Source organism: Argiope bruennichi, chromosome 7, assembly GCF_947563725.1.
Source record: "Argiope bruennichi chromosome 7, qqArgBrue1.1, whole genome shotgun sequence".
NCBI lineage: Eukaryota > Metazoa > Arthropoda > Arachnida > Araneae > Araneidae > Argiope > Argiope bruennichi.
In genome coordinates this window covers 120306969-120367916 of record NC_079157.1, presented here as the reverse complement: position 1 = coordinate 120367916, position 60948 = coordinate 120306969, and the positions used below count along the sequence as shown (strand labels likewise).

The 60948-nt window shown below is 26.1% G+C and overlaps 1 protein-coding gene across 1 annotated transcript; it reads right to left on the bottom strand.

The window, feature by feature from the left end:
• Positions 1-11285: 11285 nt before the first annotated feature.
• LOC129976096 (glutamyl aminopeptidase-like) lies at positions 11286-44885 on the bottom strand. The gene is made up of 18 exons (XM_056089476.1): positions 44671-44885; positions 41478-42108; positions 36882-37155; positions 35133-35253; positions 34704-34858; positions 34355-34468; positions 33024-33158; positions 31903-32034; positions 30936-31194; positions 28271-28398; positions 27653-27708; positions 22747-22894; positions 22545-22618; positions 21440-21544; positions 17630-17797; positions 15640-15780; positions 14005-14086; positions 11286-13131 (listed from the first exon to the last, which is right to left on the bottom strand). Exons 1-18 carry the CDS (start codon positions 44708-44710, stop codon positions 12982-12984), a joined length of 2913 nt encoding a protein of 970 aa, XP_055945451.1. The 5' UTR covers positions 44711-44885; the 3' UTR covers positions 11286-12981.
• Positions 44886-60948: the final 16063 nt, after the last annotated feature.

Genomic DNA, 60948 nt, shown 5'->3' with positions numbered 1-60948 from the left:
TTTTATTATTATAAAAGGGATTTTGAAAATTTTAATATGTTATAATTAATTAAAAATGGATCAAAATTTCATTTGTTTTTTAAAAAAGAAGCTCGGAGTTTATTATCATAATATTTTGCAATAATTTGAAACATAAAAAATTAACTATTCAGTGGTACCACTTCTTTTCCTAAACAATTTTTTCCCCTTGAATTTATTACGTTCTGCAATAATGAATTAAATCAGAATTTGTTGCATTGTTTTTTATTCTGGTGATGAAATTCAACCCATTTCATTGTTCCGCCGAATTTTTCACTCTTGTGTTTTTGCTAATTTTATTCTTATGATTAAAATGTTTCTTTTGAGGGGAGAGGGGGGGGAGGAGCAATTTACTTCATAGATGTGATTTTATTTTCGCTTTTCTTAACGTGATAATGTTCTTAAGCTAAAATTCTTTCTGCAGATTGAGTGTTGAAAAAATCAATACGAACAGAACTTACCGAACAAATTAATCAAGCCAGATGAAAAGTCAGGGTTATAACATTCTTATGCTGCTATGTTTCTAACTAGAAGGTGGAAATTTTAATATGTAAATATTTTTAGGCTGTTATTCCTTTCGTAAATTACATAATACATTATATAATAAAAAACAATTGTTTTACACAAACGAAGTTGTGTATTGTTTTAAACACAATATTTCATTCACTTGTAATCATTACGTCATTTTTCTGACTTGAATGATGTTTTTATAATTGTTTTAAAAATCTTTCACCTCTAATCCGGCCCAATCCGCCGTGAAATTTAATACTAATGAGCAATTTTCTTTTTGGCTGGTTTCTGTTTCAAATGCGGCGTACAGGATATAAAGCAGGTTAGCTCTAAAGATGCCCTCGCTTTGAATCTTGCATTACTCGTTTGAAAAAGAAACTGGCCTCGAAATTTCTCGTTAATATAAAACTTGCACGACCGGATTGGGCCGGTTTAGGAGGGAGAGGGTTAATATCAAAAAAAATTACTTGCATACAAATAAATGCATTTTTATAATTTCATTAGACGGATCGAAGAATGAGTATAGGAAGGAAAACAATAAATTAAAATGTAATATAATATTACTTTGGACGTGAAGCAAGCATGTAAGTAAATTATGGCAACAATCGAAAAGGCATATATTTTCTTTAAATGTTGGTGGGAACTTTCGTGTAACAAAAATCTTTATAATTATGGCAGATTTTGGTGCAACTTCATTTTTTAATGAACAAATTTGTATAGGTCTTTTTTTTTAGAAAAATAAAAAAACGCTCCCCCTCCCCTTCACAAAAAAAAAAAAGATTCAGTAGAAAATTTAGTAAATATCTACAGTTTTGATGCCAGATTTCATAGATATAATTTATAATGATAATCCTTTAAAAATGGCTATCTTGCGTGATGCAATCATTACGTTCAGATTGCACCTTTACAGATGTTTGAATTTAGAATTACTTAATTTGGTAAGAACATTTTTAGAGTATAAAATAAGCAAGTAAGAATAATTAAATTTCTGTAAGCGACATTTTATAAGTTTACAGCGATAATTTCTGAAAATATTAAAACACCAAATTATATTTTATATAGTCCCAAAAATTTTTTAAAAAATCGACTTTTCAATCATACTAATTTTATTTCCGTTTTATTCTTTCTTTAACTTTAATAAATTTTAAAAATTTATTTTAAACACAATTCGTAACATGCTTTTATTGCTACATTGAAATTCAAAATCAGTTCTATTGTTTCACCAAGATATTCACTCGCATGTGTTTGCCACAATTAAAGCTATGATAAAAATATATTGTTCTCTTTGGAATATTAACTCAAAAATAGAATTTTCGCTTTTACTTTTATTTTGTAATATACAAAGCTTTCAGTATGAACTTGCAATAACATTCCTTTCAAAAGCTGCCTTTTGAAATTGTTTGAATTAATTTTTATTTTATTTTATTTATTTACTGTAAATGTTTACATTTTGCGAATAGGTACTTTAAAAATTTTAATACATCCAGAAGGCATATCCTATGATTGTAATGCCTGTTTTTCATCTCGAGTTCAATGATAAAGATTTTAATTTACTTGATAAATTTTGTTAATTTTTATAGCACTGCGATATATAAAAGGATATGCGAAATAACTAAATAAATAAATAAAGCAAACAAGGGCAAAACAATCGGAGCAATTCTAAAACATTGATATACTGCAATGCTTCGCACTAAAGTTTCAAAAAAAGAATTTTTTTTTTAGTTGTTGTATCCCCTAACACGCGAGCAGATAGCCATAGATCCAGAAATTATGTGTCGGATTCATGGAGATTGAGAAATTTGGAAAGAAGCTGAAATTTATCAAAAACCTCAAGGTCGGATTTTTTTGACAATTACAAATATTTTTTTATTTAGATCTTCCTTGGAAGAAAAGTAAAACTACATTCATTAGGAAGTGCAGTAGAGCCAACCTTTTTCTGAAATATTGTATCTAAAAATTTAAAGTGTTTAAACATTTTTAATTTTTTTTAAAAAAATCGCGGGAATGATTACTCTAAAATTTTCTTGCAAATTCCCTAACAAAAGTATAATTACCCCATATAAAAATTTTGGATATGAAGCAATGTCGCAAACGCCAAGGGTACTCAGATTTTTATTTTCAATGTCCCATACCTGAGAGTTTTGTCTTTCATGATATAGGGGAAAAAATCTGAATATCCATTTTGATCGTCTTTTTTTCCCCCCTGACTCATTGGGAATTTGAGACAGAGTTACAATTTTAATCATCAGATCTTATTTTAAATTTTACATATCTAAGTCATCGCATTTTTATTTTATATTGCTTACATGAGCCAGAATATACAGAACAAAAGACGATCAACCCTTTGACTAATTAAGTCCAAAATTAGATTAAAATTTACACATTAGATGTTAAAGCTATATATTCAATTTCATTAATCTAAATCATTGCATTTTTACTTTCTCGTATGCGTAATCCAGAGGAAGTATAGAAATCATCAAAAAATTCGAGCTCGAGATTTTGACGAATCTACAGATTTTAGACCTCCCTGAGTTCCAGAAACACATTTTTGGAAAATGTCCGTTTGTTTGCCTTACGATGACAAAGACGATTAAAAAACGCTATGATTTGGACGGATGAACTTTAGCATAAGGCCTTTGCGCTAAATTTGAAGATTTCTATCAAATTTTGAGAAAAGTCTTCTCAGAGGAAGTCTGTCTGTCCGGCTGTTCGAATATAAACTAACACGATAACTATACAAAACGAAGAGAGCTAGACAGATAAAATTCGATACAAAAACTTAACATCTATAGTCTAAACACTTTTCAAATTTTGAGCCAAATCCAACAAGGGATTGACCGTCTGTCGGTCTGTACTTTCAGAAACATATAAACGTGATAACTCAAAGACGTGATGACTTAAATATATCAAATTTGGTATGGGATTTTGTGATTACAATTGTAGTTCCATATAAAGTGTAGTTTTGTGTCAAATATTTGTTTCAATCTGTTGGAAAGTATATCTAAAACATAAATTCAATTTTCGAATACCATTAAAAGCAAGCGAGGATTAATCGCCAAATAATTCGCCAAGAATAACACAATAGATTCAGTAAAAATACTATATTTATGCCAAAGATTAATATTTCGTAACTATTGTACGCAAGTGCCATGCAAGGTATTCTGTGGGATAAAACCTTTAATGGAGAGTATGCGAGACAGTTTTGGGGAGACTATTCTCATTGGTTGAGTTATTGTTTTTACACAAATCAATCCTTTGGTCTATCTGGTGCAAAATTTGATAAGAATTTATACTTTATTTGCTAAATCATTTTTAAAAATGTATTTCAGTTTTTTTTTTTTTTTTTTTTTTTTTGTAGATATCGTGTTTACTTGATTTGGAAGCCAAACTTCTGAATGGATTTTATCCAAAATTTGATACAGTTCTATAAATTTATGGCAAGACCACATACCAAATTTCATTTGCCTTGCCCCAGGTGTTTTTCAGTTATTGCGTTTACAGACAGACATAATTCCAAAAATGTGTTTCATGGATTCATAAGAAATTTTAAACATAAAGATTGGTCAAAATCTCGAGTTCGAATTTTTTTTTGTTATTACAATACTTTATTTTTTTTTATACTTCATATAGTAGAGAGAAAAAATTAACCCAAAGCGTTGAGAAACGCAGTGACATAAATTACGAAAAAGTTTAACGTAACGTAACGTTTTATTATGACAATACTTTCTTTTTTTATACTTCATATAGAAGAAAAAAATTAACCCTAAGCGTTGAAAAGTGCAGTGACATAACATAAAAACTCAACGTAACGTAACGTTTTATTACAATACTTTTTTTTTGTACTTCATGTAGCAGAAAAAATTAACTCAAAACATTGAGAAGCGCAGTGACATAACGTAAAAGATTTCGCATACGCAACAACGAAAATTACTCAATGCACTCCCATATCGAAATCGTAGACATTTTTTCTTGTTCAGTAAGTTGTACACAAAGATGTAGTGATAAGACTGCGTATACAGATATGATAATGTGTTCATTTAGGAGTCCATATTCTCTGAATAATGGATATGAAGAAAACAGTTTTATTGAGAGAAATATTTATCTCAGTCAGCATTTCAATTGTGAATTAGTTGAACTGGAACGATAGATAAAATAATGTCCTCGATGTTTTTGTTTCCGGTCTTTAGAGTTCTTTAGCCCATTTTGAAGTAATGAAGATTATGATTAGCTAGCTGACAAGAAAAACTGCTTCCAAAACATCAAAAATGAATGGTTATCTTAATCTGGTAAATTTTATTTAATAATTGATGCTACATAGTAATGCAATAAATATTTTTTTACCAGACTTAACATGTAAGACATGTTAAGACTTACTTAACATGTTAAGTAAGTCTTAACATGTAACAGACTTACTTAACATGTAAGTTTTTAAACAAATGAATAAATATAGTTTCATAATCTGCGAAATTCCATTACAATATAAAATTAACAATATTTGACAGATAATCAAAAACATGGTAGCGAATATGCCCTATGAAAAATAATCATTTCTTCTATTTAACGGTTTCTTATCACATCACATCAGAGATGCTGAAAGAGTACGAGATGAGTTATCGTATCGTCTTGATACCGTTCGAATTTTTAGAAGTGCTTATAATGAACACTTATAATTGTGTTAAATTTCAATTCTCGACTGTTATTCGTAAATTCTGATGAACATTTTTTTTTTGGGGGGGGGGAGTAAGTTGGGATGTTTGTTTCAAATTTCTCTGAATTTTTATCATTGGATTTACAATAGCAAACAGCGGGAATGTTCGCTTTCTCGTATGCTAGCAACATATTTGTGCTTCATATAATAGAGAAGGAAACTGAGAATGAATTTTAGGTACCTTCCTTTCCATTAAACGAGTTCAAAATTTCATCTAAAATAATTTTATTAAGAACGCATGCCAAATTCCATTTGTCTATGACGCTGCGCTTTCGAGTTTTCACATTGACATACACGTAAATACACAGAAAATAGACGATACGAACTTTCACAGAGCGGGTGTAGAATTCGATACCTTTTCACAATTCTAAAAATTAATTGATATTACTAATTTCATCTCTTTACTTATTGTTTGGCAACGAATTCTAAAACTCTCCGCCCTTTTTCGCATGCATTAGGACAGGTTTAATTCTAATGATTAATTGATATTACTAATTTCATCTTTTGTTATTGTTATGATGGGTTTAATTCGTCAAAATAAGGATGAGAGGAAAGATGAAAGGAGATGTCACTAAAGTAAACTCAGATTACTCGTGGACTTACGAGGTGTAAACATTGCAAATAATTCGCAATACTGTAAGAAAAAGATACTAATTCACAATAAAATATTTCAGAGAAATTTTTATTAAGTGCAAGGGGCAGAAAAGTTAAATTACGAAGAATAAATGAAAGACTTTTGTTCTTAAAATTTGGTGATTCACTTTTTTTTCAAAATAATATTGATTTTTTTTATGTTAAAAAACTTTTTTTTAATGTTAAAATGCTTCTTTTTTATATGTTATTGAATTTCTGACAATATTTTGAAATTGACTACGGTGGATAATCGATAATTTACTTTATTTCAAACATTTTACTTTTATTTAAGGAGTTGCTGTAAATATAGAACGTCTTCAACATATTATAAATATTATTTTTAAAATATATGATATTTTTAAACATATAATTTAATATTTAAAAAAAATATTAATTATTATTTTTTATTTAAAAGTATTATTATTTTAAATATATTACATGAAATAATTAGCAAAGTTTAAACCAGCACTTGAACTAGCCATATAAGCAATCAATACACAATTCTGAATTAAAATAAAATAATGCCATCAGAAACAACACTCACACACACATGTGAAAAAAATTGAGCCAAAATGTGTCTTATGGGGGGGGAGAGATCAAAGGGGAAGGAATAACGAAGTATTCCGGAAATGTACTCATCCTTCCTCGTCTCACCCCTTAGTGAGATAATTGTCGAAAAGTGGTAGTTTCAAGATACTGAAGCGAACACTAGTTGCGGTTATAAGTATATGGATGGTTAAACAGCGATATTTCTCCCGAAATTTGATAAAAATCCACAATTTTTTATAAACAAATTCAATTTTTGTAGTTTATTGCGCTTTTAAATTATTGCGTTTAAGGGTTGACGGATAGGACATTATTCCAAAAATGTTTAGGAAAGTCTGAAACGTAGACCATGATATTCATCAAAATCTTTAAAGTCTAACATTTTGACGATTGCAACACTTCCTCTGTTCACATTTAATAATCACATTTAGTTTAGTTTATATTCTAAATTCAAATTTAGAATATAAACTTTATCATACTAGAATTATTATGGTCCAGTATCCTTTTATGAAAAAGTAGATACTTCAAATTTTTATATTTTTAGTAATTTCAACACTTTTATGTATTCTAACAAGTAAGATGCTACAATTTTTGTATGTCAACAAATGTTACTAATGAGTTTATTTAAAAGCGCCAGAATCCATCCAGAATATTAGGATGAAAATAACAGGTATTTATAGAATATTAATGAATCCCCCACAAGGCAATTATTCGCAAATTTTTGGTAAAAAAAGAAAAAAACTGTATATTTAATTATTTACAGTATTTGTCTAATTTAGTAATATATGACTTCATTACTACTAAAACTGAAAATGAATCCAAAAGTTTGTTATTTTAATGACTTACGAATAATTTCGTACAAATATGAAAATCATACAAATCAAATAATTTCGACGAAATCTTGGAAATAATTCCACAGTGTGAATTAGAAAAGGCATTCAATTTATCATTCAATCGTTGCAACTATTGCAACCAGAGAGAAAAAAAAATCTTGTTTCTATTTCATTTAATGAATACAATCTTAAAAATTCTTTGACCAATAATTCATTTCATGCAATGGTTGGTTCAATATTTGACGTTATTTTTCTTTAAATTCATTCATTAAATTAAATCCATTTTTACTGTACTACAGAAAGATATTTCACGCTATAAAATCTTTAAAATATCAGCCAATCCATTTTAATCAATTCATTGAGTTTGTTCTGTACTGATTCATAATCATGATACACAAAAAACATTTTACATATTTTTATTGCAAACAAAAGCTGCAGCATAATAATTATTCAATACACCATTCAAATGCATCACATTAAAAAGTTCAATGCACAGATGAGCTGCAATAGATTTTAATAAATGCAAAGTCAATAAACAATGAAAACAAAAACATCAAATCTAAAATAACATAAATCTATAATACAAAAAATGTCTTGTGTATTAAGTAGCTAAAGACAGGTAATTTTATATAGAAATATTTAAAAATTGTTAAGTATTTTTATTAATATGTCTATTTTTTATGAAAGAAATTAAGAAAATTAGGTACATAATTATTCTACCATGAATTTTATTTTATAATGTTTCTTATTATCAATATGAAATTTAGTTCAACAGCATAAAAATTTCTGAAAAATCCATTTAAACATTAATAGACAAAATATAGAAATATTTAGATCATTATGTACATTTAAAGAGAAAACCTGATTGAAAAAAAAATTTCAAAGTAATATGTTCAACTGATGTTGTTTCTTTTATTAAAAAACTGCCTATTTAGGACTCTAAAAATAGCTCAACTGCAAAATTCAACTACAGGAAAAAATAAGCTTTGCATCATATAATTAGGGTGTGCAGTTTATATGCAATTATTAACAAAAAATAGATTTTCAAATAAAAACAGGCATTCATTATTTATATATCAAAATTTTGTATTTGAATTTTTTAAAAATGCATGAAATTTCCAACACTCCTTCACAGAAATTCTGTCCAAAAATGAAATGAACCTAAATAACAATCTCTTAATAAAATTAGAATTGTTAATTTTTTTTTCCAGCTTATAATTACTTTTATAAACTGAGAAAAAAATTAGAAATTCTAATTTAACATGGTAATTATAAATTTCCTGAAATTAAATCAATATGATATATATAAGTAAATTCAATGGAACTTTGTTATGATAATTTTAAAGAACAATTCAGAAAATAATAATAATAATAATATATTATTTTTCATACAAATGTGGATTTATATGAAAAATCAAATGAATTTTAACTTCAAAAGAAGTTGAATTCAAATAATGAAGTCTTATTTTACAGAGAACAAGAAATAGTAAGTATTTAAAAAAAATAAGTTTTCGAATATACAAAAGCTTATTATGTCTTTTGAAAATCACAGTGAAAAATAAATAAAATATCTACAATAAAAACTTATAAAGAATTTCAATAAACAGCTGCAAGAAATCCTAAGAACAGTCTTTGGTATCAATTCAGCAATAACTTTTTTTAATTATAACATCTCAAAAATATTGTAAAGTATCCCACTAATCTATACTCAAGCCATAGCTCAACAGTTAATTTCTAAACCGTTAGATAGACATCTAAAAAATACTTTCCCTTCCCCCAATTTAGGAATCATTCTCCCAATCAAAATAATCCTAAACGATGTAAAAAAAAATTATATTTTATGATGATTGAGTTTATAAACTCCTGTAAAAATCATGACATCTAAATTTTTATACAGCCCTCTGGTTTTATTAACTAGAATAACTAATAAAATAATTAGCATAAACATTTTAAACAAAAAAATTCACTCTTGTGCGATTAAAACTAACCAAATTATGAAGTTTCACATTTCTTTGTTTTAGGGGAATGGGGGCCAATTGTTAAGTGGTAGATATCACTCGAAGCGGTCACTAAAATGTTTTAAAATTGTAATATAAAAAGCTTCACAATTTAGTCAATCATTTGAAAGTATATAGTATCTCTAACAGTTTAATATTTGGCTATTATATCAGGATCAGAATGGACATTCTATATAAAAAAAGTGTCCAATAACAACTTATTCAGAGGAATGTCTACTTTTTATAGTTGGACATGGCAACAAAATATACACGACTAGAGTTGTAATGCATAAAATTCATGAGAGTTAAATCAGATCTCCTACGAAAAAAAAATCTTTCTTTCAAATATTGGTTTATAACTACATAAATTTTACAATAGAAATGATTTCAAATGTTTCAGACCTTCCATATAAAACATATTATACATTCTATTTTTACAAAACACAGCTGACAATACATATCCAAACAGTACAAGATAATTCAACATACTTTTTTTTCTCAGCAGAAAGAATATTAATAAAACTATATATCCCTATATTTCAGATATATGAATCCTTATATAAATGAACATTTTTCTGATTAAAATAATACAATAGAAAATAGAGAAATATAAAGCAGCCTTTTTGTAAATAGAAAAAGGTTACATAAAGAGAGAGAGCTAATAAATTCAACAAAGTGTCCATTCAACCCTAGTCTAATAGTTAATTTCTAAATCGTTAGAAATAGGCATATACTTCCAGTTGGAAAAATAGTTTTAAAAGACAGGGAATAATTTGTTTTACATCGTTTGAGTCAATGCATATTATGCAAAAAGAAAAAAAAAAAAAAATGCCAAGTCTAAAATTTTATAGAGTCCCGCAGATTAATTAGTCCTATTTAACAAAATATTTTTAGCACAATCATTTTATACAAATAATAATAATAAAGTTGCATTCTTCTTTAACCAAAACTGACCAAGTTATGAAGCTTTGAATTTTATTATTTTAGGCCATTTTAGTCCATTTCAATAGCTGACTGAAGGAAAATCTGCTAATCACAAAAGACCTTCTGCAATCCACTTCTTCAGAGTAACAGGTGTTTAAAATAATAATAATAAAATTGAAGGTTTAAAAAGTTTGCTAGCTTTGTTCACAGAAGAGTGTTTGTTTCATTAAAAAAATGTTAGTGTCAGGATTATTTCATTAATGTCACAAACAGGACTGGACTATTGGAAGAATATGCTAATCTCAAATGGCTTATAAATTAACTATTGAGCCATGTTTAAAGAGGTCACCTTGAAAAATAAGTTTTAAAGATATCAATAAAGACCTCTATCAAGCAAAATAACATGGTAAGTGATAAATAAACAATGATAAACATAATTATTAAAATATATATCAGCTTATACAAAACGGAGATTCATATTAGATACATTATCATGCAAACAATATTTATATTAAAAAGCTTAAATATATGTATAAAAAAGAAAAATTTAGAAACAAATAATTTATTAATTATTCATATTTTCTATTCATATTCTTTGAGTATTTGGTCATATAAATTTTGAAACTGTGTTTATAAAAGTATGCTTATGAAATAAATATAAAATACAAACAAAACAAACACAAAGTACAATAGTCTTTGGTAGAATGAGAAATGAATTAAATTCAATTTAAATCAAAGCAGCTTGCATAAAACTTCAAACATAAATCAGTTATACAATCACTTATAAAATAAATATATACAATCATTTTTTGATTTCTTTCTAAAATATAGCAAGGCATATTTACAATCCAAATTTTAAAATAAAAAATATCAATGATAATGTCAATTTCAATATGTTAATACAAAATGTAAAGTTAAAAAAACTCATTGAAAATGTACCAACATTTAACAATTCATGTATTTTGAAAACTCACTTTCTATGGATAGTTGATTTACATAATTTAATACACTTTTAAGAATGATTTTTTAAATTTGAGAACATAACATTAGTCTCTGATACAAACATGAAACTGTCAAAAATTAACTTTGAAACAATGTAAATGTTTATTAAATTTCAAAATTTTCTTGCTATTATGTAAAAAAAATAATTCAGCAAAGTTTAAACACAAAAAGTGTAACATTACTTTCATTTTGAAAATATAAAGGAAATTAATGTACATCTTCAGATTTAGAATGAAACAAGTTTTTTTTCATCATAAATGAATGAAAAGCTCGCAAATGATATGACAAAACTAACCATGATTACAATAATATGGAATTATGCATGAATAAATGATTTGAAAGACACATTCAATAGCAGCACTATATTATAACAAATATTACCTAACTTGATGCACAAGTAGATCAGGCATAAAACACACAAAAACGTCATTATTTAAAAGCTTTGCAAAAACTTTAACTAAGTGATAAACACTTTGATTAAAATAATTAAAATACCCGCATAATTTTAAATAAAATCAATACTTTCAAATTTGTCAAACTCTGTATTACTCTAAAAAAATTAAAACTACACAGGCAATTAAGCTACATATTAAAAATTAAATGTGGCAATTCTGCTAAGCCAGCATAACTTTGGCTGCAAACTTAAATAAATATATATAAAAAAAGAAAATGTTTCAATTAATACCATATTAAAATTCTGAATTTTATATATAACTGCAAACTTAATATAAATATCCGTTAACACACATTTAAAAGCAACAATTGTAATAAATAGAAAAAACGAGTTCAAATTTTACAACCTGATAACTTAATAAATTTACAACTGTCAATATGTGAAGCAGCATTAAAAATTACCTGTAGAAGAAAACACAATCCTTGCATGGTAAAAAAACCCTGGTCAAATTTGAATTATTTTGTGCATAGGGTTATATAAAACTTTGCACAACGCATGGAATTCCCTTCCAAATTGCTGTATCTACGCATCACTAAACACACACTTCCCTTCCAAAAAATCATTAATTAATAATAATAGATTAGTATAATAAAACAACCAAATGCTTTTTAAACCAGTTTTTCCCTCACCCACTTTTTATGTAAAAGTTAAAAGAAACAAAGATAAACTGTAAAAGCAATCCAGAAAGGTTGAGATTACCAACAAACTTCCTTTAAAATTTTACTAAAAAATAAACTGTTTTAAAATATCACTATTTTAACAAGTTTCCGAAATAGTGCCCACTACGTATTGAAATAGATGCAGAATAAAACTTTCAAATAATTTAACGGAATAATGAAAAAACTCAAAATAATTATCACAGGGCTTTCAGGATGGCAGAAAGCACAGAATTCGTCAACAAAATGGTTTTCGACTCATTTTGTGACACAAAAGAAAGTCTATATAGAAATTGCAAGCAAACATAACAAACTACTTTAACGAAAGCACAAAACAAAAACTAATTATTTACAGTTAACATCAAATTCAAATAACAAAGATGGCACAAAAATAAACAACTATCTTTCACTGAAGAATTCTCTGAACAGAGTATAAGATTTTAACAATTTGTATTAAATGTTATTATCAATATAGAATTGCAGCTTCTTTTTGACACAAAAATATTCTTCGAACCATAAAATAAATTTAAAATTTAAAAGAGAGCAAAATAGTGAATGCATTTCCCTCCCTTGTCAAATATATAAAACTTAATAAAAATCATAAATGCATTAAATTGTTTCATCATTTAAATCAAAACAATTATTTAAAAAGATAATATTTTTCCATGAAGGGAAGGAATAAGAAGCACAAACTATAGAATTAATCGAAATTGACATTATGCTGTAGCCACTGGATGACAGACGCTTCTGTATTCTCTCTCCATCGGATATTAGCCCTCACTCGTTCCAAACTTTGTTGAAGAGATTGAACACCTGTTCCCACATCACGCCCACTGAAGAAGCTTTTAACCTACAAATAAAAACATAATTGATTGAAAATTAAAAAAAAAATTTTTTATTAATTTACTAATTCCGGTATAAAAAAAAAGCTGAATGTTTTGAAATTATACCAATCAGTGACGTAAAAAATCAAATGGCAGAGGAACTTAGAAGTAATAGGTTACGATTTTTGTCTTCAGATGTATTCCAAATAATCAATCAGGAGAAAACACTAGACAAATGTGCACTTTAGTAATTATTGCTTGTTGTAGCAGTATTGACTGTTAAAAATGCTTTGATACTTGTCTATTTTTACACTCCCCCGCGATAAATCACCAAAACATGCAAACCATTGCCAACTTTGTTAGCATCTTGTATAATGTATAATGGAACCTGGTGATCTTGGCGAAATCTGAAAATTGCTAAGTAAACCCAGGTATTCAATCATCTAGGTATCTTATGTATAATGGAGTTTGGCGATATTGGCATAATCTGAAAATTTTCAAACAAACCCATTATCTTGGCATATTCTGAAAATTGCAAAGTAACCCAGAGAATGAAAGAAGATACATCTTGATATCTTATGTATAATGGAGCTTGGCCATCTTTATGTAATCTGAAAATCGCCAAGTAAACCTGGGGTCGTAAAAATAAATAAGTATAAATTTTTCTGCAAGTAAAATAGAAATAAGAATGAAACCACGCTGAAAATCTTCCAGAAGGTAAATTACTTTCATTATCCAACTCCTAGGAATAGGAACTCTAATGTCCTTTGAAAGAATAAGTTATCATATTTTCTGTATAAGGCAATAATCTTCTTGAATGATTTGCATTAAAATTAATAAATACCATCCTTAAAAAAAATTAATCAATAACTGATATATACAGTTCAGTATTCACCTACCTCATCATAATCAAATTTAGAGCTAAAATGTGATATTGATTCAGATAAAATCATGTCCATAGAAAATGATCCAGGTCCAAACCTACAATGTGAACAAATAAGCATTAAAATCAAATTTAAAAAAAAGGTTATGTGTTAATTTGAATCAACTGAAACTTCAAAAACTGTATTATCATTTACGCCTTTTAAATTAACAATAAAAATTAATATTTAAGTTAGATTTTCATAAAAATCTAGAAAGTAATAAGATGTCAATTTGAATCAATTGAAACATCAAAAATTGTTTTATGATATAGACATTTTAAACTTTTGTTTTGTTTGTAATATAAATTTTGAAAATAATCTTTTATTCATCTATTTAATTAAAAAAAACTATTCAAATTATAAAAAGGAACACATTTAAATTTTGAAAAAAAAATGTAATATCTGCATCAAAATATAATGATATTCTAAAAAATTAGGTAATATAAAAGTAATTCTTTAAACATTTAAATACGTCCTACAACACTACTCAAATTTGTTCACAATTTGATAATTGAAAAAAAAAATTATTCATTCACAACTCAATATGAACACAAAAGATAATAAAATATGAGTGGCATAAAAAATGTTTGACAAAAAAAGTCCTAAAACTTTATTTCAACATTCATACTAATCAAAATATGAGTAGGTCATTGATCCTATACAGATAAGACTTTGTAGACAACATAAAAACACTCATTCACAAAAAAAGATTAAATGCAGATAAAGAGCTCAAAGAATAAAATATGTACAGAGTATCATTTAAAATTACATAGATGACACACTGGACCAGAAGCTCTGTCATATCTCTTTGAGAGCAGATGCAAAACAACGACAAATAAATTTGAAGTGGTACTTTACTTTCTTTCATGTATGAGAAACAGAGGGCAGTACTTTTTTTAACAACTATATCTAGTGATGTTACAAATGTATAAATATATTTAAATAAAAATGTATACTTACATTATATGTATAAAAATATATAAATATATTTACTATAATAGATATATAGCGTATTTTCTTTATTGCAAAATTTTATAACATATGCCATTTTGTATAATGAAAATATTATGCATATCATTGTATTTCACTTTTGCAAGCTAGCTAGTATCAGAAGAGTAATATAACATTTGCTCTTTTAATTTGATCTGGAAAAGTTTGCTGAGGCGTAGATGGCAACATCCCCATCTAGACTACATCAAACAAACAAATGAATAATTTTAAATATGAAATACATTTAAATTGTTTTTCCTCTCATTTTTCCCCCTAAAAATAGTAATTAAGCCAGAAAGGGTTATAAATAACAAATTAAAAATTTTATTGAAATGTTATTAACAAAATATTTAATGAATCTAAATAATTGCATTAAACTATATATTTTATGAAACAAAAAGTATTTATATTATATTTTTAAATCCATCAATGTTTCAAAAAAATCTCTTTTCCTGAATATATATATATATATATATATATATTAAAGCTATTGCTTAAAAATTACTTCACATTCCCATAAAGTCCCATATAAATAATTAAATTCCTTCATTAAATGAATAGATCTTATTAGTTTTATTTATTTAACAGAGAATGTTTTAAAATAATATAAAAAAATCTTACATTTCCACAAAGTATGGCCAATTCATTCTTACAAATCTCCAAGTCAATAAGCGCCCAATATTATTGCGAGCAGCGACTCCAATAACTAATGCAGTATCTTGAGGACGAACTTTATCTCGGTCCAATGAGTAATTTAAATACCTATAATATAAAAATTATTATTTGAATTTGTATAATCGTATACCATTACAGATAAAGATTTGGATGGTAGAAATATTAAGTTAAAAAAATTATAAACATATGCAATAACAACAAAAATAATTAAAATGCAAAATCAGAATGCAATAATAATTCAAATACAAAATAAGGGACATCTTGTGTGATCATAAATAATAGAAGAAAACTATCATTCATAAATTAATGACACACAGATAGATTAATACAGAAATTAACAGATAAAACTATTATCCTGCATGTGTACATAAAGAAATTGAGAAGAAAAATTTGTATTTGTTAAAAGCCCAAAATTTTAGAGACAAGCTTAAGAGGGTTTATTTAAAAAACAGCACACTCTGAAAAAATTGTACTGTACATTATTAATCATATCACTGGAATACTTTATGTTTAAAACTTTCATTTATTAATAATTTCTTTATGTGTGACTGACAATATGCATGTTTTTAATTTAAAAAAAAACGTTTAATAAGATTATTCTGTTGCATTTTTAGATCTATAAAATAGAGAATGTGTTACTGCCTTGATAGTTGCCAAACTAATTTAGAATTCATAATCAAGAAAAAAAAATCTAAATCATTATATACCTATTAACTGCCATACTAAAATTGTCTATTGCATTAATTTCTCTTTCACATTGTGACTAGAATATTATCATATGTTTTAAGACCATTTATTAAAACAAATACTTATTTGAAAATGTTGCTCTAAATTTGTGATTATAAGCAAATAAAAGTGTAACAGTTGCTACTCAAATCTAGTAAAATAATTTCTGAGTTTTGCCCTGTATATAAAAAGTATAAGTGGAAATGTGTGAATAGCACTCATAAGCTAAATAGAATAACAATACCCCCCTAGCTTTTGTCAAATGGAAAAAAAAAAAAGCAGTAAGTAACAACTCATCATAACCTGGAATAATATTGTATTAAATTAATATTTATATTTACAAACAGAAAAAAATATATATAAATTCTTTATTGCTGCCTAAAATTCTGCAAGACAAATTTGCATTTTAAGGGGAAAAAAGATATTTTTCATACTCTTAGATCTAATTTTACTCAATATTAAGAACTCAGATGAAATAAAACACAAAATAACATTCTTGCTATAATAATACAAAACATTTAAAAATTACTAAACAAAAAAGATTTTTCCCCCCCAATTTATACATTTCAGAATCAGTTTCTGTAGATTTTTCATTCATTGGTTTAATTTTTGGTTCTTTAGCAATAATTTAATTTCAAATTTGTTTTGCATCTGATGAATGATTACTCTTCCCCTTCCCCAGAGCTTTTTCCTGCTTTCTAATGTTTCATAATACCTCATATGTAATAATTTTGTATACTACAACAAATCTCTTGAGATTGGAAGACCCCTCCAAAAAAGTTTACAGCATCATACATAATTCTTAGAACAATTATAGAATTTCTTTTTATTCAACAAAGGTCTGGAATTCTCAAACTAAAAAAAAATTTCAAGGAAACTTAAATCAAAACTAAAAAATTATCCTTTTAAATTGTAAGCAAAAGATCAAATTTAAAAAAAAAGGATTATTGAAATTTTTATATATTATTCTTTTCTATATGTTACTATAACTAAACAGAAATCTATTCAAATAGATTATTAATTGTATCAAATTACAGAATATATAAATTAACCTTTGCATAATTATTCAGTGAAAACACACAAACACATAAAGTACACACATAAAAAAAACTGCTGATACAACATTTCTTAGAATATAAAAATAGCATATAAATTTCAGACAAAATTGTACAAAAATGGATAACACAGGCATATATAAAATAATTCTTACTGAGAAAGTCTCCATATATCTTCTGTGTAACCCATAGCAGTCAAAAGTAATCGCTTCTCAGAAGGTATTGGTGTTTCTTGATATTCCTTCCAGCAAAACTGCCACTCTTCCTTGCCCCCAAATTTAACACCGGTAGTGTAGATTACATTTCGCAAATTGGGAGCCACTCTGCAAATAAAATATAATGACATTTGAAGAAATGAAAGCAAAAGATTTTGGTAAAACAAAATATCATTCATAACAGTTTACAAACTATGCAATATTTTATCTCATACAACGTAAAGCAGCTACTATCTATATATACAAAGTAATGAATTATGGGATTGGTTTTTAGATCAGTCAGTTCGTTTTATTGTCTAAATAAAATATTATAGTGCTTAATAAAGATCCCCCTTTTTAAATATTAAGGATATTCCATTAAAATTACAAATACAGTGGAATCTCACTAAACAAGTATAATTTGTTCCCAAATCTTAGTCACAATGCAAAACACTAGTTAAGTGGAAAAAAAAAATTCTACAGAAATCAAAGTAAAATAGCACAATGCATTTTATTCCAGGGGAAAAAAACTTAAACCAATTTATAATAATGTAATTTATTATCTATAATGCATTCTTTTTTTACAAGAAAATTAACTAAATATCTTTGGCAACACTACAAAATTTGGTGAAAACTATTCACTGCATCATTGTTAAATGAATTTGTAAAACAGATACTGCAATATTACAGTAATCTTCTCAATGTACAGTGCAATAATTTTCCATGCTTCTAGTATCTCCCATATTTCACTGGTTATAGCCTTAATAAACCTCTTATTTCCTCCACTGCTGACCAAATCTTCCCCGCAGCTTTTCGCTGAGATGTAGAGCACAGCTCCATAAATTCTTTGGTATTTCAAGCAAAGTTCTTCCACCATCTCATCAATAATGTTGCTATTCATCTTCAGCCTATAATCTTGACAAAGAGACAGAATTAAATTTCCACAAGTACTTGCTCAAACACCTGGAAGTCGTATTCATTTAAAATATTTTGCAAAACTTCTTCCATGTAGACATAAAGATTCTCTTAAATCAAGCGCTTAATAATAATATCGGCCAAAAAAGCTTATGACATCATGATGTGTCCTTGCCAATTATTCTGCAAAAAATTGCTCATTAAACCAGTCACATTTTTAAAACTTATTTTGCCCTTTAAGTGAGTCACTCATTATACGATATGCTCATTAAGCGAGGCTTGACTGTAATTTAAAATATCTTAGACAAATAACTGATAATTATCATGAGCTCCACATATTTTTTACTAACTGCATTTGCCAACTATACTCTGTTTCACCCTAACTTGGCAGTATTGTAAAAGGTAGAAAATGTGACGCTCCGCGTTGGGAAAGAGTTCCCCATCAATTCCGGCTTTAAAATAGTTAAAATGAGCAGGAATTTATCAAATAATATCATAAATTACAGAAACCCTTTTTTTATCAATATGTATTTAAAATTATTCTCAAGTTAGAAGTGCTTGTCTGTTAAGTATTTTGTAAATAAAGCGAACGAATAAAACTGAAAGATTGACATAATGAATTCCACTTTGGCTAGAACCGGTCTTCAAGGTCAAATATTTGGCGCGCTTTTCTTTTACGTCTTCGCCAACTCAACTTCAATCAGTTCGCCACCATTATCATCTTTCGTACTTTTTTATTCTCTCTTTTTTAGCAGCTGATTTTTTTGATACTATTAATCGCATTAGTAGTTATTAATTTTGTTTGGTGAATATTTATTCGATTCGTCATTTCTATTAACTTCTAAAATGTTTGAAAAAGAGAAAGTGTTTTCACCGACTACGCTGTGCACACATTCAAGACGAGTGAAACCAACAAAAAGTGCAACATGTAAAAACATATTAAATGTTTATTCTCGACTCCGAGAAAACCCTTAAGATTCTATCAATCAAATCGTTGATAAAGTTTCGCATCTTACAGATGTTTCGCAATGAACAGTTTTCCTTTTGAAAAAAGAAATAAAGGCATCCTTTAAGTACCCCTGGAAAGAAGCGACCAGGCTCAGTAAGATAAACATTCAGGTCTTGTAAAATATGATGATTTTACATTATTCTGTATTTGACGACAACTCCATGCATTTTTTTCGCAGAAATGAGATCCCAACATTAGATAAAGTTTTAAAAGATGTGAACGATGATACAGATATCTTTTCGAAAAACATTAGCCGAACTACGCTTCACAGAATATTGAAAGATATATTGTTTTCTTTTGAGAAACGGTGAAACGAAATGAAATAACTTTAATGATTTATTAAAATAATGTGTCAATAATATTGAAAAAATAATGAAAATAAGGAAACAATTAATTCTCCGATAAAGTGATAATATGATAAAGTAAATAAATATTTACTATTTGGCGAAAAATTTGCGAGATAAAGTTTCGCCAGCGATCTGCATTTCTAGTAACTTTGTACTTTAAAGTAACCCTGTTTTCCTGACGACGACTGCGATTCGGCATGCCTAGAATATACACTACTGCCAAGTTAGGGTGAAACAGAGTATAGCTGAATCCCTGGGATCAGTAGTTGTTAAAAGGACTATTGCTAGGATTAGTAGTTTATATAAAGTTACAATGTTTGTTATGTTACATATTGTTAAATTATAATTTTTTAAATACATTTTTCAATTTAAAACATTTTACCTAAACTTCCCACCATTAATAATGCACTGCCCAGTAATTAAGGGCACGGGAACACTATTCCTTAAAGATCAAAAACAAAAGATACATTTCATAATAATTGGTTCAATATATTGCTAACCTTTTTTAAAATTAAATCTTTTCCTAGCTTGAAATTGAAAACTACCAGAAAAATGTATTTTAAATAATTTCAAAGAATAATAATATTAATAATAATTTATTTTCAACTATAAAGCTTTTTACATTACAAATGAAGACAGTAAATAAACTTACAAAAACAAAAATATTGAGGCAATTTCTGAATATTTTAAAAATATTAAATGAAATTTCAAAGGCACATATCAGCATTTGTTAATATAAAAAAATCTTAAGTCATGCTTAGTAAATATGAAAGTAATTCTAAAATTTTCCCATTTCTCATTCAAGTTTATGTAGTTAGTTTATATTATGTTGCCACAAAATATATTTCAATATTTCAAAAAATTTTAACAAAAACAGCATTTATAGACATATTCAGATGCTTACTACATTTCATTATTATGACCTTACACAATTTTATTAAAATATTTAAGGATAATAGGATATTTTAATTATAGTATTTATATGTTATTTTTGAAAAGTTTAAAAAGCTTTGGTAGGAAATAAGAATACAAATATTAAAACATAAAATTAATAAAATTTCAGAGAATTCAGTATAAAATTTTAAAAGAAATTTATATTAACAAATATATTCTATTATAGAATCTTCAGCTCATTAATTATTATAAAGTAGCAATATAATATAATTAATGCTTATAATCTATGTTACTCACAAATTAACCCTTACAGCCATATAATGATAGATTAGATTTTTTTAAGAATTAGAAGTTTATTTACTAAAGAGCCCTGAATTATGAATATTAAATTAAAATTATCATAATGTTCACAGAAAATAATTTTCAATTATTAAAAAAAGAAACATTGTATAAAAAATAAAGTAATCACATGGAAAATGGAGATAACTAGAAAAAGAAATTCAACATTAAAGTGAAAAATATAAAGAAAAACTATTCTTCTACTAAAACTCTAAGACAAATTTTACAAATATAAAAGTTTGGCTCAGTAAAATGCAAGTTATATACCTGATATCATGAAACATCCAGTTTTGGAATGTTATTTTAGCTTTCCTAATTGTTTCATCATCCCCAAATTTAACAAGCATCCTAAGAAGAGCAGATCGCAATTTCCTGAAAATATGAAAAATATTATACAAAGTTAATTAACATACAGACAAAATCATCGCAGTGTAAAGTACCATTAAGCAACATTATTAGAAATTCAGCATACATATAAAAAGTGGAATTTAATGAAAATATAATATTTCTTTGACAGTGTTATGAGTCATTTTTATATTTACAGTTCCTATTAAAGATGCTATTGAAACTCTGATAGCATCTTTAATAGGAATCATAGTTTCATATGCTATTGAAACTATGATAGCATCTTTAATAGGAATCATAGTTTCATATGCTATTGAAACTATGATAGCATCTTTAATAGAAATCTATTGAACAATGCTTTTAATTTATCCTTAAAATTGTAGCAAAATGTACATATTTTACTCTAATGCATGATAAGTAGATATGAAATGTCAATTTTTTATTTGAATCTAATAAGCTTTTTTTTTTTTATTTACTGAGAAAAAACATAAAGATTACCAAATAGTTTCAATTGTAAATTTAATAGAATATATATCTTCCATATACAGAAGAGGAAAAAAATCTTTTTGAAAGATATAAGAGCAGAATAATAATAAAAATGACAAAAAAAAATGGATATTTTTAAAAGATACAGATAAAAAAAGCAAATAATTTATTTAGTTTAGTTTTTATAAAAAAATCTCAGAATAATTTAAAAAATACTAATAAAATAGTAAGGCATTTTTTACAATTAAAATTTTTTCCATGTTTTATTAAAAGCCATGCAGGAATTTTATACATATATGATACTCATCATTTTTGTACATATACATGCAAGCACATACATATACCAATGTTTAAGTTATACCACACAACTACAATTTTAAACAAGTATGACCCTTCTATAATTTTGACCAGCATTTTCTTCCATTCTTTCTTATCACTAAAATTAGAATATAATACTTAGAAATTTTTATAGGGAAAATAATTGAAAAAATCGTGGATCGTAAAAAATAAAAACAAAAAAAACTTCATTTAATTTAGTTACTTTTTTAAATGATCACCTTCATCTGTCCACCCAAGTTTCTTAGCAACAGGTTTCATCAGATTTCTGGCAAATTTCTTAATACAAGAAAATAAAGCTAAGTAAATACAATTTTAAGGAATATTAAATGCTAAATTACATCTTTATATCAACACTTTTCAAAATAAAAAATATATGCTTGCATTAAAGAGAACATAAAACTCACATGAAATAAAGCTAATGCTGGACTTTCTTGCATCAATACATCTAAAACTTCGAAATGTAGAATAGCGGTTTCCCATGGCACATAATCTTGTTCTTTTGCCAAATATCGAGTCAAATTTAAAGCATGCCCACTATCTAAAATGCCTACTCTAAAAATATAATTTAAATTAAATTTTAATTACATGTTTATGTTTATAGTTCACATAAATAACCATCTCTAATGAAGTATTAAAATAACTTATGTCACTGACTTCTTATTTTTATTATATAATTCAAATAAACAACAAATGATAAATAAAACATAAACTATATATATATAATGGAAATAGTATGGAAAATTTTTAAAAAATGATGTAAATATTAATAGATGTGCTTAAAATGTAATTTTTGAATATGATCAATCAAAGTTTACAATAAAATTTTCTTTTGTCGTCGATACAAAGTATGGATAATCTTAACATAAATAAAAGCCATCGAGGATACGTATGTATCTAATTATATATGTATGTCCCACATCTCCTCTTTCCCACATATCATCTTCAATTTCAACTAAGCTTTTCTCACTTATTTATTAAGAAAAAGAAAAAATTGCAATCATCTTTCCAAAGTGCAGAAGTTCATTAAATATTAATTAATTAGAAACTAACAGAAATTTTTATGGTTTTTATGCAGTAATTTCAGAACAAAGAAGAAATATATTACTCAAATCTTAAAAGTCAAAATTTTTAAAATTCAATGATAATTGTTTCTATTTTTGCACAGTACTTCTATTAACTGTTATCAATTTTTAAAAAAAATAAATGCATTAAAATTAATCTTAACCTTGAATTACACTACCACTAATTTTTAATTCCTGTATTGTCTTAATGCTTTTTTTTTTTTGCAAGCTTTCCATTTGTTTCAATGCATTCCGTTAGCAATGCCTAAAATAAGCAAAGTCAATCCTTGAAACGGAGGCAAGAAATATACAGACCAGGGATGGCGAACCAGTGGCACGCGACACAATATTTTGGGCGCGCCGCCGATCAAAACGGTTTGCATTTTAGTTCAAAATAACAAAGTTCAGTATTACATCAATGTTCAAATCCCATTTAAAATTTCATATTCCATTTTTTTAAAAACACATATATTTGTACTGCCATTAAAAATTCGCTTGCTGAGAAAGAAACTGATATGAAAAGAATTGTTTCAGTAACTGATGGTGCTTCAAATATGGTAAGCAAAAAGAAAAAAAAAATGTTTTTATTAGTTGATTTCAAACAGACGTAGGGCATTCGATTCTTGAATTCCACTGCATTATTCACCAACAAGCCTTGTGTTCTAAGAGTGGTTTAACATCTCTTGATAATATAAAGGCGTTAGTCACAAAAATAGTCAACCTCATATCGTCGTAGGCTTTAAATAAGCGAAAGTGGAATAGGTTTGAAGTAAGCGAAAAGACTTTAATTGAGGCTTTGTGGATGAAGTCAATTCAGAGTATAATAGCTTACTAATGTATAATAATACTCGCTGGTTGAACCGTGGGAATGTACTTCAAAGATTTGTTGATTGCTTTTAAGAAATCAGACTGTTTCTGCAAAATGAGGGGGAAATTGAACAATACTCACAGTTGTTGGATATTATGTGGCTCTCAAAATTGATGTTTTTACAGACACATGCTAACATTTCAATAAATTGAAAGTAAAGCTTCACGGCACAAATAAAACAATTATCGTAATGATGGATCTCATTCGCGCTTTTGGCGCTGGACTGCATGCTTTCAGGAACGATATTATTATAAGAAAAAAAAAATGTTTTTATTAGTTGATTTCAAAACTTCCTAAATATATATATATATATATATATATATATATATACATATATATATATATATATGTATGTATTGATATATATACATATATATATCAAAGATTTAGAAGTACATGAGAAACCAGACGAAGAAAAATTATTGAAGAATTTATTTCCGTAATTGATTCTTCAATCAAGGAATTTTCAGCAAGATGTTCTCATTTCAAAAAATTATCGGAAACGCTCAAGTTTATTATGTACTCTGATGTGACTTCATTTGATAAATTGAATTAGTCCCAATTCTATTAGTTGGAAATTAAAAAACATGAAATGCAACTGATTGATTTCCAGTCCATATAGATTCAAAAATTTATAGAAGCACGGAAAAAGTTGGAATTGATTGAAACAAAAAAATTAACAAGCAATATAAGTAAAAATGCCAGTAAGGAAATTTTGGAAACATGGAACACATTTAACTGTTTTGAGAAGCTGGCTCATGCTATTTTAACCATATTTTCATCCACCTATGCCCGTGAGTCATTATTGTCAGAAATAAGTAGCATTAAAGACTTTAGAACCATTTGGCAGATGACACCAATTCAACATGCATTCTACTAAAAGTAACATCTTACAATCCAAATATAAGTTATTTGTCATCTAATCTGCAAGCACAGAAGTCACACTAACGATATTTTAATTTGAATTACTAGTATAACTAAAACCTTTACTTCTATATAGTGCAAAATGTATTTTTTCCATAGTAAATAAAGAGTTTTGAGCTGTCAGTATTTAGTTTTATTATTATAACAATAATCAGAAGTCAAAATTATTTGACTGCAGATTTATATATCATTAAACATTTCTTTAGAAAAAATGGCACATTGATCCATAAAGGTTTGCCACCTCTAATATAGACCTTACACGCAAATGAAACAGATGTACAGTATGAGGAAATTATCAAAATTTTACTTTCCTTCAGAAAAAATTAATTTAAAACGAATTTAAACAAATATAAAATTGAAAATTTTACCTTTTCAATAATACTAATTTCATTTATTTGCAATTTGAATTTCTGTCAACTCTTTAGAAAATTAGATACAGAAGAATTTGCAATAAGGAAATTTGTAGGTAGACATTCTTTTGTTGCACAAAAAAAAAATTTTGAACTATACCACTATTTTTAAAAATTCAATTTTTATATCAATGCATATATTCTAACTATCAATAAGATATAATATTTTATATAAAAGGAGTTTCTACATTAAAAACATTATATATGAAAGAATATTAACCTCAAGAAAGGCTGAGTACACTAGCTATTGATTCTAGAAAAGTAATCACAGTAGAAATTGAAAATAATTGATATAATTCATACATTAGCCATTTTTATGTCTATATTCTATAAATGTTTTCTAAGATGTTAGATGAAAAGAAGTATATTTAAGTACTTTATTAAACAATACTGGTTTACAGAATTATTTTAAAAGTTTAGCAAGAATTTAATTATATATTTAATATATAATTTAGATAATTATGTTTTCTGTAAAGAAAAAATTGCATTCGAGATCATTAAAAAATAAAGCTTTAACAACATGTAAATTTAAAATCAAAGGTCTTTCTGATTATGCTAAATGTGTTTCCGAAAATTACATTAAAACTAGAAAAAGATATTTGGTAAAATTTCATTAAAAGTTAATGGTTTTAATTAAAGATGAATTTTAAGAAAGATTAAATAAAACTTGAAATAGGATATATTAATGTTAAAATACATTTATATTCATAAGTGATACAGACTTTTTAATTATCCTCCCAAAGCAAAAGAAATCTAGACCTTCTATGTCTTAATTGACAATTTCCAATGAGCTTTGCAAGTCTCTTTAAAATGAAGAACAAGCCATTTTAAACTCATTATATTCAAAGTTACTTATTAACCTATTATATTCTGTTTTAATGTTATAAAAATGTGCATCAATAGTTTGAAGCTCTCTTCTAATGTTCTTTTAGCGCTTCTAAAAAAAAAATTTCAGCTTAATAGCCCCAACATTTCAAAGTGAGCATGGACAAGAATCAACTGGATTTTAAAAATTTAATCTTATTTTTATCTTCCAAAACATGCAAATACAATAAAAGATTTATATGCATATTGTAACTACTTCAAAAATTATCAACAGCATATGTGATACATATACATGTAAGTACTTAGTTTTTATCAGTCCATACATAGAATTATACATAAAATTGAATTAAGTATTTAGCATGCATTTTAAAAACTGTAAAAAGAAATATGGAAATTTTTCAAATGATGTCACCAAGTAAATGATATGTATTAAATAGAGAATTAAATCTAAAGTGAAAATTTTATTGACTAATTAAATATGCATAATTTTTAAAATTTAGTTATTTTCTTAAATATTTAAACAAGTTTCTATTCGCATATACTCATACTTACAACTGTACTGTAATTGAAATTCATTGTTTGCCTCAATTTTCTCAAATTTGATTATTCCCAATAGTACTGATAATATAGTTTAAGATAAATATTTGTAATTTAATATTAGTTTTTCACAAAATATTAGAATACATTCAAAACTTGCACAAATCACTTACTGCTAAAAATAATGCACACCTTTCAATAAAACTTTATTTCTAGGCATTAAAATGTTATTATGAAAATTTATCTGCTGTTAAAGAAAATAGAAAAATATGCATTAGCATCAGCATTCTTTTCAAGCCAATAGCAATGTTTAAATTCTAGAAACTAGCAAAAAATTGCAACTTCATTAATTTTTTTAGAGAAAATTAGTTATAATTAGCAATTATAAGATTCAACACATATATGCATACTATATATGCATTTAATTGATTCGAAATTAAAATTTTATTTATACTTTTAATAATGCATATTTAGTATATACAAAATGTAAGCACATTACTGTAAAATATTTCATAAAAATCCTAGGTATTAAAAATTAATTAAACCCAAAAATAATAAATTTAAAAGAATAAGAACTGAAATAATAAAAAATATATAATTAATAAAAACTTAAGTTATGAAATTTTTTTATGATTTATGTTTTATAACTGATATTATAGCAAAAGAGTTCATAATTATTACTTACCTAGCTAAAGTAAGTGCATCATCCAAAAGATTGGCCCTATCAGCAGGTTTAAAGACCTTGTTATAGAAAGATGATATTTAAATAATAGTTGCAAACTATTACATATAATACAAAAAAATGCATAAAAATTCATAACAGACAAAAGATAGATATATAATAAAAATAATATAAAATTTCCATTTTGATTATTTCTATTTAAGCAGCAGTTGTGTCATTGGCAAAAAAGAAAACCGAGAGGAGGGAAAAAAGATTCTGAGCATGTATTAGCTAAAATAATAACAATTTCTGCATTTTCATATAAAAGATAATACACACATGCATAAATTAAACTATTATTTGAGCCCGGTTTTAAAAAGGAACTGAGCAAAAATTTTATGAATTCCTTCATTCGACATCAGACAATTAATCAAAAACCTATTATAAAATTAAAAATAGATATTTTTTTCCATTTTCTAAAAACATGGATTACTAAGAAATTATTAATCAAAGTATGTAACACTTCAAATTCATTTCAAAATTACTGTAAACATGTATAAGTTTCAATTGTTAAAGAACATATTTAAAATTCACATAAGAAAATATGACAGTACAATGCAAAAAAAAAAAAAAAATATTTACACTGTAATTGGTGTGTAGCAATTCAATCAGTGTATTCCACAAGCCATCATCATACATAACTCTATAAAAACCAGTCTGATTTACATTTAGTTTCAACCACTTGGCTCGAGCAGGAAGAAGGAACTCACCTATAAAGATGGACAAATAATAACTTTCATTGAGAAAATTCCACATTAATATTACATTATTGTATTTTTAAATAAAAGATGATAAATATGATAAATAAAAATAGTTTCACATCAAATTAAATATTATTTAGTTCTAAAAATAGAAGCAGATTTTATGAGTAATGAAATGGATTTCAGGATTTAAATCATTTAAGTTATTAATCAAAGGACAACTTTTTGGTAATGGTTAAATAAGAATTCCATTCTAAGAATAAAAAATACACAAATTTTATAACTGAATTCTTCAAAACCTTTTAGATTGTTTAACATCAAGGACCTGAAATTAAAACACAAATAGATCAAATATAGATTTAAATGCATCTTCAAATTTTGTATTGGAAATATTAGAACTTATTCACATATAATAAAAGAAAGTTATAGGAAATGTTTGTATATTTAAAGTACCTAAGTTTGAGAAATGAAAAACAATAAAATATTTAAAATTAATGATTCAAAAAATCATAATAATTTAGTAAAAAATTGCTCAACATATAAAATATTATAGTGAAATGAAAAAACATGGAATAAATTTAAATGAAATACAAAGATACAACTGAACAATAAATCTTGCAGGCATTTTTTTCTTTTCATAGAAATGAAATATAAGATGATATAAGAATAATGTAATGTTCTCAGCAGTATTGAGAATTTCATTTTTAATACAAAAAGTTAGATTTCATGTGTATTCAAAATCTTTTTAATATTATTGATCTACAGCTTTTATCATGAATTGCAATAAATTTCTCATGATATATTAGCAGTATAAGAGTTGATAATTTAAACACAAAAAGAACTTACTAGACAAAATTTTAAAAAGAATCAACTGCTTAAGTAAAGTTTAATATTAAAAAATAAATTATCTTTATTAAATTTCAAGAATTACAAACTAGTCAATATTGAAAATTTTTATCAGATTTGCATATAGAAATATTAAAACTTATAAAAAAAATTACATTTAATGCATATCACAAAATAAATTGATTTATATCTCAATGGCCCTATGAATCCTGAACTGGATCAAATAGCAACACCTTCCTGAATAGAATATATCATAGAATTAAAATAAGTAAAAAATTAAGCTGCTAAGGAATTGAGCATTTTAAAAAAGAACATTCTATTAAGCCTCCTGATTATGAAAACTAAGCTTTATTCTTCCATTAACAATGGTTGATACCATCTAATTTCATATCTAATAAATTGATATATATATTTAGAAAAAATCTCCTACTTACAATTATATCTATAATTTTAGCAAATATTTCCCGGTAAATTTATGGATATGGAAATGTTTACGTATATGTTTAGGTAACAGGTAATTCTTAACCACCAAATGTTAAATAACTAAAAATCAGCAAAATATAAAAGTTAAAATTATAAATACAGAATAGTAAGATAATAATAAAATCAAATTTCTTATATTCTTTTTTTTTTCTCCAATGTTCTTAAATAAAAAATTAATTAAAAATCATACTTAACCATTAATCTAAAATAAAATAAGGAAGAAAATGTAATTGCCTTTTCATCTTACAAGAAATCACACACAAAAATTTTATATATATATATATTTAGAATTTATTGATATCATTTTGGAAATATGATAATAATAAATTAGCCATAAAATTTAAATGGACTATAAAATGATTCTTTCAGAAAATTCAAATAATTTTCCATCTTTCGAGAAAATTGTACAAAAAAAAAATTTGGTACTTATACATCTTGGATATATTATCTTGGAAATATAATAATAACAAATTTGCCATAAAAATAGTATGATATCATAGAATGTTTCATTAATAAAATTTAAATGGTCTTCATCTTGGGAGAAATTTGTACAAAAGTTTTGTAAAGGGTTTTATGCACATTTATGTAGAGATTTGATTAGTGGCCATTACCATTCCACTTTTATACAGAATGCACCCAAATTTCAATTTAGTTTTATTGTATTGTAATAGATGGCAACATGGGTTCTACTAATCCAAAGTGCTAAGTCACATGACCATAAGTTTTAGTAAAAGCGAACTTATGGTATTCACTTGAATGGAGGAGAGAGGGTTCTTCGTCACTGGTAGTGATGTGTGCTTAATAATCTTACTTATGATAATGCTTAATAAACGGCAGCAGTTAGTTTTGCTATGTGCAGACATCTTGTTAGGCTCTACCCTTTGGTGCCATCTATTTTAAGTTCTAATTTCAATGTAAGTAACCTTTCCTGTCTTAAATGTTAATGTATTGTTAATTTTGTTTATCTAAATAAATTAACTGTTTTTCTTTACACATTACTTCTTTTCTTAATTAGTACCCTAGATACTGATCCAAATGGAATTGAATGGGCATTTTGTCCCACCCAGTCCTACATATATACTTGGGATTTATTGACATTATCATGGTTTCATTTGATATATTCAATAACAATGGTTTCATTTGAATAATGGCTATATAAATAACTAACCAACACCACAAAAAGTACAGAGAAATAGAGGAATAAGTAGAAAGCTTACCATCGGTCATGTTTAACCAAAACATATTCTCTTTATCAATATCTGTAATATAAGTAACAGGAACAAACCACTTATAGCCATAAGGAGATAAGTCTGATGGTTTTGCATCATCATATTCAGGAGGTGTTAGAAGAAATCTCCGTTGTTTTATTCGCACAATACGATGCTTCAAAGTGACTGTCAATAGTGGGTAACCTTTTTGACGAGTCCATGTGTCTAAAATTTTAGACACATTTAAATGTGAAGTAGTAAGTGATACCTAGAAGAGGGACCAATAAATATGTATAAAACATTTTAAAAAGCTATAAGTACAATTAAATTCTTAAACCTCATGTGATTAAGATCTTTCTTAATAACTGAAAAAAATCCATTGAATACATTTTTAAATAAACATAACAATCAAAGTAAAATATTTAGTCAACTATTTGCAGATGTAAAAGCTCTTTCATTCAAAAATAGTACACAAGCAAATATGTGTTATTAATAATTGCTACAAATTTAATAAATGCTTTTAATTTAGTTTAGTTATATTAACTTCCCATTTTAAAGCAACACTAGGGCTATTTTGGGGCGGATTAATAAATGCAATATGTTTCTTTATGGTTTTAAAATTGTTTGGTACAGTAAATACTTGGGGAGAGAAATGAATTTGTAGAGTGTAGGTCTGGTTTTACATAATTATCAAAATATGTTAATAAATAATACAATATTTAATAAATTTTGCGTTGTATTTTATTTTTGTAAATTAATTTACAGAAGAAAATTTACTGAATACAAAATTAGCATTTATTTAATACCAAGTTAAATTATTTTTAAAATTTTAGCTATATAAAAAAATGCAATCAATATTTACAACAAATTGAGAAAATAAAACAGATGTAACTCAAATTATAATAAAATATAAACAGGGATCTTTAAACTACTTAATTTTTTTTTTAATAATTGAAAAAAAAACCTGATAATTTACTTGTGTAAAAGCATCCCATAGGTCTTCAGTGCGTGCATTTTTGAAACGATATTTGTTTAAGTAAGTGCTCAATCCTTTTTTGAGGGTTTCAGTTCCAAGGAAATTCTCCAGCATATATAAAATTGCAGCACCCTGTAAGCAAAAGGGAAAAAATGTAAATATTAAAATCAACATTATAATCAAAAGTCAATAAAAGAATTTTTTACATGCAATAAAGAATCTAAAATTTAAAGTCAATTTGATAATAAAATAGACATTGGGAGTTAAAAAGCCAGTTTTCAAATGGCAATTCCCTTTCAATTTAGATATAAGTAAATAATTGAATATAATTCCAAAAATATTTGAATATATGAAACAAAACATCAGAGTAAAGGACAGAATATTGACACACTACAGCTTTTACAAACTGATAACAGACATGAAAAAAATCATAAATGTAATAATTGGTAAAAATTTGAATTCTATTTTAAACTTCTTCCTGTGCTTTATAGGAAATATATTCTTTAATACTTCTTCCTAATATATAAATTCAAGAAATACTTTTATCTTGTATTTACTGCAAATTAAACTTTAACCATCTACCATTAATATCACTTATTAGGAAGCTAAATTAACCATTAAAGTTCAATCACATTTACTTCTGATATAAAATGTAATTTTTTCTTAATATATACACCTTCTAATAACATATGGTTTTTTCTTAATATTAATTTTCAAAAAAATATTTCAATTTTCATAGCAGCAGCTTGACAATTTTATTTTATTCTTACAATCAGTTGTTAGTTTAGAAAATAAGAGCAGCAAAGAAAAAAAAAAAAAAAAGAAGAAAGAAAGAAATTATATATATAATCATACTATTTAAACAAAGATTAATTTAAATTAATAATATCTAATTTCTTGTAGCTGGAATACATAAAAACTACAAAAAAAAAAAAAAAAGACTAACTAATCAATTCTTCTAGAATAGATAAAAGATTCTGTAGCTGAAATAGATAAAAACTACAAGACTTCATCTACAGTTATTCATAGTTACTAGTTAATATTTTTAATAAAACAAATAGTAAATTATTAATATTTGTTAAAAATACATTTGAGAAAATGACCATCAAAATGAAATTTACTTTTTTGTATGAGATGAAATCAAATATTGCATCAATTTCTTCTGGGTTATCTACATCAGTCATAACAGGATGAGAGCTTTCCAGTCCATCTAAAGACATGGCATCTTGACTAGTACTCACAACAAACTGATCCATCTATACAAATATTTGTACTTTATTTATAGCAAAAAAAGTGAATGCACACATACACATACAAAATATACTATAAAATAATTTAGCATTAAAAATTTGAAATCATAATTATGTCTGAAAACTTAGTTTTCAACAAACTTAATAATTAATTTATTTGCTGCAGTATTACTAATTTGTGTTCTTTAAAGTTTTGGTATTCCACACCTTCAATCAATCATTGTGAAATCCCATTCCATTTATTTGAATGTTTTTTGTGAAGATTTTGCCCTTCAACAGCACTTAAAAAAACTTTTTACTTGAATATTCATAGCTTTAAATCTTAAGTAACTTTCCTCATGGAATTGTACGATATGATTGAGCTAAAAATGTACTAAAAGAATTTATTTTATTGTAGAGTTTATTCACTTACTAATATCTTTGATATATTGATTCAAAAATGAATTCATTTAAAATTAGCAATTGCATAGATTAGATGCAATTATAATTCATTATGAAATTAGCTTTAAGTGCTCCATTGGCAAAGCTAGAGGAACACAGGATTGCAAGTATACTTTACATGTATGTTTAGGCTTAAAACATATATAATACAATTTTTTATTCAAATAATATAGACAAACCTTTACTTCAGATTGCAAGTCTAATTTTGGTTGCCAATCAGAATTGTCTTTTAACGAATTTAATCAACGAAGTATTATATGCATCTAATTAGTTTTTAGACGTTAAAAGTTAGATAAGGAACAAAATTGGAAATATGATTTATTAGAAAACAGAAATTAAAATTTCAAAAGATAGTGAATCCTAAAATAGTTTAAATTTAGGAAAAAGAGCCTACAACTATTTTTATTCCATTAGATATAATAGAAACATTCGGGAAAAACAGAGAAATGCTTTTATCTAAAAATAACAAATATCTTCACTTATATGTTGAAAATTAATTTCTATGTATAAGGTGTAATAATAATTAAAAAAAATTTCATTAGTTAAAAGAGTTTTTTTAAATATATTGTTTTAGACAAGAGCATTTTGTTTCTATATCGCAAACTTAATCTAATGCACAAAAATAACTTTCCGAACACAAAAGCATCAATAGTAAGAAGCATTTGCAACATGAAAAACTACATTATGTTACACTATAGTATTAACATAGTAAGTAAATGATAGAGAAATTAACTATACAACAAATGATTGAAAAAGATTACCATTCTCCATCCTGGTTCAACATGGTTAGTTCCAAGGTATTCTACAAAGCTTGCAAACCCCTCATTTAACCATAAATCACTCCACCATTGCATAGTCACCAAATTGCCAAACCACTAAAAAAAAAAAATGATAAGTTCATCATCAAAAATAGGGAAGTATCTGTAAATGCCTTTATATACTTCATGAAAATGTAATAAAATATCAGCATGTATTTTTTTAAATGTCTATATACACAGACATAAGCATTAAATCATAAAATATATTTAAACAATTAACAATAATATACAAAATGCTATTATAGTGATACATATAACTGAAATCTTGATTAAGCTAAATTAATTATTCTACCTGATGAGCTAATTCATGAGCAATAACAGTAGCTACATGCTCTTTACTTTCACTTGATGTTTCCATAGAATTATACAAAACAGTTGTCATACGAAAAGTCACTAGACCCCAATTTTCCATAGCTCCAGGTCCAAAATCAGGAATGGCAATCATATCTAAAGAAGAAAATAATTAAGGCAAGAACCATGATAGTTATTATAATATAATATAGATACTGAGATTTGATAATATGATTATTTCCCACTTTAAAATTCATAGTGTTTTAAAAGTAAAAACTATGAATGTTTTCATATTTTAAAATTCTTTGGTTAAGATACTAAGAAAAATATATCTAACTTTGTTTTACTGAAATGAAATTTCACTGAATGCTTAAAGGTTATGTATATCTCCAAATAGAACAACCAGACAATTACAGGAAACTTAACATACCCAATTTTGGTAAAGGATAACTAATGTTAAAAAACTGCTGAAAGAAATGTAGAACTTTGGTTGCAGTGTCTAGAGCATATTGAGCTTGATTCAATTGCTCAGGTGGTACAAGGACCCTAACCTAAAATAAAAATAAAACACTATCTATGAGACAAGGGATTGAAAGGTTGCATTAAATAATAAAAATAGTGTGCACATTTTTTTAAATTAAATAATAACTATGCTATGTTTTAAATTCAACTTGAAATGTAAAATTTAACTTTCCAAGAGATTTAATTGATTTTCTCTATTTTTCATGCCCAGCATTTAACCAGCTCAATCATAATTATATTTTTTTTAATCACCTTGTAAATATTCATTAGAATACAAAATTCCAATTCATCATCAAAAACACAACTTACTCAATTTGAGATAACAGTTTGCTGACTTGAAAGGAATAAAAATATTTCCTTTAAACAGTGATAAATTCAGTTAAAATTATATAATTAATTCCATCTTTTAAAGATAAATTTTATAAAAATGGAATTGTTAACGAATTGTTCTTTGTCAAACTTTAAATGGCTGATTTGCCTTTCCTCACCAAATTTAAAAAAAGAAGAAAAAAAGACAATATGTAGTTTAGGAAAATACAATTCAACTAGTCGACTATTCAACTTTTAATGTATGTATTTCAAATACCATATTTCCAGAATTAATATATATATATCAATTTTAATTTTGCATTTTATTTTTTCAAATGCGTAATTTTGGAAACAAGTTTATATAAATAATGGAAAAATGTCAAAAGAAGGAAAACTATTGGAAATAATCACTATCATTAACCTAATAACATAAAATACATTTTAGAAAGAAACTGCAAATTTCTTTTAAAAATATTTTGTGATTAGAATAGCGATCAAAATCATAATTCACAACTGATATATTTTATTATTTGGTATTATTATGATTATTTGGTACTATACTGATATATTTATTATTTAATATGCTATACTAAACTAGTGAATTTACTTTTACATGCTTTCATATATTTCAATATATATATATATATATATATATATATATATATATATATATATATATATATATATATATATATATATATATATATATATATATATATATATATATATAATGATATTTTAAACTCTTAATTTAATCCAAATTAATTTCCAAAACTTTGTCTTAATTTAGTCCATCGTAACTTCATTCTAAAATATTCTCTTATTTCGTGATCCAAGTCCACTTTGGGTTTAATTAATTCCTTTGTAAAAATAATACGCCATCAGTACTATGTATCAAATGAGATACTTTAGCGCTTATCAGAGGTCAAAATATGTATTTCATCAGTACGTGGCCGGAAATCCCATGTTATATAAGACTAGTGATCATCTGTTCCTCCCTTTTTGCTTCTGCTTTTGTGCCGAATGGTGGTGGATGGGCCTTGTCCACACCTGCTTGTAAATAAATTGCTTTCCCGGAATAGATATTAAAATTAATTTAAAAATAGAACATCTCATCTATGTCTTCAACCAAAATAACATTACATATATATATATATATATATATTTGGAAATTTAACTTCTAATTTTAAATGTTAAAAAAAAAGCAAATCAAATAACTAATGTTGAAAAGGGTGAGTATTTTCCGATAATATTATGCATTTAAGGGATAAATGTTCTAGTTCTGAGACAAAAAAGAAAACTTTTCATCCAAACGAAGATTTACAACTATGTGAAGCAAAACACTTACATTGACGCCATCAGGACTTGTTTTTTGAAGAGCCTTGAAATCACATACAACAAATGCAACTAAATAAGTACTCATCTTCAATGTCTTATCAAAAACAGTGATAGACAGACCATTTCCATAAGGTTCAGTCTGGGAAACCTCAGAGTTGAAATAGGCATTGTATCCCTCTTCATGGACTACTGTTAACTGAAATGTAGCTTTCATAGCAGGTTCATCAAAACAGGGAAATGCAGCTCGAGCAAGGGTCGGCTGGAAATGGGTTGTGGCAAGGTATCTTTAAAAAGAAAAAAAGAAGAAAAAAAAAGTGAAAATTATTTAAATGAAATTTAATAAAAATTTATGGCAAATTAGATTACATTAATTTTTTGTGTGGATAGAATTAATTCAATAGCCTTAGAAAACTAGGTGAGAATTGGAATTTCATGTAAAAGTATTAGTTGACTGTTTGAAAAACATATATATCCATGCATACACATATGTACACAAACACATTTGGCAGGAAAAGCATAACATTTTGCATAAATATTCAAGAATAATAAAAAGAACTATTAAAGTTATAACATTAATTTCCTTATCATTTATTACATTCTTTAGATTATTCATCAGTTTTTATAAGGGTTTAAATTATTCAAAATAATTTCATTATTTTTTTTATAAGAATAAAAGAATATTTGAAAATTAAACTTCAATTCACTTACAAACATTTTAGTTACAATAAAAAAAAATCTTAAATATTGTATTTTTAGAGCATTTGATAGGTAACACGAATTAAAATAAATTTGATTTATAAAGAAAAGATATTAGTCTTGAAGAAAGGAAGATCATCTCAAGAATACAGAATGAATGCAAAATTCCTTACGGAATTGGCAAGATGGTGAATACATTCCTCTCACCAAAGATTAATCAATAATTACAGACATTGAAATCCATTATCTCACAGCAACATAAAGATAACTATCTAAGCTGATTTCCTAAGAAACAGATGCATCTTCAAATCCATATAATTAAAATCAAGGATTACTGCATTTCAAATTATAAATGACATTAGAGATTCTTTATAAAGACCCTATCCCACGAGGGGGCACCTCGTAAATGAGGATGAGAAGCTTCCAGCATAGTGGTTGGTTCTCACCACCTTTGTGTGTATATGAAAAGGTAGGAGTCTGGGTACTCCTATTGATAACAAGATACGCTTCCTTAAGGAAAGGTTATACTATGGCTGGTGATGGACCTTAGGACTCAACTACAGTTCCTGCCAGTGTTGCTGTTGTGGCGGTCATTCAAGTTTTTCCATATGCCTTCCAGCAAGTCAGAGTAGTCAGTTTGTGATTATTAAGACCCTGTATAGAAAATTCTAAAAAATGCAGATTATCTGATAGAATGCAATTAGTATATATCATCCATCAATATGCAAAAGCATTAAAGATTTTGTTATCTTGGATATGTTAATAAGCATTCACGATTTTAGGAAAAAGTATTTTTCTTTGGCCAGAGCAAATTTTACATCAATGGCATTAAAGAACATAGGTTAGTATTGAGAAAAAACAAAGTACAACTTTTGAGAAGCAGAACTTTTACTTTTAATTAAATATGGTGGTGAAGTAATGATTTGAAAATGCATGGCAGTCAGTTGTATATACCTTATATTTAATCTTTTTAGACTTAATATTAGCGCAAAACAGTATATAAATAATTTTTTAAAAAAAATGTGAAATAGAGTGCACAGTCATTCAAATAATTCTTAGCTTATACAAGACTATAATCCTAAAGACACTGTGAATAATATAAAGCATTCTATATCAAAAATCAACTGCATTCTTCGCTTCGATTGCTCACTTAAATCCTCTTAAACATTGATGGGAATTACCAGGATGCAAGATTTGCGAATATTGCATAGCACTAAAACATTCAATGAAGACAGAGATTATCAAAGTATGGATTAATATTTCTCCAGAGGGAACATCCAAACTGGTCTAATCTATTCCCAAATGACTGACAGTGGTCCTTAAAAGATACAACCACTTATTAAAGTTAAATTTAGAGTTCAAGAGGCAGTTTTTAACTGCAAGTAAGCTTTTTTGGTAGTTGTTTATTATTTTAAAGTTTAATTAATTTTTTTAAATAATGTAAATTTTATTTCTGAAATAATATTAACTACTAATGAATTGTTTAAGGAATGTAATAAATAAAAATGAATATCTTTATTTTATATATATAAATATATATACCTTTTTTTCCTTTTAAAAGAGAAGCAAGCCCAGAGTCCAATAACATTTTTTTTTAATTTTATTCTTTATGATATCATGGAAGGAATTCAATTTTTGCTATCATTAAGATTACTTTGTAAGAGCCATGATCAATGGGAAATATAGTCCAAGAAAGACGGCAGAAATCACAAAACAGAAGTTGTGAGAAAGTATTTCAAATTTATACAATTTTTAAGTGAATTTGCTAATGCATTTTTTTTTTTATTTGACACATTAGAATCGCAATAAGAAAATCAGAACCTATGTAACTCAGAAATTGAAGTTAAAGTGAAGCTAGAATTTGAGTAATTAGAAAAAAATTATTTTTCGAAAACAGATTAGCAGGAATTATACATACATGCAAACACACACATATTATGCTTATATATATAATTACAAGAATTATTACATATCGGCCAATTTGATTGGAATTCACAAAATGTTATTCAAACACAGAGTCTATATATCTTCTAAAACAGAGTTTATTAGTAACACCAAATAGTATTCAGCTTCTCCTGTTTAGAGGCTTCTCTTTATGATACTTTCTGAGTTTGAGTTAAAGTCTTGTAACAGTTTATATTTTAAGTAAATACATTAAATCAATTATCATATATTTAATTTATTAAAACAAATAAAGTACACTTTCTTAATAAACTGCAAATTTTATGAAAACAGTATCTGGAAAGTTCAAAATCTAAAAATCAATGACTCAAATGTGGTAGTTATATGGAGCAACAAACCAACAGGATTCTATAATAAAGAAGAACATTTATTCAATATGAACACACACGCAACATAACACAACCAAACATACACAAGAACAGAACTTATGGCAAACAACAGCACACAAGCAGAAAATCGGTAGTAATCAATCATTACAGTATAAAACACTTAAACAAAATTCTGAAGAAAAGAGATTTTAAACAAATATTCAGACCTTTCCAACATTTGCTATTCTCCATTGTCTATTTTCTGTTGCTGAACTCGATTACTGATTCACTATTAAAGCAATGCTCAATTGAACACTGACTGCCTACTCAGTACAGAACTCAATGCTGCCTCAGTACTTGACTGATTGCAATACTGTCTCCAGGATTTTTATAATTCCCCTGAGGGAACAAAAAAGGTTCTAAAAAGATCCCATAGCTCATGTCATAGTGGACATATAACTGAAACTCTTGTGGATTCTGGAATCTTCTATTTTGTCACCAAATGCTCGCCAAGAGCTGGGGCCATTGATCTTGCATCTGCTCAGCATCCATCATAGCTATCCATAAAACTATCTTCCTTCCAGACCCGAAGGCTCACTGAACTAGGAAGCAATATTACAAATTCGCAAGAGAATAACAAAAAATTTCAAAAAATCAAAATTTAAATCAGAATCCAAACTGCAAAATATGTACTATATAAAATTTTCAATACAATAAATTAAAAGAATGATTAGATCTACTTAAGCCATAGGCCAATTACGGATGAAATATTTTCATATAGTACTTTTATAAGAAATTATTTCACTAAGAATTTGTTATGAACTTAATTGATAAATGGTATTCAATACAGTGAGATTTGGCTAGTTTAAAACTGATAGAATCATAAAGTTTAATTTATCGAAAGAAATTTGGGTCAAGAGAAACTAAGTTTAAAAAATAAGTACAGCAAGAGAAGTGGCAATTTTTGTAACAAAAATTATAGTAAAGATTTATTTTTAATATTAAAATTTTTAATCAATATAAAAATTACAATATAACTATTTAAAACATTGAATACAAAAATTGTGCAACAAAATTTTAAAATAATTGTAATGCTAAATAAACATCATATCTCAAAAAGTTTTAAAAAATTGAGAACTTTTTAAATGTTTTTTTAATTATTATTATAAAATACAATGCAATGGAAAATAAAGCAGATTCAGAAAACACTAAATAGAGATCTATTTAACTAATAAAAACAATTCAGGAATAAAAATGACTTATAACAATTGTTAGTTTGACTTCAAATTAGCCTAAAAATTGAAATTAAAGTTTATTTCAGCATTATCTTAAGAGGAAATTAAGAGGCTAAGAAAAAAAATTCAAACAGATCATGTTCCCCTACATTAGCATTACATGTATAACCTCTCTATTTGCATAACAATTAACAATTCTATAATATTACTAAAAATAACATCTTGGGTAAAAAATAAAACATGCAGAATATTGAGAGTATTTTTATAAATAACATGTTGAATACAGAATATAAATATACAGATTTAAACCTTAGATCATTCCCATTATTTCATTTAAAAATTAATTATAAATATATTAAAAAATAATTCCTTAAATAAAATTTAATTCAGATAACTAATACAAACCTTTTTTGACCATCAGAAGTTTTATAAGAGCTGATATAAAATCCCTCTAATTTTTCCTTCAGGTGTTTTTTAAAATCAATCCACAATATATAATCTTGATATGGCTTCAGTGTACCTTCAATTTCAATATAAAGCTGTTCATGCTTTGGATATTCAAGACTTCTCACAACTGGAATTTCTATTTCTTCACCTTCAAGAATTAATGTGCGGGACATATTCAGCTCTTTTGCATGAAGAACAATGAAGTTAGTTTGCATAGTAACCCGAAACGTTATATTGACACTTCCTGTATTTTCGAATGTAACCAAATTTGGATGCATAAATAGGCTATAGTGGACAGGTACAATAAAAGGAGGTAGCCGAATGTCATGCCAGGAAAATTCTTCACCTGATTTAGATTTTGGCACTTGTTTTATTGAAGGAGGAGTTGTGAAGAGAAATTCCGTAGGAGATGTAATCATAGGACATCTTGGCATTGGCCTAGCAAATGAAGCAATAATTGCTATAATCAGAAGAGATACAAGCACAAGAGCAGTAACAAAGAAAGCTTGCTGCTTAGAGCAGACTACTCTCCTGATTTTATCTGCTCCAGAGCTGTCAGTATATATAACTTGCTTTTTAGCATTTTCACCTATAAAAAAGAAATTTAAAATTAGTATAATTTTTTATACTATTCCACCAACAATACAGGAGTAAACATCAAATTTGAATGTTGATGTTATTGTTTAATACAACATAATTAGCTATTATTTGACTACGAGAAAATTGGCCAAGATCTAGCATATTTTTGTATGGGATTTTGCTAATTAAATTGTATGCAATTTTCAATAGAAAAACACTTAAAACTAATTGAAAAGATAAATACAGTAGAAGTTTTTTTTTAAGAAAATATCTAACATCAAAAATAATCACTAAAAATACTTTACTTTTTTTTTTTTTTTTTCACATTTTATACACAAGACTGATGACATAATTTAAACTGCAACATAGTAACAAAAAAAGAAACAATATTGCATTTGTATTGTAAAATGAATGAAAATACTTACTTTTCAGCAAAACTATCCATTCATTTTAATTTACAATGCTATATTCATAAAAAAAATATACTGTTGGTTTCTATAGTTTGTCAAATAGAGTTTATTTGCGGCCATGGAGCAAAACATATAAAGAACTATTCTATATTATGAGATATCTTCTTTTTTCATCAAATTATGTTAAAACTAAAATAAAACTTTTAAAGTAGCATGATCAGAGCATTTCAATTTTTTTTTGTTAAGATATAATATTGCATTATAAACAGATGGGTGATAAAATAAAATAAGCATTAATGACTGTTACAGAATAGTTTGGTAAAACTAAAGAAGATGATATATATATATATATATATATATATATATATATATATATATATATATATATATATATATATATATATATATATATATATATATATATATGCCAAACATTAGCTCACCAAATATTAAATAAAATTTAATTAAGATGTGATTTGAGCAATTTATCATTATTAAAAATAATTACATTTTTGAAATGATGTCATATTCTTTTATCAGAAATCACAAAACAAATGGCTAAACAAAAGAATATAGTACAATCACAAACAATAATTTTTTTTAAGTAATAACTTGTCAAATATGATGATGAAATTATATCCTTTAGTTAAGGCATAGTGAGTTTTCTACTGTTTTGCAGACATTTGGGCAGTGATTATTGAAAAATTTACACCATGCTCTTATAATTTCTAACATCTAATATTAATTTATGTTGTAAATTTTTCTATGATCTGCAGACATGGAAATAAATCATTGAAACAAAGTGAATTACTTTATTACATTCAATTAAATACTTATTTTAATAACTGTACTTTAAACTAATTACTTATTTATACATTACAAGTTCAAGAATGTTTAAATTTATAATGATTTAGAAGAAACAGAATTACACGTAGAATATTGAGCAAATGGTCAATATATTAAAAAATAATTTGATTTGTTAGAAGTTATTCAATATAAAAATAAACAACCTTAACTCTGAAACAGTGCTGTTTAAAAATTTGACAGGGGTAAAATCCTAGTTTAGTGTACCTTTTACTTCACCAAGGATGTTAAGAATACCAAGTCGCTAATCAAGATGGCTCACCAGATAAACAGTTACACACATTTTTTTATTAAAATTATGAGTTTATTGATTCCAGTTGTTTTATTTAAGACTTCTTGAGAATTCTTTTTAAGATTTTTATTTCTTTTATTAAAGACTTCTTTCTGCATCACAATTTCTGAATATCCTGTGAATTTGGAAAAAAAGAATTTTTGTAAACTGGTTTCACTGGTCTGTGTTTTAGATATTAAAATTTGAGCATATGATGTGTTTGACAACTGAAGAAGATTCTGGTTCGAATTTTTAATCGTCTGTTCTAGCAGTAGGAAAAGGAACCTAGTAGCTTTGCTAGCACATTGGAGGTAAACAAATTTTGGCTTTTGAATAACTCAAAAGAACTTGAATAAATCAAGCAAGTGATGCTTTGGCATCTGAAGAAGACATCATGCAGAATTTGTTACCATATAAAAAGCATCCTATGACTTTACATTAAAATAAAAACAAAATAAAATAAATAACATTAAAATTAATTTTGTAGCAAATATTAAAATAAAAAAGCTGTGAAATACAGACAAACGATTTCAAAAAGCTCGAGCAGATGTTTTTAGTTTTTTTATTTTCTGTTCTAATAAAATTTATGAATAGATTATTATAGAACAAATTAATTCAATAGGAACGTCAAAAAGATAAATATTATAAGTTTGTAACTCATTTTTTAAATAATACTAGAATGTTTATTAACAATTATAATACTTTCAAATATAAAACGCAATTTAATTAAATTATTTAATGGATGTTTATTTGCCGATTACTTTAAATTTTTATTTCAATGAAATCTTATGAAGATGCACAACAAGCGAAAAAAATTGTAAACAAATTTGTATTAGAGTTACTAGGAAAACTATTCAGCTTGCGTTTGGGGGTTATCATATTGGCGAGGAACTCGGGGATACACTAAAAAACTATTCAATCCTGACAAGGTTTTTTTTTTTTTTTTTGGATATGTACAATTAATAGCTTATTTATAATTCAGAATAATTCAACGTTGAAGAAAATAAATATCTTTAAATCTTCTCACCTGTTAAAAAAGCAACATCATCAACTTCTGGCTCATTCATCTCGGTTAGTTACGTGTTTGCAGTCTTTGTCTTTGGAAAATAAAAAGTCTATGCAGTTGATTCTGTCTTAAGGTGTTTAATTTTTTAAAATGTATTCCGTCGGAACCAAATCTCGGCTCCGACAGTTGGTCGAAATAGTAGAGACTCGTTAACCGGAGGACGCTTGAACCCCCCATTTGAAGTTGAAAGGGGGGGAGCAGTGGGGGGAAGCAGCACTGGAGGACGGATTTCATTCCGCTAGTGATGGAAATGGGGGAATCGATGTATGGTTGCTTACGGAAAAGCTTTTTTCGCCAACATTTGAAAATTTATTTACCCGCCAAGAATGAAGCTCATTTTTGGAATGTATAGGGTTGAGTGTGGACGAATGTCGGTTGCATCTATGATGAAGGCAGACCTTATTTATGCACGATCTTTTTTAATAAAAGAATAATACCGTGTTATAATATATTTATTTTTGCTCATAATTAAGTTTAATGAATCTAATTTTTGACTAGAAATTAATGTTGACTGTGGCTGGGAACTTGGGAAAGCTGAATTTTCTACAGGCGCCTTCTATTTATAATTAATTAAATGGCAAGAAACTAATATGTTAACTGATAACTAATTTCTATCTTCTATTGGTTTGTTAAATGAAATTTAAAGTTTTCACAAAGTAATGGAATGAACTTACAAGTTTCATTTAAATTCTTAATGGAAGCTAAAAATGATGCTTTATTCAGAATACAAATTCGATGTAGTTTTAATTTTATTTCTTGCAATTTGGCTGTATTCATTGGAAAGTATTTTAGTTTTTTTATACTATTAATTTTAATGCCCATATTTTGTTTGTTTGTTGTTGTACAATACTAAATGTTTTTTTAAAAATTAGCTAAATTTTTTTTTAAATGATGCTTTTAAAAAATTATATATATATATTTTTACCTAATTAAGTAATAAATTAGTGTTATAGAACATTTAAAATATTTTTTATAACTGCGGGCATGCTTTGATTTTGTTATTTGCTAGTATTTATAGTAGCAATAAAGCATTTATATTTTGTGGTCTAAAAATTGCAATAATAAAAATCTGTAATCTCTTTCTTGCAGTTTTGTACATTCTATTTTTTTTTTTTTTTTAATGTTGATAATGTGCATGATGAACTCTTTAAAATTTGTTTTTTAATTTAATAATTCATACTTGTAAAAATATGCATTGTAAAGATATATATATATAATTTTAGCTAAGTTTTTGGTAAAATATGGCTTATTCTCTGTTAAGAAAGTATGATAAACCAAAAATCCTCAAAGGAATCATCAAAATATTCAATATTTTCTATTTAATAAAAACTAATTTTTGTTTTGTTAAAATAAGATTTATATTGAATTAAAAATTATATGCATAAGTTGATTAATATTACATGATTTTAAAAAGTACTCTTTCAATACATATATTTCTTATTCTAAATTATTAATTTTTTTTCATAAATGCTTAATACATTTATTTATGCATACAGCAATTTAATTCTTCTTTTAATGCTAAAAATCAGAATTTTGATTGAAAGTAGCCAAACTAAATTTGAAAAGGTAATAGAATCAATCATTTCTAATTATACGATTGGTGTAATAATATTTTAAAAGAAAATTTGTTTTAAAAATTCTAATATCGTGGATAAATTTGTTCTAAATGTTGAATTTTCTAGTTTTATAATAATGCACAGAAGTTGAAACTTTTAAAGAAAATTTGGAATGTAATTTTTAATTTCAAAAAATAAAAATTATTTTTTAATTTAATATAAAAATATTAGTGTATTCTAAATTAGTCAATAGAATTTTCAATTAAATTGTAAAATATCATTTGTTAATTTTTGCATAATATTTAAGTCATATTTTATTCAACACTTACATTTTCTCAAGAAATTTTTCTTTTTCTTAGTTTTTTGAAGCTTAATTTCTTCTCATTTTGATTTTCAATAATAATTCATGAAATAAAAATGATTTGTTTCACAAGCATTCATTATTGTAATATACAAATGTATATTAGTTAACCAAGCCATTAACAAAATAAACATTTACTCCACCTTAAAAAATGCTATACTAACATTGTATTAACTGATTCAAATGAGTGGATAAATACCAAGTGATGAATAGTTCTGAGATATTGTGTAAAAAAAATTATAAAGGATGATGAAAATCCTTAAAACTTATATAGTTTATATACCTACTTTATCTTTTAGAATTAAGGTTTTGACTAAATTATTAAAAAAGACAATTTCTATGAGGATATAGAAGAAAAAAAATGTTTTAGGAAAAAAAAATTGGAAAATAATCTTTTTTGTTTTAAAGTAATGAATAATTACATTGGAATAATGAAATTTATCACTGTTTATGTTAAATTGAAAAAAATTATTTACAATTTAGAATCAATAATAAAAATAATCATAATCTCTGAATCAAATTATCTGCGAATTCATTTGTTCAATAGGAATTTAATAACTTGGAGAATATGACTTTAGTCACTTGGAAACTTTAAATCAACTTCCATTGTCCCCATTACAAAAACGTAAAGAAAGGCTAATTTCCAAAAATAATTTAGTATTGATTCAATTCACCTTCAGTAAAAATTTTAAACTACTAACGCAAATAGGTTAAAACTGTCTGAGTGGTTTAACTTGCATATATCAATTGGATCAATAAAAGAAAATAGATGGCAATCAACTGAAGACAGATTTTATTCATTACAGAAAAAAGGATGGACAGAGAATGAATAATATCAGAAGGATCACAAAATATGTTCTGATCATTGTTTTGATGAAGGAGTTTGTATGAAACCAGTATTTTAAAAATCAAAGTAGTTTTGTACATTTTAAATGCAACTGAAAGAACTACCTGGGCCATTGTATTCACAAAAGAAGAAAAAAGAAATCTTTTAGCATATGAAAGAGCAGTTGAACTTGGATATGTATCATATAATTGGGAACTTCTAAAGAGATAAAGAGAACTTGACAGGAAAAAAAAAAACTTAATGAACAAAGAGAAAGCACAATCATTTACAATTGGAATATATGAATAATATATTCTCAAGATATTGTATCAAAGCTGATAATCTATGCAACTCCTCTCAAAATTCAAATTGTACCTCTAAAACATGATTCTTATTAATGCCTAAACCACAGCCTGAAAATTGGAAGGAAAAAAACTGTAAACAGTATCTTTCACTTTTGTTTCCAATATCATTTTAAATAATTAAAAAAAAAAAAATCTTTCTTTTTTATTTAGTTAAAATTACTTTTTAAAAAATCGTCTACCTCATTATTATTCATTGTAACTAAAAAGAATTTAAATTAAGTATGTTAAATGTATGATGTGTTATTCTTTGTTTTTTTATTAATTTTTTAAAAATTTTATGAAATAAAAAAAAATTATATGCTTCCCTCCCTTTCTCTCTTTTATCTTTATACTTTTTCTGCCTCTTTATAACATTAGCATATAAGATCATACAGTTTTTTTTATATGAATACAATTAATTGAAAAATAAATAACCATTGTGGATATTTATCCTTAAAATTAGATACCTGAATGCCATCACTAATCAACTCGCACTAAAAGAAAATTTTACTTTTGAAGAAAAATAATTATTTTGCGAATAAAAGAAACCTTGGTTAATGCTTCAGAAGAAAATTTCATAATTTCCAAATGTATTTTTTGAAGTTTTAAATACTAAATCTGAATGATAAAATGGTATTTTAACAAAATTTCGAATATGGCTGTGTTAATTTACCTAAGCATTTTTATTGAACAAATAAAATATCTTGAAGGGTACGAGAAATTGTGTTGTTTCAAGATGTCATAAGGAATTGTTTACCTCGTTTGTAGATTTTTCAGCTACTACTGCAAACATAATATTCCATTTTTTTTCAAAGATTATTGTTATCAAATAATATTATTGCTGTCATACTTTTTTTTTTTTTTTTTTGTAATCACTATATTACATACAAACAAACGCGTAATGTTGAGTGACAGAAAAAACAAGTTTAAATTAATGACAAAAGAATAAATTCATCTTTACTTGATTAGTTAAATTTTGATAGTCTTGGGAATGAAATGAATTTTATTACAATAATAAAAATTATTGTAGTAATACATTCTAAAATATTTTTTTAGTTTATTTATATTAAAAAGGCAATTGTATGATAATGAAATTGATATCAATAAAAGGATTTTGATATTAAGTTTGGAAAATGGTGTTAGTATCATTTTTGTACAATAATATATTTGGGAATTATAAAGAGGAAAACATCAACATTTTGTTTAGTTAAAATTATAACTGGAAATTATGATGCATTGCATCAAAGCACACGCTTTCATCTTTTAAAGCATGTTTGATAGATTTTCAGTTTCTGGAGTCGGCAGTCTGTCTTATAACTCATGTTAAAGTATAGATAAATATATGAACAACTATATATTTCTTCAGTAAGATTGAAATTACAATTGCATATCTGTATATTGACCTAATGTCATTCTTTGATTTGATATCCACCAGAATGCAGCATCTTGTAAAATTTTTATTCATCTACTATTCTATTTAAAAGTGAAGGTTTTTTTTTATCAATTAATTTTAATAAACATTATTTTGTTCTTTAGCATTTTAATCATCAAAATAAAATTGCTTAAATGTAGTTTCTCAAAGAAAGCTTATTTGCAGAAAAGTATTTCTTAGATAGCGCAGTAACCGATGCTTTTATGAGCATAAAGAAAGAAAAATAGATACTTATGACAGTTCTGTAATTGATTTTTCCACTTCCATCTACTTATCTATCTCTGCTGCTTTTGAAAAGCTACCCCAATTTGCTTACGGCAACAAAACCACCGGGTGGTGGTAAGCAGATGCGCTCTTATCTAGTATCATATGTGCTAAAGTTGTAGGATTAACGGAATTTAATTACCTGTTAGAGAAAACTTGGTAAACAGTTAGAAAAGCTGTAGGGAATGCATATTTCTCATTCTTATAATGCGAGTGATTGATGGATAATGATTCTTTTTTATGGGATAATCAACATTTTTCCCACGCGAAACTTGATAATTACACTTTAACCCATGCCTGGAGATGGGAAAATTCAGTGAACTCATGATCTAATTTCCTTCAAACAAATGCCTTCATTTTATAAAGGCAAATGAATAAATTTTTATTGAATTAAAAAAAAGACAAATTAAGGAATAATTAAACAGACAGTTATTTGTTTACACAAATGATATAACAAAGTATTTGACATTCGCATTGGTCTGTGAATATCCATTTTGAACGGATGATTTTTAAAGTAAAGTTGATTAAACCGAATCTATTTTTCCCTTGTAGCATATAAATATTACAAACACTTGATAAAGAATATTGGAATTATTATTACGATTTATTTCTTATTTAATACTTTTTTATCGATGTATTTTAGTCAGTTTTTGAGTTCGCTGTTTTGAGCTGCATTTTAATATAGTTAATGTTTTGATAGCAATAATGGACAAGACCATTTTTTATACAACCATGTCGAATGAGTTTTATTTCAATATATAGTATGTATAAATATATATATATATATAGAGAGAGAGAGAGATTAATTAAAATTATAGTTGTAAATTTTGATAAATTGCCTAAAAGTACACATTTTTCTCCTCTAAATCACGTTTGCTAAATGTTAAGCTTTGGGACGGCAGTCTGTCTTGTAACTCATGTTAACATATAGATAAACACATTAATAATTATATTATTCTTCAGTAAGACTGAAATTACGAACGGGTGTCAGCATCTTATTCTAACGTTATTCTGTTGATTTAATATTCATTAAAAAGGACCGGGAAGAGCTATTTGGAAGGCAGCATATAGCAAAATTTTTATTATTTTTATTAATCTGCTTAATGATGAAGATTTTTAACCAAAAAATTTTTATAACATGAGTTATGTTTTCCCCTTTCTTGTTTGGCATTGTATTCATCAAAGAAAGAAATCGCTTAAAAGTAGCTTCTCAAATAAAGGCAATCGTTTGCAAAAATAAATTCAAGTTAAAATATCGATTTTTATTTATTCTTTTATTTTTTCTTTTTATTGGGCTCGATTTTTCATTCGGTTGACATGTTTAATTTTTCTGAAAAGGATATTGCATTATTTACAAAAATTTTAACATGATTAAATTTATAGAATGGATGTTGTCTCTGAATTAAGTTAGAACATTTATAAGGCAAAAACATATTCGAGATTTCTGAAGGCTAGACCGTTCAACCGAAAGTTGTTTCCTAATTTGAATAATAAATGTTCACTAAGAAAAGTTTTTAAAATTGCAAATAGGTTTTTTTCTTTAAAAATTTATTGACGTTTTAACCCTTCGTCTCAATAACTTCGGAGCGTATTGTTGCATAGGAGTCATTCTTATGCCATTTTAAAATTCAAAATATTAATTATTCAGTGATATCAATTTTATTTCTGTGTCTTTTTCATATTTTAATTTTTTCTTTCTGTGTCTTCTTTTCATATTTTAATTAAATATTTGAAAATATTTTAAAGAATATTTTATAATAATACTTTCTAGTACCTTTGTTACAGGGTTGGTCGTAGAAAACGCGAGGCCCAATCTGAAACTATTTTCTATAATGCTTATTTCTAGACAATTTTTACCAGTTATATAAAATAACTTTTGTAAAAAAAAAACACTTTTTAAAAGATATTCTAATTAGTGAATTAAAAGTAGATTTAAAAAAATTTTAATTGATTTTTTAAAAAATTTTAAATTATTGTTGCTATTCTCCTTTGGCAACTAGCTGGTTTGCCTAGAATTAACATTTGCTTTTCAATTAAATATTTTGTGTAACTTGCTCTCTTAATAGATTCTCAAGCAAAATGGTTTTAAGCTTCAAATTTTTATAAACATAGCACCGATACTATTATAGAAGCCTTTCCTTATTCTGTTCGTTCTTCGATGCCTTTCTCTAATTTTCTATCAGTTCCCGTAAAATGTGAACTTGAAATTTAAGCTGGAATTGATAAAACTTCAATAAATACATTTTTTAAAAACCAAACACGTCTTTTAAAAAAAATATGAGTTCAGAATTGAAATCTAATTTGTATTACAGAATATTTTAATAATTTATGAATTATATAAAAACATTATTCAATAATATTTTCTTTGGCCTCATCATAAAATTTTATTTTCAATTTTGCTTTCTGAAGGATTTAAATGTTGTAATATTTTATTTTATTTCAATAAAAAAAAGTACTTCTGTAAACGATTATGAAGTCTAAAATTTATTTTGTCCTTCAGGCCTACGAATCCTATTCAATAAAATAATCTTGATCATCTAACGTTTCCATCTTTTGCGTTATAAATCCTTGAATATCCTTATTTTAGGACAATCAAAACTGTAATTATTTTAGGTCGATCAATCTTCGAGAAACTCAGGGCATTGATTGAATATCTTCGAGATGGTCAATGGAATTCCGCGATTTTATAAAACAGTGACATTCAAATTGTCATAACTCACTCAGTTTTGGTCACAAAAGGGCGAACTTTTTTTATTTAAAGCAACAAAATATATGTAGAAGAATTATTAAAAGCATGCTTCATATTTAATCCAACTCAACATGGGAAAATAAACCGAACCTTCATATCTTGGTCATATCAGTGGGAGAATGCCAAGATGAGGTATTAGGAGCAACAATGTAAATGGTTTCAGTTTCTCTTCAATAATTAAATACAGTGTTGTAAAATAAACTTAAAAACTTTTAAAAAATAAAAAATTATATGGCAAAAATTTTAGCATCATTAAAAAGATAATGTTTTGAATTTTAAGATGCTGTACAAATTGTTTTTCTGCTATATTTTCAGAAATTATTGCAAAAACGCCAAAATTTTACAAATTTTAATTAACTGAAAATTCAAAAAATTGCGCCGATATTTCAAATTTTCGCACTGCATATATGTGCAAAATCTGGTTGTTATAGATCAAACGATTTGCTCTACAGTACCAATACAAACACACACAAATTTATCTTTATAATTAGTGTAGATTATATGCATTATGTAATTTAAAAATAAAGTGTTTTTTTCTCATATTCAGTACCGGATGGCACTACTCATGTGAAATTAAAAATTAAGTAAATGGACAAGTTAATTTTCAGTAAAATTATGTATAGTCATAGAGAATACAAACGTGCCGTGCAATTTTGAAACTCTGTCTCCTGAGAGAGTGAATAAAAATTCCATTACAGAACTTCATTTTTACAAACAGGAAATGCATTATCTATCCTAATTATAAAGATGAATGTATGTGTCTTCGTGCGTATGTGAGTATTTGCGTAAGACAATAAAAGTAACACATCTTTGATGTCTGGAAATTTCGCGGTATCACTGTTATATAGTTATATCTAAATAACTTATTTGGAATTAAATATAATCAATATTTTTGTCTTACCAGCTGATCACCGGGAGGGATATTTACTAATAATAAAGATGAGTATGTGTTTGTGCGTCTGTATATCTGGGTGTTGACGCTCTATTAATCAAACCGTAAGACCTATAGCTACCAAACTTAGTACGCAACTATGTTGGACGGATAAAATGTGCACTTCGGAGCAATGTTTTAAAAATTTCATTTAGAATTTTAATTAATTAAAAATTAAGCAAGTTCTTGATGTTTATTTCACTCGCTAACTTTCGCAAATATTACAGTATAAATGTTATTTTTATATATTCAGAAATTTTTTTCAATGATTGTAATTTTTTGCTGTATAAATATTTTTTTCATATTTAATCAATTTTCTAAAAATATTTTAGGCACATTTTCTAGCAAAAATCTTAAGAATTCTGAGCAAATATTAAGCGTATCAAGATTAATTATTTAAAAGCATAAGAATTCTTAATGAACACCAAAGTTATTAAATTTGCAAAAAAATGTTCAGTTTTCGTTTTACTGTGCGAATTATTATTCTGTCCTTTACAAAAATTATGACTGGCAAAGCTGATTTCAGGAAAGTACGCAATATAATTATCTAATTCTGCAAAAAAAAAAAAAAAAAAAAAAAAAAAAAAATCTGAAAAATTTACATTTAAAATATTTTTAATATGAAGAAAAATGCCAATTTTTGTTTTGCTTTAGGTTAGAAATTAGATTGTATTGTTAAAAGACTAAATATCAAAGTGCATCCACGATGGTTAGTGGCGTTGGCAGAAAATAAGGGAAATGCATAGTAAAATGAATAGAATCATAGATGTCTTCTAATATTATATTTATTATAGACTATCTATCAAAATTTGAAGCTTATAAATAATTTGCTTAAGAAGCTATTAAGACCCAGTTACGTAAAGTATTTAATTGAAAATTTTAGCGGCCATTAACTTTGGCTAGCCAGTTGGTCGGTGACTAGTATTAAATAAAATGTTGCTATAGATATAACTCAGCAATAGAATGGAAATCACAAATAGAAATTAACGCTAAATAGAAAAATGATTAAAACGTGTTTTTCACACTGATTAATAAACCAAACATACTCGTAAATTTATATATACTTTAAAACATATGCTTTAATTTTTAATTTATGAATGCACATAAGCTAGCCAACAAATGAACAAAAATTTGTATACTATTTGTGATAAGTAAATAGGTCACTATACTATTCATTTCAGTGACTTAACAAAGATTTATGAAAATTCTTTATTTGGTACAAAAAAAAAAAAAATTGAAATGCAAGAACATTGTCAGAAATAAATAATTTTTAGGACTTACATAAAAAATAATTGAAAATTCATACATCATTATTGTCGTTTATTATTAGGGAGCAATTTTTCTTGTTTTTATTTCCTTTTGCGAACTTTTTATAAAAATCCGAAATCCAGCTGATTTCAGATCCAATCGATATAACTGCCCAACAATTTAAGCGTCCTTGCTGAATTAATGATCGTAAGTTTGTTTTATAATTAATGATTTAATGATCTTAATTAATTTCAAGTTGGAAAAACTTTCTTTCTACAAATGCTAAAGAAACTGAAATTGTCAAGAGAATCCGTAGATGAATATGTAAATTTGAAATGCGTCTTATCTGTTATCACAAGCCAGAAATTCAAAACTTTCATGGTTTTTTTTTATTTTTAATTTTATTTTATTTCCAAAGGCATTCTTCAATTTCCTCACAAAGCATTCAACCATCATATTTTCATTCAAAAAAGAAATCGGAATGGGTTTTTTTCCCCTTCTGTAAATTATTTCACGAAAAAAACTATATTATTCCAAATGTTCCCATTAATGACATATGGATAAATACGTCTTGTTAAAATGGTGATTAATAAAGAAAAATGTTGATAGAATATCCATATCTAACATAATGGAAAAAAGTTTTAAAAATTAAAAAAAATACTTATTTTTGTGAGCATTTGAGCTCGCAAAAGTTAAAATAAAATTCTTAAAAATAACCCTTCAGGATTACAGGAGAATTCGAATTAAAAACAAATATATTGTTTTGAATAAATTCAGTGCAGAATAATAATTTCATAAATTCACATTTCCTAGTTAAAAGGCTTTTATTTAAAAATTACTTTATTCAAATTTTATAGAAAACATCACTTTTATAATGAACCAGAATCCAATGCATAAAATGCTAATTATTTTTTAAACAAGAAATGCCTTGAAATTTTTATTTTCTGCTCACCAAAAGCTTCGCCACGGATCCATTAGTAAATAGCATGTTAAGTGGACAAGAAGTTAATAATTTCCGTTGCTGAAGAGTTATAACTTTCCGAATTCTTCTAAATTGTAAATTCTAAAAAAGATAGAAACAATGATGGAAACAGAGAGAAAAAAAAAAAAAAAGAGCTGATACAAAATTAGTAATAACATTAAAAACGGCTTTGAGCTTTTTTTTTCAACAGTGAAATATATATTGTTGCAAAATACGTTTAAAATATATTTCAAAAAATTTATTAAATATTGTAAGAAAAATTGTATGATAAACAAATTTGGTATCATTAAAAGGATATATATATATATTTTAATTTTATAATGCTATAAAAACTATTTTTCTACTGTAAACTTTTAAAAAGTTATCCAGAATAAAGACCAATATTTCGCTTAATTTTTAATTAACTAAAAAAATTTTTTAATCACTCTGAAAAGCACATTTTTACCCACCAAACTAAATATTTGCCAAATTTGATTGATACATGTCAAAAAGGCTGGTGTGTAAAGTCAGCACATGTACAAACAGTCAGAAGCTTTTTCCTTATGTATCAAAATTTAGTTAAAATACCAATACATTTTCTCACTAAACATTCTTGCCAGCAGGCTTATGTGTTTTTTAGCAAAGACTAATCACTCCCTAGCCCCTTTTTTTAATGAGCTAAGAATGATTTATTGGATGTTTGACTCGTACGGAAATGTCTGGTCCCAATACCCTTCTCGTGCCCCTTCCCCCTTTTTTTTCCCTACTAAATAGACAAAGTAGCTGTAAATTTTATGTTACGAACATACAATACCCTTCGTAAAAAGACTACTAGGATTCTTTTATGTTTGTAAAGGTCCATGGCAAGGCGGAAGAAAAATTAACCCTGTATGCAGGAAATAAGAAAGAGACCTTATGAACGTCGCCCAATTGGAAGCAATCGACTAAAGACCGATCCTGCTGAATTCTTGGTCTTATACTCAAGAATGTGTTTGATATTGTCGATATTAAACACCATTTTTATTTACTTTATTGCTGTTGTAATTAAGGGAAAAGAATAATATAAAAATAGATTAAAATGAAACCTAAAATATTATTATACTACGATATTTCGAATTAAAGGTTCGAATCACCTTAATATTAATTTTTTATATAATTTCTGTGATAAATTTGAAAAGAGAATATAAGTAGAGTCTATAGAAAATATAAGCCTTGATCTGCCGTCAAAGACATTTTTTTCCTTAATCTGTTCTATCCTAGCAGATAACAAGTGGTCAAGATCAATTACATGATGTCATTGATACCGGATAAGATTAATGTATTAATCATTGGAAGAAGTAATAGGATTTAATTGAACAAAATTAAAACACAGTGCCTAAAAATTTGCCATTGCAGGATATCCCTGTAGCGATGGTTCTAATTCTCTCGGAGAAAGCGCGCCAAAGTTTGATGTGCGTTTCATCTCCATGAATCATAAAATGGCCTTGAATGCGCAATATGACCCAGTTTCCCGCCTCTCGGGGAGCTCAGAGAGACATAACCAGAGTATTAGCTCCGAGGGACAGAGCGTGCGATGTTGTTGTGTGTCTAATAAAGATATATTTTTGATCTAACCGAAGAGTGATTGCTTCCAAACCCTTACATGGAGTCAGATCATGACAATAACATTATGGATTAATCAATCCTCCTCATCCCCTTTCCGAAAACTAAGAGAACTGCTCCACTTCGGACTCCTTCATGGTTTTTTTTCTATCATTTTTCCTGATAGGTTTTCCAATATCCTTCGATTGATAGCGTTTGAAAAAGTCATAACAATAGTTTTTGATGCAAATTTAATTGAATTTTTTATTTCTTAAGATTTGAAGTCTGATTGGAAGAATTTACTTAATAAAATCAAATATCATAAATCCCATTATGGGCTTGAAGGGGTTTATACATTCCAGCTTATTTTCATCAAATAATCTACAAACAAGTTCATTACATTTTCAGAGAATAAATGTAGATTATTCAAAGAATAGTAGTTGATTAGAAAAGATATGTAGAAATTTGTAGAACAATTAAAGGTCCATGCTACACATTCAGCATTAATATAACAATATAGGCGCATACCCGGCAGCTGAACATAAATGCTAAATAGAGAATCAGTCAATAAATATTAATTTTGGATTTTAAGAGGAGTCGGTGCATAACTAAGCAGGTATTCCATGCACGACATGGCTAGAGCCGAAGAAGAAACATGAGCTCTAATGTTAGCTAACTATTTAATATATAGACACCGCGTTCCCCAATGATATAAGTAGACTGTTTTGTTTCACATTGAAAACACGTTTACATTATAAGGATGATTATTGTTAGATGTATACTTTGGAAACGAAATCGAAATAATTAGGGATGTACCAGCTGCTTTCGGTGACCAGCTGGTCTGTCCATCATATATTTAGTATTACTTTAATTATGTCAATTAAAGTATTTGCAATAAATTTAATTTTTGTTAAATTAATGCATGAATTGAAAAAAAAAATAACAAGTTATATATAGTTGTAAATTATTATAAAAAATACTGTTTATGAGATTTTTTTTGAGAATTATTTTTTAATACTTAATTTTAGTTTAATTCTTCTTTAATTCTTAGTTTTTTTATGACAATAACTGTTTAAGCAAACTATAATATATAAATAATTGACATAACCTTCGAAAAGAATTATCTTGCAGTTGATAGAAGATTTATTTAATGATTCAGCTAAGAAGTAAATATATTAAAACTAATAGAAAGTTAATTTTTAAAATTGACGTTTATTAAATGATAGAAAAAAGCCATAAAAAGCTGGTCAAATAAAAAAATCAACTGTATTTTATTAGGAAAAAAAAAGAAAAAAAGATGATGCTCCAGTTATACCTAATTTTTAATTTTATTTTAACCTAAAATAAATGAAATAAAATAAATAAAAAATAAATAATAGAAATGAAAATAATAAAATAGATTTGAATCTTCATCCAAAATATTATAGAAAGCCAAGATAGTAGATTTTAATTGTTTAGTTTTATATTATCTTTAAAAAACTAAAATGACAATAATATGTGCATAACATTGTATTGAATATCACTGCAATGTGCTCATATAGAAGTATAGTTTACTAAACCAATGAAAAATATTTTTGAAAAATATGTTTAAAAGTATTTTGAAAAATACTAAGATCAAAGAAGAAAAATATTGAATGGAATTAAAAAAAAAAAAAAAAAAAAAAAAAAAAAGATAATTGAAAAACAAATTTTTTTTAAAATTTAAAATGTTTTTGGTCAGCGATATATTTTGAATTTATAAAGAAAATGCTGGAATTTTGTTAATTTTTTATTAAAATTTTAATTTAATTTTTGAAACAAGATTTCTTAATATTGCTATCTAAGAAATAGCTAATTGCCAGCCAAATTTGGAAGCTCTAAGTCCAACAACCTGCCTTGAAAGATGCAATTTATTGATAGCATGCCAGCCTATAAATTTTATAATATTAAAAGTATGAATAATTTTATTTCATATTTTTTAACAAAGAAAAATCATTCAGATTTGATTGAAAAATGAAAATGATTTGTCTGTCATTTACGATATTGCTGAAAATCAAAATTTAAAAATTTGTTAAAATAAAGAATATCATAAGATTTTATAATTAAAAAGATATATGTCTAAATATACTTTTACTTTAAAGATGAATTAAAATCTTTTTTTTAATTTGGAAACATTTTCGAAAGTTATTGCAGAAAAACTTCAAACTTTTTCGCTGTTTTTAAATAATAAAAATTAAAAAATTGCTCTACCAAGCATTACAGTTTCCTACCCTCCAAAACATATTTATTCTTCTCTGCATACACACGCGCACGTTTTCTTTTATTAGAAAAAAATTTGCATATATTAAAAAATTTATATATATATTATATAGAAAGTCCTTGCAGTCAAATGTTATTTCGAATCGCAATAACATAAAAGCATTTATTTATTCAAATTTCGCATGAAAATATTTCTATTATTATCGACTGTTGGAGACGTTTTCTTTCAAATGAAAAATACTTATACAATAATAAAATAAATAAAAAATAATAAATAAATACATTTATATTTTCAATAAGTTATTTAATAAATAATAATTTTTAACAAATGACTTCAAAAAATTCTTAATAAATAAATACATTTTAATAATAATAAAGAATTTATTTACATCAAAATCAATTTAAAATAAAAAAAATTATCAGATGAATTTCTGAAAGAGTGTAAAAGAAACGAGTAAAGTTTCAGAAAGAGTAAAAGAAACGAAACAGTTTGACGATTCCAAGTTTTGGCGGAATAAAATAAAAAACAAAATTGCGCAATAGGAAATGAAAAAGATTGGCATAATTCGCCACAAATGTGCTTATTTGCCAAATCTTATAACCCCTATTATAGCTAATCCTGCATTTGGGATAGTTCTTGTTAGCGCCTACAGATGGCTGTAGACTGCTGGCGCCGTCTACAGGCACTAATTGGAACCTAGCTTGATCCTCCAATACGTCCTCCGGTTAACTCTACCCGAAATAGTAAACATAACAAATACAACTTCATTTCATTTCAAAATCATTAGAGTACAGAATTATTTTGCAGGTTTTATTTCAAATGATTTTAAAATAAAATTTACGTAAGGAAGTTGAAAGTGTATTTGATTTTACGGATAATATAATAAATAATGCATCACATCTTTATATTTGTAAATCTGAGTTCAGATCATAATTACTATCTGTTTCAGAAACCCGACACTATCAATTTTGGACAATTGGGCCCTTTAGATAAATGATGCGTAGTGAATAAAATGAGCATTTATTCGGAATTCTTTGTTAGACCTTGTCCTTCTGTGTGTTATACGCACTTTCTTTTAATTATTTTTTAGTTTGTAATTTTTTTAAATAGATTTATCATGTAATATTCCAAGTCACGTGATATTTTCATCTGCGCATGTCTATTGTCACATCGTCGTGTTTATGTGTCAGTAACATCTTCCATCGTAAATTTTTTAATTATTAAAATTCGATTAAAAATAAAAGAATTTCGAAGAGTATATCATCCCAAGTATATTTGCGTTAACTTTACATTTGCAGAACGCAAAAATAGTTCCAACATTAATCTTATCGGGATTTAAGCAGGCATAAGAATTTATCTCAAAGAATAATTATCATGACAAACTAGTAAAATCTATTAGTTCGTTCTTATTTAGAGATTTATCTTGACCCTTTCATATTCCTGAGCTATTGAATAGTGCGGATTCAAGAAATGAGCGAAGCTTACATTACGTGGTGGAAAAAAAAATTTGCTGTGAGTTGTAGACGACATAGTTGCAAAAATTCATATCATGGAAATTAGGAATTCTTCCTTATTTTTATTGTTTCATACAAAGTAAATAAAGTAAAAATATTATAATTGTTAAAATTTCCTACCTTTCTGTATTTTTATGCTTCAAACCTCTCTCCTGTATAATATAATATAATATAATATAATATAATATAATATAATATAATTAGCAAAATTCATACTATATAATTTCCTCTTA

Coding starts and splice junctions, on each gene's coding strand:
- LOC129976096 (XM_056089476.1), bottom strand. CDS start 44,710: ATGAATGAGCCAGAAGTTGATGATGTTGCTTTTTTAACAG. Junction 37,156..41,477: donor ACTTCTGATGGTCAAAAAAG/GTTTGTATTAGT, acceptor TTCTTTTTAAAG/ATACCTTGCCACAACCCATT. Junction 33,159..34,354: donor TTGAACCAGGATGGAGAATG/GTAATCTTTTTC, acceptor ATATTTGTATAG/ATGGATCAGTTTGTTGTGAG.